The following is a 69,547-nucleotide window of genomic DNA, read 5'->3' on the forward strand; positions in this document are numbered from 1 at the left end:
GATATATCCAGAAATTATATAATAAAATTTCTATTGTCTGCAAGATACTTTAATAAAAAAAATATACGAGAGAGAAATAACACTTTGTCTTGATGTACTGTACGTAAAATAATCTTGACATTCAGATCCCACTCATTTGTTTCGTTCACTACCATTTAGAAGGTATATTTTCCAATATGTTTTTAAAAAATGAATCAGTGATGTGTATATTAATTCCTATAGAAAGGTTGTCTCCCCATACTGTAGGTACTCAGAGGAATTCCACCTGCTTGCTTATATATTTCATTTTGATCATAGTCGACATCATAGTAGATTCCACTTTGGTTCTAAAATGAAAAAAGCGTATTGTAACAAAATAATTGATACATGATATTTCAATATATATCACCCAAAATTTCCTTAAAAAAAATACAAACTCAAGAGCGGTGAATTAAAAAAAGGATAAATTAATTGTACCTACAGCAATGGAAGCGTTACTTCGACTTTTTGGTCTTGGTACTTGGAAATTTCTTCCTAACAAATCAGCCTTATCCTCTTCTTCACTAGAACTAGAATTATCCATATGCCTTGTGCTATGGATACTGGCAGCTCTAGCAGCCATCTGAGCTTGCAGAGTAAGACGTGGCAAAGGTATAGGTGGAAGGGTACCGTGACCGTGATGAGACATAGCGCCGGCCATAGGGAGACTGGGATATCCGAATAAAGCTGAAGACGGACGTGTTGGGGCTGTTAAACCTGGTTCAGGCTGTTAATATGAAGGTATAGAATCAATACTACTAAATGACAAAAGTTTCATAGAAGTATAATTAATAACTAAGATTTATAATTTGTAAGTTATATAAATTTATCGATTCAAGTATGCCATATCCAAATATACGAACATGAAACAACTGAATGAATCAAAAACTAACATACTCTCTATCTCCCGTTTGGATACATCTACATTCATTATATTGTAACATGGCATTCGGCATGTTACATTATTCTGCAAACATTTTAAATATTCGTTTGTTTACGAATGGTGGCACAGTAGCCACTCCTGATTAATTTGTTACCGACCTCTAAATTAATTCGAGAAATTCAATAAAACCTAACCTTAAAATTGATTCGAATTCTACCCATAGAGATATTACAGATAGAGTAGGCATGCTGTAGGCGCCCATACAAGTGGGAGCGTCTGGCCGATAGAAAGAGAGAGAGAATAATTTATGTATTGCTGTCTCTGTCTAATGGCGCATGCGCGTTGATTAGATTTCGTGTACGCACGTTACCATTGCCCGTTGAATCAGAGACACGCATGCGCAGTACGCAACAAAAGAAAGAGATAGAAATACATAAATGATTCTCTTTCTCTTTTCATTCGCGAGACGCTCTCACTTGTAGGCATGCCTACTCTATGGTAATATCTCTATGATTCTACCTCTACCTCTCTACACTTCAAGTAAAAGTAAATTGTAATAAATTTGTGGTGACATTATTCTTTATATTCGCTGGTGAGTTTTTCTTCGATTTTTTATTATTATGCTCACAAAAAGTCCAGTTATCGTTACTAATGTCCGTGTTAATTCGTATTTTCTATATATTTGTGAAATAGAATGAATAGAATAGAACAGAAACAGAAACAAAATAAATCAGTTTTCTCATATGTTAGGACAAATCTGTTCTTTCTACTCGTTTTGTCTTCAGTTCACGTTTTCTTCCTAAATTTATTTTTTGCTAAAACTTTTTTATTGTTGTTTAATTTTCATTTTTAATTTGATCTGCAAGGTGTTTCCAGATTTTCCGCCTTTTTTAATCACTTTTAACGTCGTTCGTTAAAAAGCTGGTGGAGTCCAATTTAATATTAATTTTTCGTTCCATCTGAGGACCAGTTGTTCATATAGTTTAACTGATGCTGAATATCACTTCGTGAGGAAGAATCTCCAGCCGAGGAGGTGAGATTATAATATTCCATACGTTAGATACTAAATATCAAAATAAGAAATGAAGTAGTGGCGGTAAAAAAACTATCCATCTTCTTCTATTAATTTTTGAATAAAATTTTCAGACATTGTCTTCTCATTTAATCGATAAACATTTAATCTCAAGATATGACCAATTTAGGTATTTCCTGCTTGTTTTTTCTCTTATTGGTTTCTGTTTTAGGACATCCTTTCTCTTCCCCTTGTTATTTATTCCATCCTTTTCAGTTCTTCCTACTATTCTTCCTCAATATTCCATTTCGATTGCATATATTTTCGTCTCATCTTACCATCTATCTCTCTGCTGTGTATATTATTATTGATACATGACTAGATAGTTGAGTGAATGATATTGGAAAGGAAACAAAATAAAATATACAAATAAATGACATTTTTAGACTTTAAACAATTACCAAATTATATAAGTTTTCGTTAGAAAATTCTTTTTTTGGAACCTATGTTATACGTCCTTAGATTGCCCACCAAATCTTTATGCGAAAAAATAGAAATAATTCCGTAGCTGCCAGGTCCGGTGAGTTCGATGGTTCATCGATCATAGCTACATCACGCTTAGCAAGAATATATTCTCATCGACTGCAGAGGCTAAGCAGGCGAGTCATCGTGCGACCGCACCCACTGCCCAGTCCTGTTCAACTGTGACCGAAAATGCCGAATGAGTCTTAGCAACAATTTCAAAACTTCCTCGTAGGGGGTTACACCGTTAACGAAATAGGCAATCAATATTGTCTTGAACTTGAGTTTTTGACAGCGATACTTTTTGGGTCGTCGAATACGGTGAACGTCATTCAGTCGATTGGCGATTGGAGTACAGATCGAACTGGTAGCACCAGGGTACATATCATTTGGCAATGGTTCGCAGAACAGATTTATCCCGATCAGACATAGTATTGAAATCTCTAGCTGCTTCTATCAGTTTTGCTTTCTGGCCGTTTATCAGAATGAGTAGTACAAATCGGGGATAGATCTTCCTTTCCTCTAAATTTTTGCGGATGCCGGTGCTAACCATATCTTTGTTAAAGCACAATTCCTCCGCCATCAATCGTAGAGTCAGTCGTCGATCTCCTAAGAGCATGTTCATACTCACTCAATCAGTATTGTTGATCTGCTTGTGGACATGCCGATCCGACCTCTACTCATCCTCAATCGTTCCCTTGCAGTCGCTAAAACGTAATTCGTTGATTATTACCTTTCACACAGACAAATTCAAGTCGACAAGCGGGTTTTCCCTTGACAGCTACGAGGCTTCCTCTTGGTGGCGCTTCTTGATATGTTTCTGGATTGTCATGTGCAAGCGCCTTGAACCAAACTACATCAATTTAGGTCACTACTTTGCTTATGAACAGCATAGATAAGAGTCGACTTCTTTTAGCCTTCCAGTCATTTCGTCTAGCTTTGTCCATTTTCGTCTTTTGTTGTACGAAATCCATTTGATTTCCAACCTTTTATATATATTTCTTTCTTTGGTTTCAATAATATCTGCCCACACATTCACTTTCAAAAGCTTTATATCCCATTTCTAGGCGTCTACTTTGATATCTGTATCACTAAATATTATCTTCAAATTCTTTCACATTTCACAATTTTTTAAATTAATCTTTCGTAATTGCTATTAGTTTCTGTTTTGCTGATTATTAGAATTTGAAACTCTTAAAACCGGAGAACATTACTCATTTGGTGAACGGACTAAAACTGTTTATAAGCGAATTTGAGCGACAACTGGAATTATTTGGCAATCACTCATACTTCGAAACTAAATGCTTTTACTGAAGCATTCTTCTGATGTTTGCGAAGAGACAAGAAACGCCATACAACGCTGGGTGGTCAAACAATTGGAAACATAATTCATTCAATATGATACACGGTTATTATTTATTCAATCTATAATGCTTTGTTACATTCATTTTTGAGTTAATTTCCATATAAAGATAATCGTAACTAAAATATAGTGCGCGTGTTTTCGGTTACTTTGAACAGCATTCATCATCTGCTGACCATACAACTTACGATCTTTCTGATTAAGAACTTCTGTAATATCTCAACCGTTGTTATTTATCTCTCAAAACCTCCTACTAATTCCGCGTAAATGGCTCTAAACGAAACTTTGAATCATCTGTGCATCATTGTTTTTGGTCATCGGTGAGTAGACATGGCTCCCATTTCTAGCAAAGGTTCCTCGTTGACAAATAATCATGTGAAATAATAAATAGGCTACTTTTTAAATAATTCATTTCCAATAGCCCATGCGATTTGAATTTGCAATAGCACTATACCATTTTTCGTTTATGTCCATATTTTCCGCAATAATTTAGGGAACATCATTGCTTATCATGTCATTGCGTTGCTTGCTCTATATCTCTTCCCATTTAAGAACAGCATTTGAACTATAGTGATAATTAGAGAACAGGAAAATGAACGTGAATCCCACGAGAAGCAAATGTTTAGTACAGATGCACACGTCTTTAATATCCGTATGGAGTAAAATCTTTTCTTCTGTGTAAAACTTTAATGATCCAATTATGTTGCCCTACTTATACGTCCTATTATAATAGCTGTAATTGAGTATCATTATATTATAAACAGAGTTATTACAATTATGCACTAGAAAAAATTCACATGCACATTCGACATTCTAGCCTTCCTTAGTAAGGATTTGGCATGAAATTCTCATTATTACTTACAGCGTAATGATTAGATTGAGCCATGACATCGGCAATTTGCGCCCATCTGAGTCTATCCTCCAATGTTAATTGGTAAGGAGGAGCACCAACTACAGGAGTTTTAGCTGTGTTGCTAGCTGTGGCCATATAACCAAAAACGGGACTACCAACAGCTGCTTTCTGTTCTCTGCTCCAGCGGCGACTGAATTTTTAAAAATTATAAAAGTTATTTTGAATCTAATAACTATATAAAAAAAATAGATGCAAGAAAAGTTTAACTTTGTTGGGAATCTATTATGAATGTTAAACAAATGAAGAAGAAAAAATACAAAAACGTAATAGAATTTTACTAAATATACTGTTTACACTACCACAACACCAACATTAACAATTACACTGTCTGACGCGCATTTAGATAACCAAGTTATCGTCTTCAGAGACTGAAGGTAAACTGTTCGAGCTTAACTCAAGAAACTCCAATGTATAACTCATGCGCTTAGTATTAATAATACGTTTCGAGGGTGTTCAAAAATGCAGTGAATTATTTTATTTGAAACAAAATGTGTGATAAACAAAAAGATCAAATTTATCTCCTTGAATGTCCGTTAGCTAACAATATATATATATATATATATATATATATATATATTCCAATCCATGATTGGAAGAATTCATGTAGGCTGTAATCTGCTCAATTATGATATTCATGATGTCCAACTACATGCTTACTACGTTTCCTATTTGCGAGAAGAGACAGAAGTTGCATGGTGCTGAATCAGGTAGGTATGGTCGATATAGAAGACAGAACAACTTTTAGCGACCAACAACCCGCGAATCATATTAGTCTATACTTTATACTTCATATTTTGTTATATATTTTTGGAGATCGAAGAAAGATCCAATACAATTTGTCGTACTATTTGTAAATAATCTTCAAAGTTACTGTTTTATCACCAGATAAGTATCAACATATTTTGAGCGTTTTTGCACTCTTTTTAACTTGATACTGAGATTAACAGACATAACCATATATCACTAAAGAAGATATAAAACAGACTGACAATATGGAACGGGTTCACACTAATTACTGTATGAGAAAGTAGTAGAAAATCAATAAATCAACCTATTACGTTTTTGTTTGTCCACTATAGACACAATTACAACAATTATTGAGTATGAATTGATTTTTAATGTATGTTTGAGAAAATATATGAATTTACCTCCACATTACAAGGCAAACTAATGTTAACCCTATAATTATAACGGCGGCTACACTTGCTCCGATGGCTACTCCTAATACTTCACCATCCAGCTCGCATTGAGTACCATAATAATTTCCTACACATCTGTAAAAAATTTCCAATTTTATCATTGTGATGTCTATCATAAATACCTCTAATTCCATTAAAAATCGCAATATTTGAATGTAACAACGTGTAACAGTCACTTACATCAGGCATAATGAAAATACTCAACATTTATCAGCAAAAAATCAAACAAATTATAAATAAAAGATAGTTGGGAATAAAGTTTCATATTAATATATGTGTTATGCATTTACATCGTGTGTTAAACCAAGTTTAAAAGTCTTTAAACTATTTAAATGAATTATACATACTTCCGAAATCGGGGGCTTAAACTGATTCAATTTTTAGTTACACAGTTTCTAACCTATAATTCAGGTAATTTGGTGTTGAAAACCACAGCAGATACAATAATTATAGCTATTGGTATTACACAATATTATTGTGTCTGTTCTTATATGTAAGAAGATTTTTTTTGGTTCACTGTGTTAAAAGAATTCAAAAACTGGCAGCAATAAAACTGCTGGAAACGAATCTGCAGATCACTACGCTAAAGAAGCCACGAATAATACTACTGAAATCCCAGTTCAGCTTGCCAATAATCTGAAGACTAACTTCAAAAACCTCATTCAAAAATATTGGCGCGATATATGGAGCACGAATACTACAGCATTACATAACATCAACCCATCTACTTTTCACCTTTCCCTAAACTTTTTGAATTGGAGAGAAGCTGTTATAATAAAAAGACTCCGAATCAACCACACAAAATTTACTCACGACCATTTGATGTCGTAAGAAAGTCGTCCTGTCTACCAAAGTTGTCACGTTCCTGGGTCTGTTAAGCACATCCTCTTCGACTGCAGAGAATATTCTACCGCATTCCAGCAGTTTGATATTTGAACCAACCTCAAGGAGACACTCAACTGCCCGACGGAATTGAAGAAAATGAAAGAGTTTTTCAAAACCACCTTAGCTGTATCCGAGAATATAAATAATTCACGCATTGTAATAAATTTTGTGAAAGTTCTTTTTTTAAGTTATGCATCATATGATTGTTTTTGTGTGCCAATGACCAGCGCTGTAGAGGCACGTTAAACTGAATGAAAAAAAGCTGCAGAAGACATATATGAAGATGATGTTGATTTTATGGAGATTGTAAATACGGGATTTCCCAGGAGAGTGTATAATAGAGCGGGCCATTCCTCAAATATGTATAATTTCACCTTTTTTCTAAGGTTCAGACCTTAAAAGCATTTATCAACATTTTGGAGCACATTGAGAATAATCTCATATCGATTTCAGTTCTTTTCCTAGTAGCTATTGATCAACTTTCTTATTATATTTTGATATATGTTTATTATCACTCATTTCAACGAAAATTCCATTAAATTGTATTAAACTTTTTCATGTTAAATTTGAATTTATGACGTTATTCTGGCTTTATTATATTAATTTTCATCGCTAAAGTTTGAAACAGAATGTTCCTAAATCTCATGATTCTCAATTTTTGTTGAGGAACTGCCATTGCCTTGTTTTTAAACATAATTTTATATCTCATAATTTCCTATAGAATTTATCCTGGGATTTTGTTTTATTTTGCACTTTTCTGCTTATGTAAACATTTACAATCACCGAATAATAAAAAATGAAAAGGAATTGTTAAATGACATGACCATTGAAAAGTGTATGAGTATTTATTTAATTTTTAAGCTAATCAAATAATCGATTGTTAAGTAGTTTCCAGCATTTTCTTTTAATCTATATAAAACTTATTATGTAAATAGTCTACTCTTCGTTAGTGGTTATTTGACTATAAGATTGAAGGGCTTCGTAATGACTAGTGAGTTTTATGTATTGTATAAAAAGTAAGAAGTGCCAACGCGAACTGCAACAATTATTAAGAACTGCAAACATTACAAATATATGGCGAAATTGTCATTCAAAGGAACCAACACTTCTTACCCCTGTAAATAACGGTTGGAACTCAATTGATGGTCATTACAAATTCAATTGGTTTGAGGAGAATACGGTTATTTCTGCTTAATATGATATACTTTTACAAGAGCACACTAATACCACGGAAGCATTAACTGAAACTGGGGAATACATTTGAGGTAACATACATTTTTTTTATCCAAGATTTGTTATGAAGTACTATGTAATTTAGCTTGATATTCAAATATTGATATCCTTATTGATTTATTCAAATATATTCACTTATTATCACGCTCTTAGCAGCTTTCCCTTCGCCTGTCAAGATTTTATGCTTTTCAAAACCGCCTGTCATTTAACAAATTTATTCTGAAACATTTACTTAAAAACATATCCAAATTTCAACTATACAAGGAAAAGTTTATTTTACCTCATAAACTGTGCTCCTTTCAATTCATATACTTTTGCTCATTGTAATCGCATGTCAATTTTTTTCAAGATTTACAATAAATAAATTACATCCTATTAAATTTTTAAGCTTACAGTTTTTATACTCTACCGTAAAGTGGGGTTACTTTGCAGAAAATGTTTTTTTAATACCTATGGTTCTTCGGGGAATCATAAAGCCCACTTTAGCTATATGAAAATTTGAAACGTAGTTTTGTAATTAGATGCGGACTGGCATTTTTGCACGTTTTCAAGCATATAGGTCAAGTTAACAGTCTCAAAGGGTTTCTTCGCCCTCCTTTAATGTGTTTTAAAAAAATATTTCAATAAACATAATTCATCATCACATCAAAAATGTATATTTCTAGGAAAATAAAGGTACATTCACCTTTTCGCAAGTCAACAAACAACTAGTATAAATAAATAATAACTCTTTGGTAATATAATAATAACTTTTACATAATTCTTAACTATTCTAAGTAGCTATAGTTTATTTCAGAAAGGTATAGAGTAATAAAACCTCATTAGGTATGCAAAGGGAACACAGAGTGACTCAACGAATATTTAAGCCAATTTCATAGTTTGGCATTGATTTCATTGTAAAATTTGCAGGTAGTACCACCCGGGTAGGGGTCAATTTATGGGTAGTAGTAGTATTTTGTCACCGACTGCATTAAAGCAGCGTTGCTAGTTTTACAAAAAATAATTTTTTTGTTTTTCAAGCAATGTTGCCTCGTCTGGCAGAGTATCCCCACTTTCCAGTATTTATTTTATAATTTAAAAAATAAAAGGACTGATGGCGTGGAGGGCTGAGTCCTACCAGGTCATAGCAATTGCGCTTACCATGCTATAAATCATGAATATACAAATTTTTAAGTCCGTTACGAGGAGGGTATACTAGCTCTTGGACCATTTGGAGGATTACACATGTTAAAATTTTCACTTGTTCACTTGGTATGAAATTAGTCTATCACCCAGACTTGTAGAGATTGTTAGATTGTCATAGACCTGGCTCATTTTTGCACTAAAAAAAGTGGGAGACGACTACTGCAAAACACTGCATTTCGAAAAAAACTCACACTAAGCACACACGACATAAGCCAAAAATGCAGAAAGTACTTGAGATCGAAACTACAAGTAGTGTTGTTACTCTCTACATTTAGATTTTACAATACAAACTGAAATATGAATATTTTCTCTCCTCTCATAGACACCATCATTATTACTGTATACATCACATCATCAAATAACACTGCCTCCTAACCGTTAAAGTGGACAATAACAATTTATTTCCACCCATCAATATTTTCCAAGTATAATATTAAAGAGCACAGTCCATTTATTCACCACTCACTCATTATTCATTACACCTTCCCTCAAACCTTTAACAAGCTGTCGGTGAATTTAATCATACAATTAAGGCTGGAAAAGACATGAAACATGATGGTGGCTTAGTTAGAGACTGATAACAAGTGCCTTATTCAGAACTTTTAGCTTTAACTTTTAAAAATGATCGTCGTACTATAATTTCAACTTACGTGCAGACTTCTTGCCCATTCTGATACTTGCACTCTCCTCTGTTATTACAATATTGTGGAGAACACTGTTCACAGTGTCTTCCTGCTCGATGTTTATTATCTAACCAAGGGTCTCGATATCCATCAAGGCACTCACATTTAAAACTACCAAAAATATTTACACATTTTGCAAGGGAGTGACAATCATGAAGATCTGGTGAAGAACATTCATCAAGATCTGAAACATTGGAAATGTCATTTAATTGATAAGTATATATAACCCAAGAAATTATAACAGACCTTTAAGATTAGATACAGATCCAGGAGGACTATCAACCCATAATGCACTTTCACCGACATTGTTGCTTCTTCTTTGTATCACACCTAATAGGTGGCGTTGAATGTCTCCTCCAACTGTAGGTCTTGCGGTATCGGCATTTTCGTCTAGTTGTAAAGTGAGATTCACAAATACTCCCGCTTGCCCTAAGGATCTCTCTCCTTTGTATATTCCGTTCACTTTAGCTGCTAAGAATTCATCACTAAACGGAGTCATTGACATAGCAGATTCGAGCTAAAAGTATTTAAAATGTTTTGAACACCAGTTACATGTTAAATATCTAAATATATATATGTATATAAGGCATACACCGGTAAAATTTATTTAAATCACATTTCAAAACTCTTAGTTTTGAAAATTCATTGTGTCTACGAAATATACCTGCGTACATAAAAAGCGGCCAACTATAAACTTTTGACTTCAATTATAATTAACAATAGTTTTCTTGTGGAATGTTAAACCACTATTCTTCTACTGCAACAATAAGCTTTGACATCAAGTTTGGGGTAAGAAGTCTAGCTCGAATTCTTTTTTTTTTTTTTTGGTTAACCCATAAATGTTCTATCGGATTTGGGTCAGGATTGTATACTGGCCACTCCATAAACCGAAAACCGGCTTCCGAAATTTAATCTTGTTCGATTTTGGCGGTGTGCGGCCTTGCATTGTCATACTAAAGGTAAATTCTCATACACAATGTAGTCAACTTAAGGTACTACATGAACTTCTAAAATCTCCTCGATATATCCATTAGCCTTTAGACTCCTTCTTCCGTGAACACGGTCATTCCTACGAATGAATAGAGTCGATTCGTATTCTTTCAGAAATTGTACCCCAGATCATACAAGAACCACCTCCATAAGCACTCCGCTCTTTGAAGCAGTAATCTGCTTCAACAGAACAGATCCCCATGAACATGATCCTGTGTAAAACGCAGGCGTGCTTGCCTATGAGCTGAAGTAAGTTTTAGACCAATAGCAAGTGTTTTAGAGGTCAGATTCTTCTTCTTACTGTCCACTCACAGAGCTGTCGTTGCACTTGAATGGCATTAAGGTGACCATTTCTAAATGTTGAAACAATAAAGTGGTCATCTCGAACGGTTGAAAAACGCCTGCTGCTCTAGGTCGTCTATGAAAGGATCCAATCTCCTCATAATGGGTAATATCCCCTTTTTCTATTTTTGATTAAAGTAATAATTTGGACAGCTTTTTGTGGTATAGTATGCATTAAACTAACACACTGGGATACTATTGAGATTATAAAAAACTAATAATATGCAAATTTCTCTTGCAATATTCACAAATTTGTTATTTTCGTTATAATCACTAAATAAACATGTTTCATTTGTTTATCAGTTGTTACGCATATAAACGATGAGCCTTGCTGATAAATCTATACTCACATTACAGCTTAATGAATTGTCTTTAAAACAGCATAATTCTTTTTTTGATCTGATGGATAGTAGAAAAGTTTACGTGGGCCTATTTATATTCACGCAAGTTTATACTGTTCAACCAACTATTTACTCTTGTTAATCTTCGATTTTATCTAACAATTCTTTCAATTATTATAAGATATACTCACAGCTCTTTCCGCTTCAAGTGAGAGTTGCTGATAACTATCACTAGTTCGATCATTGAATTCGTTTGCCCAAATAATTTTTCTATCGTACAATCTATCTACCCTCAAAGAAACTATTATTGACACGATTTTACGACAAGGATCTCTGTGTTTTCGTCTGGCTGTTCCTGGTCTGCAGTGACAAGCACTTACTCCTGATTCTGTGCGGCAGATTTCGTGTTGAGAAGCATCGCAAGTTGAATCGTCTCCAACAATACAAGTGTCAATCCTTAAAGCAACGGAAATTAATTTTAAAACCAAAACATAAATTATTCATTTTTAGATCGGATCGGTGAATTAATCAATTTGCCAAATATAGTACAGTCCAGAAATATATCGTTCCAGTTTTTATATTTATTATTACTATACAAATTCGGTACATTTCATTCTTTACATGAAATACTCCAAACAAGAGATAATCAATAACTCTGAAATCATATTTTAAGATGAAAAAAGATATTGCTTGTAAATTGCTTCCACAATAGTGAGAAATGAAATAATATTATCAATTTTTTTATAAAAAGGTGGTTCACTTTGATAATATACCATCCAACACAGCTAGAAAGCAATAACGAAAATCAGTAACCATACACGGCTGCCTCTGACTTCTGGTTACTCTGTAATTTCAAAAAATTCGATTTTCACCTCATCGAACGAAGAGGTGATAGCAGCGGTGGAAGCGTATGATGTTAATCTTAGAACATAATTCACAGAAGTGTATAGAAGTTCAAAGACAGATTACGAGGTTTGCTACTTGAGGTTTCAGATATGGCAACACTGATGTGGATGTGTCAAATGTGACATTGCCATCATAAAGTTTGACATTTTAAATAGTGAAAGTACTCAGAATGTGTTGTCACTCGAGTGTTATTTCAGTTGTTCACAGATTCTCAAAACATTCATCTTGGTCAAAGAATAGAATTAAACCGCCGCCGTGTTTCGCTGATTTTCCGAATTTAATCCTTGTCGCCCTTCGCTATATGATGAATTTCGTGAAGATTGTCCAAAATCTGATGTTGTACTATTAAACTTCGCTGGTGTGCGTAAATAGATATTGCAAGATCGTCAAGTGACACACCATGAGATTGAGGTATACTTGGGCATTAATTCCACTCGCATACATTCAATATTGCATGAAAATTTCAACAATCAAAACTTGGAATTGCTGGTCATCCGCCGTACAGTTTTTCACTCATATCTTCTTATTCCCGCAGATCAAAAATAAATTGTTAGGTCAACGTTTTTCTATGGAGGATATTTGATATCTCGAAACTTAAGTAGAAGTCCTCGTATTTAATATCAAAATCTCTTTCAAACCGAACGACAAAACTTCATATACAGTCATTTTGAAAAGAAATATATGGGAATTTTTCCCTCAAATAATTGAAAAGTACCAATAACTTTTGATAAAATGTCTATGTGACAGTATGCGAGTCTATTATAAAAAGCTGGTATGGAATTATGCAATTGCTGATTTTCCATTTGACATGCAGTTATTTACATTAAGATGAGATGAGATAAATACTACAAAGAATAACTTTTATTACCTAACAGGTGGGTGACTTGGTCGAGGTCTTCCGAAAATTGGTCTACGTTGTGAAGGCTTGACTACAGAACCCTGTCTATGAATTTTTTCGCTTTCAACTACTGCATATCCAGTGGCGGCAACTTGATTACTTTGTGGGACAATGGACGCTGTTGGTTTGATCGGCGTATCAGCTGTGGTGGAATCTCCGAAAAGATTGAGGTATGTTCTTTTTCCGTCAATACTTACGAATCCTTCAGAACCCGAAGAAGATGTTATAACGTCAGCAGCATGAACATTTTCTATATTAACTGTAAATAAATCAAATTAAGAATTATTAGGACTAATTGATAAGAGATAGCGTAACTTGTATAGTATTACATCGTATCAATATTCCGACCGGCGTTTGAAATCTACTGTTATTTTACGTCTTTTCAGTGTATGTCATTCATTTGAAGCGTCAACAACAATAATTTTTTTTCACTCAAATATGTCGAATATTGTTCCTGAAAAAGTGTTTTTGTGGGAAGTTCTTCTTCGTTACTTCAATATGAAGAAAAATTCTGTCGAAAGTCATCGTATTTTGGCGGAAGTTTATGGTGAACATGCTCTAGCTGAGCGAACGTACCAAAAGTGGTTTTTGGCTTGGAAGACGATAAACGTCCTGGGCAGCCAAGAAAGTTTGAAGATGAAGAACTGGAAGCATTACTCGATGAAGATTGTTGCCAAACACAAAAAGAGTTCGCAGAATATTTGGGTGTCACTCAAGCAGTCATTTCAAAACGTTTAAAAGCAGCTGGGTATATTCAAAAATAAGGAAATTGGGTTCCACATGAACTGAAGCCAAGAGGCGTCGAAAGGCGGTTTTGCATATCCGAAATGCTGCTGGAAAGCAACAGAAGCAAGTCATTTTTGCATCAGATTGTTACTGGTGATGAAAAATAGATCCCTTACGACAATCTCTAGCGCAAAAATCATATGTGAAATCCGGCCAATCAGCTAATTCAACGGCAAAGCCGAATATCCATGGCGCGAAGGTAATGCTCTCTATATGGTGGGATCAGAAGGGTATGCTGTATTATGAACTGCTAAATCCGGGTGAAACCATCAATGGAAAACGCTACCGAACACAATTAATCCATTTGAAAAGAGCAGTAGCCGCAAAATGCTCGGAATATGTGACCAGATACGTGGCAATAATTTTCCATCGTGATAAAGCTCGGCCCCACGTTGCTATACCGGTTAAGAACTATTTGGAAAACAGTGGATGGGAATCTTTACCTCACCCGCCTTGTAGCCCAGACCTTGCCCCTTCTTACTACCATTTGTTCCGGTCGATGCAGAACGCTCTCACTGGAAAAGGGTTTACCCCCTAAATTTCGAAAATTTTGTTAAGAACTGTTAGACTTATTCAGTATCCCAAAACCTCCCAGAATCCAGAAAAACAAAACAGCCCAATTTAATTTAGGGTCTTAGCTCAAAATCGCCTAATTTGCCTGTACTAGTGATTTGAAGTGGCATACTTTTAATGGAAAAAAGTTGAAGGATATATCAATGACCTCCACATGCGTTAAAGTAGTTAATTTATTAAATCCAATTGAATATGAGATAAAACCGCGTTTCACTCAACACGTCAAAAAAAACATTAGGGAATTCATACATAATCATACTTTTGTTATTAAATGAGTTTATAATTCCAAAATATTGAGTATACCTGATGAAGTTGAGAGAACTGAACTTACCTGGAATAACATATGGTTTCCCTTGTCCCGCAGATGATCCTCCTGGTCCTTGTATTGCTGAGACAGTAATATCAAAAATATCTCCAATTTGTCCAACAGGGGGTCTGGTTATGATCGGTGATCTATTGATACCACCAGGTTTGTATTCAGTATCATCTAATACGATACCAGGTCTAGGTCGGTATGGATAGTGAGGAAAACTAGAGGTAGCTGTTTGATTAGTAGCACTAGTTACTGAAAAAATTGATAATTTATATTTTCACATTTCTAGACCTTCACAATTCAGTGAATAACCTTATAAATAATTGCATTTAATTTTACTGTGATGTGGTTAGCTATAAATTATAAATTCGAAATTATAACAATGCGATTTTCTACTGAAATTATATGGAAGAATTTTATACCAAACCTCTAAACTAAGAACAAAATTTGGTCAAAATATCTCTAAACTGCCAAAAAAAAAAGTGAGGGTAACAAAATATATGAAATTGAAAATAGGTTTTTTTTTACTTATAAAGGTACTTGGACAAAACATGTATTAGCGTTGCAAATAATGATACTTTTTGTTGAAACGACATGAAAATTTAACAGTAAAGCGTACTAATTTAATCCATTTGTGTATGATATAAGAATGAATAGCAGGTTTTTGTGCAGGACATAAGGAGAGAGTGGAAGTGGCCTGATACTTCCTACTTTGCCTAACATCTAGTAAAAACCGAATGGGAAAATATTTATTGTTCTTGAAATATTGAAATAAAAATATTTTTTCATCTCGTTGCAGATTTTTGAAGTAAGAAGAGGTGAAATAATTTTAGCTTAGACAATGTCGAGAACATGTATATGTAGAAGACACTCTCTCTCTCTCTCTCTCTCTCTCTCTCTCTCTCTCTCTCTTCAATTCTGGAACTTATTTCATAGTGTTTCTAAAAGAAAATGGAATTATAAATTAAATTAATTTTTTTCCTTCATCCTTAAATTTTGCAAGATATGAAACTAGTGAATATCTGTAATATGTGAAGATTTGAATAACTTTTCAATAGAAAAATCACTTCACTGTGAAAAAAATTATTTCAAATATCAGCATAATATCTTTTCGAGAGTATACACTTATTCCAGCAAATTGCAAACTTTTTAAACCATCCAATATATAATATTTTCCACTCAAAATACACGTTTGTCTGTACTATCGCCTAGTCATTCTAAACTTTCAAACTTTCTTAACATGAAGTCATTCTTTAAGTTTGAGGTAAATATAAAAATTACCGGAGGTAGCCAAATCATGTGAATATGCGACTGGTGTTTCTTAGCCTGAGAAACAAAACATGTCAACAAATCAGCATAATGTTACGAACAAGTTCGCCAAATTGTCCAGTTACTATGGAAATTTCAATATTCGGTGAATTCGCGAGGCGCTTTTTGGGTGGCGTCTTTCACATTTTTTATAAGGTGGAACTCGTTTGATGTTTATTTGTATATATATTTTTTTAGTAGCAGGCGGTTTATTTACATCAATTCTTCTAAATAATTTCTAAGGAAGTTTATTTATTTCTTGCGTTTCTTTTTGTTCTAGACATGTTTAGAATTTTATTTAGGTATATGAATTATTTGTGTAAACGCAGTTATTTATTTTCAAATAAATAGTCGTTGTGAAAAGAACGAATTAGTAAAAGTAATCGCAGGAATTGTTTAAGTAATATTTATAAGTAAATTATTATAAGTTAAGTGAATTGTATAGTGAATGAATAAATACGAAAAACGTTACAATAATATTGTCACGTTATTGGTTGCTCGTTTTTCTAATTACCTTTTCTTGGTATAATCCTCATCGACTACTTTCGAAGGTTTAGTGTCAAATTTAGTAGATATTACGAGAACAATGCAAGAGTGCATACATGTTCAGTTTCTATGGCAAAAATAGATGAATTAGACTACCAAAAATACCTGGATTATTCTTCCGATGCAGTTGGAATATTTTTAAAGCACCCAGAAATATTTACATCAATATATTCCTAATGCGAGTCTTGATAAATTATTGTCCTATAGATATAAGAGTATTTATCAGTCAGATGATAATGCAACGCTAAATCTATTTCTTTCTGAATTACTCTCTTCTGCTTTGTCAACTTTGATTGACAGGCCATTAAAGTTCAAGGTGAATCAGTATCTTTCCTTCTAGGGCTCTGAACTATCTAAGACTCAATTTTTATCTGAAGTAAAAATTTTTGCAATGTAATCCAGATCTATATGAAGATGATATTTCCATTTCCCGTATGAGATTTTAAAATGTAAAGTGTCCAATAGTCAATCATGAACAAATTAGTTCACTTGTTCTTATGTATCGTGTCTCCTCATCCTTATCTTACTTTAAAGTTACTACTTTACATAATAGATAGATTTTAATATTTCTCGAACTTCTTTGGTACATTTTTCACTTAGAACAAAACTGTTAATGTGGAGTTGTAATGTCTCAACAAATAAGACCTAACCTGAGTAATTGCTATATCATTATGTCATATCTTTATCAAGGCTCTTATTCCACAACATATCCAAGAAAACATCCCACAACTATTTAAAGCTAATAGAGGTGACTCTGTCTGTTTAGATGAAACTGGAGTCAGCTGATAGTTGATAATGAAACAAGAAAATAATATGAAAAGTAGAAGTTTGCGGTGAATGAAATGATATTTTAGGCTGAAAACATTGGATAAAATAAAGGCACTCACTTGAAGGTATGGACGGTGTAACCGTTTTAGTACTAAGACTGGTAGCATCTAGTGTAGTTGTACTAATCGACAATTCATTAGTGGCAGTAGCAGAGAGAGTGGTATGTTCTCCAAGTATATCTACTGATATTTCAGGTAACTCAGACATTGACGATTCTACTAGATCAGACGTATCCGTCATTACAGAAGTATTAGTGGCGGTGTTTGATACCACGTCGCTTGAAGTCTGAGTAGAAGTTGGAATTATAATCGAAGCGCTAGTGGGTTTCACATCTTCTATTTGGTGATTGGATGTACTAGTAGAAACAATTATTGAAGAAGATTCTGAAAAAGAAATGGAAGTTGCTTCTTCAGATTTTTTTTCGGTTGATTCATTCCGTTTTGTAGATGTTTCCGAATTGAATGTTGGGGTAACTATTGTCGTTTTTGTAGTATATTTGTCCAGTTTAGTACCCTAGAAAATATTTTAATAATGTATCATTTAAATAACGCAGAATATAGAAAAAACAATATTGTTAATGAAATAGAAGTTATAGATTATGGAGTGCTGTAATAACAAAATTAAAATCTCACCTTTTCTTTATTTTTCTCAAAATCGGAAATTTCTTTATCGACCTGCCCATATTCTTGAGGATCATCTTTCTCTGTTTCCGGTAGATCAGTAGAATTTCCCTTGTCATCTATTTCTTCTGGATAATAGTCCCCTTCTTCGACACTCGATGATAAGTGAGAGCCTAAATCCAACGTTAAAATATCTTCAAAAGGTTTTTCAGATGTCAGACTAATCAATTCAGTAGAAAAAGGTGGCATCGGTTTATAGGGTGGTATCGGAGGCCTTCTATGATGATTATTAGGGGGTCTCCGTCTTTTCCAGGGCGGTGCCGTTAGAGGTCGATAAAACGATGGTCGTTTATCAACTGTGGGATCTGAAATTGGAATACTGCTTCCACTGGTCGTAAATGGACGAACAGGAGACATATTTGGATTAGGAACATCGAAAGGGTAAGGTGTTGGCAGTCTTGTAGTTGACATTGGTGGTGGTTTTTGACCTGAAATTAGAATAAATATTGTATTGAAGATCAATTTGGACTCTAGTTTAAGTTTATTACCTATAGGGGGAGGTGGTAGTGGAGCTGGAACATCAAAATCAGGTGGTAAAGCTGGCATATCAGTTATCCTTGGTGGTCCTCTATTGTTAATTCTTGTAGAAATGGGACGTACAGGTCTTCCCATACCTGGACTGGTATTTGCTTGAACATTTACATTACCTAAAATAAATAAAATACTATACTGATTTAGCTAATTTGAAGTTCTTTTTGTTATCATAAGATAAATCATATTCTCATCAAACCAAAATACTAATATTCACGTAATATCCAGTGGAAATAATGAATGGAGAAAAATAAGCTGATAGATAGGTCCTATATATAGCTCCTCAAATAATGAAAAGATAATGAAAGGCCAAATTCCAAGCTGGAGAAAATGGCCATGGAAAAATCTGGACGCAAACTGTGAGTGTTCTATCACTCTGATGGCTTCTGTGACCTTCCATAATCAAGAGTACAATGGACGAGGAACTTAAACACAGAGCAATTCGGAGCCATTTGGTACAAGAAGGCATCAAAATAAGTAGCTTTGTCTCCCTTGGGGAATACGCTATCGTCTTTCAAGACGAGCTGCTGTGATGGAATATAGTCAGACAAAGCGCCATATAAAAAAAGTAAATTTGATTAGCGCGAAAACACAGCCGGTATCAAAGCCATAACAACCAATCTAGTCTATTCTAGGATTGTACAGAAGTGCAAAAAAGTTCTACTTGAACTGGTGAGCGTCGGCTGGAAGGTTAACTCATTTAGGTTCACGATTACATGGTCAAAGAGGAGGCTGATTCACATGACAAAATCTGTGTATCTATCACTTCATTGTGAGAAGTCTGGTCGAGAACAGTCTCTGGAAATACATGAGATGATACAAGCTAATGTACACATATTTGTCTATCTCATTAATCCACTGCTTTTTAAGGCGTTAAATACGACAGGTGAATTGGGTTATTTATGACACCTTCACCCTGCTGAAAGAAATCGTACGATCTGGTATGTCTCTGGGGTTTTTAGGAAAAAGAAACTGCATACTAGATCATCGGTAAGTGTTTAGCAGTCACACGTGAGAGGTTCAAAAACATAGGCAAACCTAACAGTTTCGCCAGTGAAGTTAAAATGCTCATTTCTAAGACTTTTCTGAAGACATCGGCCTTTGGTCGTTTTTAGTCAGTTCTATAAACAGTTATCTGCGAAATCATTCATGACCGCTCACTGTCACTGAACTATAAATAAAAAGAACAAATGATTGAGAGTAGGTTCCTTCTTGACGAGATGGAAAATCAAACAGGATAAGAAGATTACTAGGAATTTCTGCATTGAAATGGTTTATATCCTTAGAAACATACATTATATAATATCGAATATATAATACGATTCACAAAATTATTTCAAAGTATGGGAGCCGTTTACTACCAACAGTGGAAAAAAATAATGTAAATACTCACCATTCAGTAGCTTAACAATTCCTGTTATAATATCCTGTATATCAGGGTTGGCTTGTCGGGCTTGATTTGGTAGAGGAGGTGATTGGGTAGCAAAAGCCGTCATCGACATTGAAGCACTGGGGGTGATTTCTTGGGACTCCGGCAGTGGCAACGATCGTGCTTGATGCGGAGTCCCTCTGGATTCCCCCGAAAGATCGGTTTTTTGGTAGTTTTCTGTCGTAATGAATTCCTTTTCCTAAAACAGTTCGTTGTCTGATATTGTTAGATGTTGTTAACTAAATATATGTATTTCATGAGTGTTTCAATTTTTATACATCAACATTTGAAATAGTATATATAAAAACCATTCTATGTTACTGTAAAGGAAGGAAATGGTATTAGCCTCCTTTTTCATAAATATACTACTTTATTCTAATTCTAGAACAGAAGATGTACCATATTTGTAATTAATATTTGTTTATTCACTGTACATGCAACTGTCATGATATAAGGCTATACAGCCAGTCCTTTTTGATAACAAACAATACCTACAGAAGTACCAAGAAATCGCAGTTCTGAATCATTATATAAAATCCAGGTAGTCTCTGCCCTCAGGTCAGGACAAAACTATTTTTCTCAGTTTAATTGAAATAGTTTTATTCACTGATAACATACAAAATTACTGAGTATTTCGGATTAGTGTTCGCAAATGATTACTGTATGGAGATAATAATGTTTCCAAAATTATATGGATAGAGTTATGAAAGAAAGTGAATTTTTCCATAATGATGGTTTTACCGGGGAAAATGTGTAAATGCGCATGTGCTCCAAAATAAACTCGAAAACGTACTGACATCGGACCACTCGAAAATTTATATTTAATTCCGGAAGCTTCAAAAAAGACATCATATGTCATCTGATGCTAAAGAAATAGTGAACAACGTGTACCAAGAATTGATAAAATAATCAAATCCAATCAAAGCAACAAGTGAGTGAGTTGGTGAAAGTACTATTTTGCAATCTTAACTTTCATAGAAGAAAATGAATCGTCGAAAAATTCGTAAATATTGGCAATTCTGAGATATTGAACCGGATTCACCACGTATTACGGTGTATAATGAAGAGTTTACATATTATTATCTATCTACATCTATTATGATACGAGGGCTGCTACGTAAAAATTTTGAAATAAACAAATAACACATTAAGATCAATACACTTTTGCGTGCGTTTGAACCAATTGTCGAAGCATTTTTTCAATTCCAATTGAAGTACTTCCAAGACATGTGATTTGAACGCATCGATAGCTTCTTCAGGTGACCAACAACGTTGACCTCGTAATTCGAGATTAAGAGGAAATCATTAGATGCCAAACTGGTGGAGAGTGATCTGCGATTGGTTTCCCTGTCAAACAAATGATGGAGAACTATTCAGAATTGGCCGTTCTACGTTGCTCTATTGGAAAATCGAAGTGCTTAGCGCGCAAACAGCTTTTGTTTGATTTGGCTCGTCTTGAAAGACCCATTTAATGTTTAGTTTCGGGTTCATAAGTAGAGATTCATGATTCGTCGCTAATCACGTCATTTGAAGCATCGAGATTGAATTTTTTCCAGCATTTCTTTTCACCAATCGACTCGAGCTTTATTTAAGCGATCGTCAAATTATGCGGTATCCAACGTGAGCAAATCAACTTGACAGTCAAATGTTTATGCAATATTTAATGTATGCGATTGGAAATAATGACCAAGTATGCCTCAATGACATCACGATCTTGCAATATCAGCTCATGCACATCATTGATGTTTTCAGGCACAACAGCTGATTTTAGACGACCTCCACGAAATTCATCCTGCAGCGTAGTGAATCCACGGTGACTCGAGATGGTGCTCCATAACCAAAAGTCGGAGCTTAGTTAATCGTTAATCGGCTCACTGCTGTTGGTTTAATCCACGTCGAATGTCACAGAAAATCATCGCACGAAAATTTTCGCGATTTAATTCCATTTTTTGACCAAGATGAATGTTTCAAGTAGCTCAAATAGCACTCATATGACAATACGTTCTGTGTACGTTAACCATTAAAAATGTCGAACATCATGATGGCAATGTTAGATTTGAAATATTTATTACAGTGTTGTAAAGAGAAATCGTCGAAAATACTCTCGGATATATATATGTATATATATATATATATATATATATATATATATATATATATATATATATATATATATATATATATATATATTTGTACATATTGTTTTTGTTCTATACCTACCTGAGTATTTGTCAACAAGTTTATAAATGACTGTCAATTCAAAATGTGTAAAACTGGTATTTACTTCTGTAAGGTAGCATTAACGATTATTTTTGGGATCGATCAAGGGTCGGCGTCTGTTTTATTGCAGGGTGGAAAAACCGCAAACCAAATTATCATTATTCGCGTTATGCAGTTTACACAGGTCAAATAACCTTATAGGATGACGGTTAATATACTTAAACGTGAGTATAAGATTTTTCACGATCTAAAAAGTGACTAGCTTCCAGTTAATATTTAATAAATAGACTCTATCCGTATATTTATATCTGCAACTAACAGGGTCGGATTATATATGATCCTTACGCCTTTTTGTGAATTCATTTCCAGCTGTACACGTGAATTAAAATCAAATAAATTTCATAAAATTCAAATTTCTCTTCTATATTTTAATATAATAGTGTGACCTTCTGCAATACCCTCCCAGTAAATAAATTTACAATTTTGAAGAAATCAAATTTTAAATAGGTTTCAGTAGCAAAGGTACTTTCTTTGATTGTGAAAAATTCTATACCCAGAATGAAGTAGATTTTTTCTATTTGCTATTTATGACTAATTCTCTCAAATGTACTCTAATACATAAATATTATATATCATGTTATAGTTAAGTTAGACTTATATCTTATTTGAAAAAGCATCTTACAACTAAAACAAGAGATACTATATATTTATGTACGAAGCTCATAAAACATATCTTGGTCATTTTTAGAAAAGATGCAGAAGCACGTCACATAAGAAAAAACTGAAACTTAATAAACCAAAATGGACTTGATTTTGAACTTATGAAAGAAAAATACATAATCAAAGGAATTAAAACTTAAAGTTACCTAGAAAGAACATCTGTTTTTTTTACTTTTATCAATTATTTCAATTAAACAATTATTTACCAATGTCAATCTTAGGATTAGCGTCATACCAGTTTTATTATTACAGTTCCTTCACTCGAAAGGAAATGATAGAAATTCTACTGATGGTAAGTTATTGCTATAGACTTTAAACTCATGAAGAAGCATGTGCTTTATTTAACAAAACACGTTTCGTAATATCTCCAACTACTAGAAGCACACTAAGCAGAATTACTGCAAAAAATAATAAAGAAGCTTGGGGAACGCTCCAGAATCTGGACTACCAGGAACAGAGATGTAAAATTAGATATTTTACAGTCATCAGAAGACAACCCTCATGCAACAACAACAGAAATTACCTCGCAACAAAATGTTAGTCTGTAATTTGTAGTAAAGTTTTTGAAAAGAGATAAACTGCAACCATACAAAGCTCAATTTGTTCACGAACTCTTAAGATATGATACGGACAAACGTTTGGAATGTTGTGAAATCTTCATTAGGCATTCATGAAAAACCAAATTGCTTCAATAGTGTTGTATTTCCAGGCAACGGTGAATCAGCACAATTGTCGTTATTAGGCTTAGGAAAATTTCCACAATAGTTAGAGGAGATTTATTGGTTCTTATTTCTTTCGCGGAAATTAAATGAGAAATATTTGGACAATCTTTGGATAACATTGTTTCCGGACCCAATTACGAGTTTTGCGAATCCAAATAATAGGTAAACCTGAATCTCAGTTTTCGGTTTTGCTATTATGGTCTCAATGTTCAAAGGTTTCAGGGTAAACCGTTTGAAGAAATATAGATTGGATAATATGGATTAATGGGATGGCCACTTAGGTCACCTAATTTCACTCTTAGTGATTTTTTAGTAGGGACATTCAAAAAAGTCGAGTCTACTTTAACTAACCAGAAACTTTATAGAGCTTGGAATCAATTAGACATGAAGTGACAAGTGTAACTTCGTAAATGATCGAAAACTCTTTATTTCAGGTCCACTATCGTCTTGGCCTATGACAGATAGTGAACGGGACACAGCTTAAATAAGTACATTAAAAATATAAAAATGAGGAGTAAAATAAATTGTTTGACGTGTTTTTACATTTTTTCAATATGTACTGTATGTTTTATGATTGCATTACTTCATTATAACATCATATATATTCATAAAACTGACTATCGTTTTTGAGTTACTATTTTTAAAAAGTGACTTACGGTTTTGGAAGGTTGAATATTTTCAACAATTTTTCCTGATAACTCTACATCGTTACTTTCCAAAGCTTCTTCTATATTCTTGTATAAATTAAATTCATCTGAAATGGCAGTTCTTGATAGAATTGGATCTGCTGACCGGATAACACGTGTAGCCGAAGACAATAAATTTGTTGAATCCGTTCCATCTTGAATCAAGTCAGATAAATGTTCCGATTCTTTTGGAAAACTTTCCAGTTCTGACGTTATTATTCCCTTAAAATTTTCTGGCGCTTTCAAATTTGCAGAATTTGGAGAAATGAATGAATTCGAGTATACGTCTTCAAATGCTAAAAAAATAAAAAGGTAAAGTTGGGAATCGAAAAATTAAGGTAATCGTTAAAATTGAAATTTTTTTGATTAAAAAACTCTGGTATTTTGGTGTTTTTTTTTGGGTATAATATTTTTTCTCTGAAAGTATCTTATTAAATTTGAAATAGTTTTTGAGATTTAAAAATAACTAACACGGAAACATCTTCAGTGGTATAATTTCAAGTTAAGAATTTTAACGCAAACCTTTGTAAGAATCATTCAAGCTCATGTTTCAGTTTTTCTTATATTTTAGAGCTTTTTACACGCCTGTGAGCTGTTACGTATGAGTTATTTTCGTGAAAATTCACATCATCCTGTGAAGGCCCAAAATAATTTTCTGTCGATTAGTTACCAACAAAGTTCATGCCTTCATACATCTATAGTTTCTATAGAATTTACTTTTCGAAGTTTGTCTCAGTTACTTGTTACTATGTATAAATTAATAGCTAAATAATGAAATAATTAACATTTATACGCTCCAAAGTATAGCCCTTGAGTGTTTATTATATTTATTTGTATACTGAATTGTATCTTTATTAAAAGTTATTGAGTACTATTTTTCCCTATAATGGAAGATAAAGAAAATATATTTTCGATTGGAAAGACACATCATGAAATTGCTGGAAATCAACTGCCATCTAATTTGCAAGTTTTGAAATTTTTGTTAAGCTAATGCAAGAATACAACGATATGCTTACAAAAGACGAAGGACAAAAACAAAACCTCATTCAAATCTTAGATGATTATACGAGGATAGATCCATAAGTACCTGGTCTGTAAATGCTTGAAAATAACCACTGTTTTAGAAAGAACACGATCTAAACAGCTTATGTTTCAATTTTGAAGAGGCCACGTTGTTTAGTATTTGTTTGGCATCCATCAATAGTAGACGTTCTCAGTAAATTTGTAAAAATAGAAAAAATTGGTCAGCGTTATGTGATACAATATTTTTATTTGAAAAGCCTTAATACAACCAATATAAAAGCTGAACTAGATTCTACTCTGGGTAAGATTGCACCTTCGTTATCAACAGTAAAAACGAAGCCGTACGAACTGCGAAGACCAGCATCGCAGTGGCAGACGAAGGAAGTAACGATTCCAAAAATGTTGAAGAAAACCCACAAAGCTGTACTAGATGATCGTCGACTGAGTGCAAGAGCTAGTAGGCATTTCAAAGAGTACATAACATCGCATATTAATTGAAAATTTAGACATGAGAAGGCTGTGCACAAGATGGATGCCGCGTTTGTTCAAAATGGAAAAAAACAGCAGCGTTAAGATTGTTCTATCGAGTATGGCAATATTTCATGAAATAAAGCTGAATTTTTACGCCGTTCCACATCCATGGATGAAACGTCATTCCACACCCGAAACAAAACAATTATCAAAACAATCGATTGAAAAGGGAGAACCGGCTCCAAATAAGGCAAAGATCGTTCTATATGCAGGCGTCTGTTCTTCGGAATGCGAGTGGAATAATTTTCTTAAAAAAGGAAAAACTATCAACGCCGACTATTATCCGAACATATTGCAACGTTTGAGCGAAGAAATCAAGCACAGACGACTGCATTTAGATAAAGGCTGCTTGACATGATGCAATACAACGTGCAATGCAATGCAATACGCAATATTTCTTGATCAAAAGCATGCGCAGATGAAGTCATCCGATTGTTTCATGCAAGATCTGGACATTATCGGTTTTGTGCCGTTTTTATTGCATGAAAGTTGCAATCTAGTTACTTTTGGCTTAACAGATCAGCCGACTCTCGTGAAACTTAGCTTCGTTATTTTCATTGTTGAACTATATACAAAATTCGCCAAATTTAGCCTTCTCGGATTATTTTCTGCTCTTAGACTTGCAAAAATGGCTCGGTGGTCAGAGATTTTTCAACAATGAAGAAGCAGTTAATGGCTATTTTGAGGAGCTTGACGATTATTATTATGAAAAGGGTTTCGAACTTATTGAACATCGCTGGTTAAAGTGTATGGAACTAGAAAGAGATTACATTGAAAAATGAATATATTTTTTTCTTAATTGAGGGTTTGAGTGAAGAAATCTAAATATCTTCCATGTTTTCATTTAATGCACTGAATCAATTAGGAAAATTTTTGAATTCAGATTTTTGTTTATTGTTGTTTTGACCAAAGATTGTTATTTTTATGTTTTGTGTTCGATAATATTTATATCTCGATTAAATTTGTATTTTTTTCGAAAAATTTCCAAAAGAGATCGTTATACCGAAAAATTAACTTAGATCGTGTAGAGGCAAGTGTTGTTTCTAATTTAAAAACGAATTCCCAGTGTTTTTTCATCAAAAAAAGCTTTTCAGAGGGCGTCGCAAAAAAATTTTATTGTTGATGACCACCCTAATACTCATATTATGATATAAAAATAATTTTACTAAATGTAATACGTTGGCAAGTGATAATTGATGAATAGGTTTCATCTATACGAAAGAAGAACTTAGAATTATTGGCATCTTAGCATAAAATTAATTAGTATTCAAATGTTACGCAATGTTTCTACATAACATGAAGAATGTTAAAAAGAATTTCATCAGACAACTAGGTACTCGCACCTATCGAATTCTATTTTTGGTACCGTTAATACCGTTATAAAACATGCCATAGGTGCGTCTATTGGTTAGTAGGTAGAAGCAACCAAAATGAGTTATTATTCATGAAGACAGATCCGGATTTTACCCTCAAACAAATTAGGCATACTTTCTAATATGTTTCCATGGAGCATACATCAGCAATTAAATGAGACAATGATAAAGAAGTCATCAATCATCAATTCATTCAAAATAAACTATTATATTGAATTGTGGGTCGTATTTTAGCTACAGAATCTATTTAGCTTAAAACACAAATAAGCGATGCCATTATAAATGAATAATTAAAACTGAAGCATATATTTTTTGAACTGAATTGAGTTAAAACGTTCATTAAAGTTATAATAAACTAGAACTTGCTGCTTAACATTGATTTATTATATATTTTCCCCAAATTCAGCTCATATTTTCATAAATTGAAATTCGTTTAAATCATTCGATCTATAACGTTATTAAAATCTAAGTTATGTGTTTAAAACCTATTTTTTAATTGCGTTTCTACTTTTTTACGAATATTTACAAGATTACGTTATAATACCGTATTTCCGGTTAACTTAGTTCTGATCGCAAATTAAATTTTAGTTTCAATATCTTCATGCCCTTAGCAGTAACTATTCTGCATTGCCAATTTAGTAAGCAAAAGTTAAGTTCCTGAATGTTGAATTTATGTAAAATATTCCTCACTTTCTAGTTCATCCAGGTATTGTCTGCACAATATAAAGACTGTTTATAAGTTATCTATTCTTGTTAGCTGTTTTCTAATAATTCTACAGCACGTTTTGATGTCGGATAAAGCCAATAGGCTATTGGTATTAGGTAAAGGTAGGTAAAGTACTTTTCGAACTACGTGCAGAGTTAGATGTTTTGGTGTCATTAAAACAGTCTGACTATACAAGGTTACTTTATGTTCTTGACAACTTCTGAGATGAAGCGTTCTATAAATAGAGGTATGGACAGGTAAGTCAAGGTATGGACGGTATAACTAAATATTTTTTTTCAAATGCCATGCAACGTCATCTATGACACATATGTGATCCAATACCAATAGTAGGGAGGAAGGAATTTGTAATAGAACCGTATTATGACATTGCATAAAGCAGTCTTGGATATAACAATATGACTTGAAACGTACATCCTGTTAATCGTGTAGAATTATGTATAGTTAAACATGTGTTTGGTTCATACAGGTATTGAGAAGAAATTTATTTGCATGTCTATACATCACAAATTACAATGACTCATGGTACTAATAATACGGAGAAGGATGTAGGTGTTTACTTTCTCTTTATATTATTGTTGTTTTGATACACCCGTTTCAACAATAACGTTATGGAAATACTGAATTTCTAAACATTCTTTCCTTTCAGTTGAATAAATTAAATTCAAAGTAAAATTAATTGTAATCATATGATAACTAAAAAATTAGCGTAGCAATTACTCATTGATCGTTAGATGTTATTGCTTACAAATGGTCAATTGATGATTAATTTACTTTGCCTTGAAGTTAAAATAAAATTTCTCGGGTCCAATGTAGCCAGCGACCAATATCAGACTATTGCATAGTTCTTCCAATATCAATTGCAGAAAACAGTTATGCGAGGAACAATCAATATTTCATAAATACGCACGGCACTCATACCAAATTAAGGAATGAAAAATAATGTTTACCCTCCGTATAAAATTTGCTCAACAACTAACAAACCGTCAGTCCACGTGGACTCATCATCTCCACTGATTACCAATGAAAACATCGAGTCTTAAACATGAATGCATAGGCGTATGTACACAAATTCTTTGAAATATCCTGCTAGACAGTCTGCGATAAGCAGTGGCGTGGCTAGGTGAGATTTATTTAATTCATAAATTTATTTAAATAAATAGAAATATGACGTTCTTTAGACCATGAGCGAATGAAGACAATGAAATTGCACAATGTGGTGAGAATAAAGGTATGAATTTAATAACAAAGATTTAGATATACAAACTCAGCGCAAGTTTGTTTTATATATATTCGAATGTTAAAAAAAGAAAATATGCAGCAATCTGATAATTCAATCATAATAAGTATTGCTGTGGATTATTCAGAGAATCGGAAAACATGTAAAGGAAAACTGGTATCAGTTGACAAAGCTACTCAAGATTTTATACGTTACAATTTATAGTTTATATAAAGAGAACAGGGTTGCGACTTTAGAAGTAATACATCAATAGGTAGCAAATTATCCAAAATATTGCGTTTTATCAACATGTGGTATTAAACACAAAAAACTGAATAAATGGATGGCAACAACCAAATCGTCAAGGATAATTGACAAAAAGAGTTCAGTTCACATCTGGTACCCTGTTTAAACCAAACTCCCTCACAGTTTAGTACAGTTTACTCTATTCACGTTTTATAATTTAACATTCAGTTATAGCAAGTTAATGAGGTATATAAATGATTTTTTTTTCTAAGTTCCAAGTAGGAGTACAAATAAATCCATCTGTCTAAATAACGGCGTATAATGCAGTCCAATTCGAACGACTTTTAACGAATACTTTCTGGCATAAGATATACATATTTATAAAAATAATAAATTTGTAAAATGAGAACTAGAGAACTATATCAACCCTAGAAACTGAATTTCTTGAAACTATGACTAGATGGAATGGATAACCAATTATTTTTATTTCGCGCCATACACAGCTTGCACTTAGTTAAATAGTAATTTTACTTCAAACAATCCTAACCTAACCTAACCAAACCTATATCATTACAATGATCAATTAGTCTGGGGCGGTACAATATGTAGTTATTTTCACGACACACACACACGGTATGCCTATGCTCATACTACCCTCTTCGAAATGAATGGAACAAACATGCGGTAAAATAAATAACAGATAAATCAGGGGTATCGTATCGAAATATTTCCAACTAGACTCCATTTTACAAGTGAATCAACAATAACATAACCTTGTGATTTACTACATTCATTTACCATATTTTAAATTAATTTCAATTTAACCAAAGTATTTAATACCTGTTCCTTTGGTATTTCGATTAGTGTTTTTGCACTCACCGACGGCAGTATTATCTGATAATAGAATGTACAATCTTTTAGAAGAAAGCATTGAAAGTTAGGTCAACTCTATAATAGCCGCTAGACACATAAAAATATCGCGAACACATAAAAGCCCAATTAATACGTACAAATTCGACCTAATATTAATGATCAAGAAAACATTCTGATTCCAGCGTGACCTCATGCGCGAGGCTTGTCAAATTTGAGCCGACAAGTCAGCAGACCGGTGTTTGTGTATGATAGTATTTTCTTATTAGACAAATTCCTAAAAACTGAAGGAATGAAATTGGCAATGTCTAATGTATGAATAGTAATCAACTTTGTGAAGAACCTTGCAGTATAGTAAAAAATTCCAATTTATATCGTGGACTAAGAACTTAAATATGTCATATTATATTTAGAAGAAAAAATAATTATAATATCAAATCAACTTTATTTGTTTTATATCTGACAGATACACACGCGCACAAAGCATCAATGCTATTGTTAAGTTAATATCGTTTTTTAAAAAAAGAGGTCATTCGGAAAGGAAGACAAAAGAATATTGGTTTTAATACCTAACTAAATTCCCGGTGTTTTTCTGTACATTTTAGTTCTCTTTCCATTTTTTATTTGAATTTGATATCCAAATCCAAGAGATTTCATTTTCGCTATGAACGTTATTGTGTTTTTAAAGAAAATCGTTTTTAATAACCATTCATAATTAACCTCCATAACTACCACGACTTTAGAGGAACAACAAAATTTGAGATTAGAAATACCAGCTATATACCCAATGCGACCATGTTCCAATAACTCTATTTTTAAAGTTGATATCATTCAAAATGAAGTCGGCTTCAATAAAATGACAATGATTCCGATAATTCCCTATTGACTTATAAAAACTGTTACTTTTTGAATTGTATAATCGATTTTTTTTAGAAAACCATGCACTTCTTGTTTTAATAGTGGCAAAGACGTTTTGATTAATAGATTTCCTTATATTTTCACAATTTTTCATGGTCACATCTTAACTAGTTTTCATAGCAAATTCTCAGTTAATAATTTTCATAGGTCATTTGAAATTTTTATAATGAAAGAAATATTGATATGGACAAAATGTTTTCAGAATCGTGAATATTGTGACTACCATTATACTTAAAAATGAGTTTCTGATTTATCCACACAATTAACGCTTTGCAAATTCTTTTTTTTTGATGTATCCGTACTTAATGCCACTAACTGTTTCTATACCTTTGCTAAACATGTGTATAACTTTCTTCACGCGCACGTAACATAAAATCCACACACACCAACAACAAATTAGAGATAGTTTTTATTTATGCAGATAGATGTATCCTTTCTTCGTAATTCGATGCCTTGCTAATCTGGGAGAAGCTTTTAACTGTCCTATACCCTTTAACGGTTTGATAATTGCCCGATTAGCAAAAAATTATCGCCGAGATTACATTATATGATTAACAATACGCTTTTTGATTTCTGGATGTGGATATTTTAATAGAAAGTGATTTTATTTCAAACACACAAGTAGTCCCAAGTCGAATAACTGTCAACAGTCTATCATAATATAAAAAACTAAAAAGGAAATTAGTCAGCTGCATTATCGTGATATAAATCCATTCTGAATCGAACGCTACATAATTATAATTTGAATTATTGGTTGATTTACATAGCACCACTCAAACTCAAAGTAGCTCATAAAATAGATTTGGTCTGCTTCTCTTGATATAAAACTATCTCTATCATCCGTAGCAACATGGATAATGATGCATTCACACACAATTTTTTTCTATTTCAATGTGATTTATTGCGTTTTTATATGCTAATAAGGTAATTTTATCTATTGCAGTACATGGTATATGTGCCACGGCAGCCATTTTGAATGTGACATTATGTCGAACCACGTTACTTAGTTTAAGCACCAATAATTTTTATAGGGTTAAATTCCTATCTAGTCGGTGACGTGATGGAAGTAGTTGGCTCGACATAATTCGATAATTGTCATCAACTCTACTTCAATCACACTTTCATTGTATCCAATCCTCTTTTTACGTAGCCATTGTTGCATTTTAGATTTCACACTGTTTAAACATTCGCTATTGTAGCTATGAAAGAAAGCGTTATTCATAACGATAAAAAACTAACGCGTTTTATTCGGAAAATTGATACGTTTCAAGATTTTTCAATAATATTAATTAATTCGTGAGGAAATGAGTTTTTCTGTAAATTCTTGACAATATTGTATAACTTCCTTGAAGACAAAATTATAAAATATTCATAGTAGATCATGGAAAGTATGGTATACCTATTATCTACCGAGCGACAACCCAGGTCATAATTAAGGTAGATGAAGTTAGCAACACAAGCCACAGGCGAGTGCAGTAACTCATTAAGTAAGTTATGACCATTGCCGAAAGTTGAATACTTTATCTATTCGTATTAATTCGTGCATTAATTATTCCATTGCTTTTTAACAATTAATAGTATCTATAAACAAACAAGAGTTTTCGAAAATAGGCATTAATTTGAAGAAATGTAGAAATACGTAGTTATATTTTCAGAATTATCACATTATAAGTTATACAGTGTGTGAAAGCCAAAGAGAATAAATCATTATTCCGGATACTGTACATACTTATGAATAATTTTGAAATTCGTCAAGTTCAAATTATGAATTGATGTTCAAAGCATTTCATTCTATTCTATTTCAATTATTGCGATAAATTTAAGAACAATAAAATTTTTTGATACAGGACTTCCCAATGAAACATTTTGGTGTTTTAGCTATCATTCAAATAGGTTGGAAAGTAGGGATCCTATTTTAATGTTGAATGATATCTAATTATAATTTAGTGCTGATGTGTTTTTATAAATATAAGTAGCCGAAATAATGAATGTATTCATGTGAGTGTTACACACTGTTCTTTCTAAAAGAATCACTGACAGTCTATTTCTTAGACCTGTAAATGGATTTGAGCTAGAGCAAACCATAATCAGCATTCAAAACAGGACTTTCTGCGGCATCGATGAGTTATCAGCTAAGTTATTCTCACATTTTTTAGATGTGATGATTAACGTTTTATGTTCTCTAATCGACGAATCGTTTGCAAGGGTGCTTTTCTCCAGTTGTCTAAAAACAGCTATAATTGTTTCCCTGTACAAGGGTGGCGAGAAAAATAACACAAGTAACTGTCGTCCTATTATTACCAATCTTATCGAATATAATTTAGAGACTAATGAAAACCCGTCTCTTTCCTTTTCTTTTTAGAAAAGCTCAACAATTTCTGAGATACTCATTCATAGCTACAATTCTAGAAGAAAAAAATTAGAAAGTCACCTAACAATACCAACTTCTGATTTGGTAAAAAAATCCATCATCTTCAGTACCAAAAAATTATTCAATCAGCCAAATTTTCATTTCATTCCATCTAATATAAAATTGTGTCACTTATATATCTCTGTCTTATCACTAGGCGACTACTTTCCTAATATATGCTGGAGAAGATATAAAAGAAACGGCATCAACTATCAACTACTGCAGCTGGAGGATACGTTGATAATTTGGAAGATAATAATATAATGACTGCTAATAACATATCAGCTCCAGAACACCTCAACCAATTAGGCTTTTTCCTATGTGGATGGGACAAAAATCAAAACAAAGTACAAGTATATATCCGTTCTAAATGGGACATAGGACTCGTCCGGTGGTGTTAAATCATATTGGACTTTAGATCTGCTTTATTTTAGTGTAATTTATAGTGTAATTAATTGTAGATTGTTCGGATGAGTCGTTTTGGCTTTACAGCCACTCTGCATCTTTACCTAGAAGTTATTTTGTAAGAGACTCTACACCTCATTCTTCTGCTTCCAAAATACATAGACTTCTCCAAAAGTAGGCTATTTGGGGGGCTTAGTGTCTCATTTCTCCAAATGTTATTACTGCTTCCTCAAGGTATTTGAACCTATTAATGAAATAAATTTGCAAACACATCACCGTCCAGTTTTTGTTCTGTCCCCCACAGTTGTCAGTCAAAATTATTAGTTCTCCTGCTTGAGGGGCAGTATAATTAATATATTCTAAATTAACACTTGCTACTTCGATTCACCCACGGTTTGCTATGTGTGCAATAAGCAAAAAAATTATTAACAAAACGATCCATTATCATAACATGATTCCACATAATCTTCATCCTTCATACTACCACCTGAGACGAAGTCCAATACAGAACTATCCCCGTTTTGGAGCACTTTACGTTTAACACTTGCTGAACTTTTCGACACTATGTTAAAACACACGTGGCTTGTCTCCTTCTTGAGCAAATGGATAAACGCAAGAACGAATCTTTACGCAGCGTTGCCAAATGTTGACTGACTTACGTGAAAACAGGTCTAGGACTTGTTACTTCTATGACTAACCGTATTTCGTAAAATCTGAAGATTTTATGAATTGTGGCTAGTTACCCTCTTCCTCCTAGTCTTTCAATTCATTTCCATATATAGGATGTTTCCTAGAATGGGTATTGAACACCACTTTCATTATTTTAATTTCAAAATGGTACTTTTTCCAATTGCCTCAGGACGGCTATAATTATACCTCTGCATAAAGGAGGAGATTAGAATCAAGCATCGAATTATCGCCCAATCGTACTTCTTCCCACGTTATCTAAGATAGAAAGATTGGTCAAAAAGAGGCTTTTATCATTTTTGTTTAAATATAAAATACTTACCACCCACCAATTTGGGTTTTTAAGTAACAAATGCACAAATGACGCTATATTCTCCGTCCTTAATAATGAGTACTCTAGCCTAAACAGCCATCACTCCACTGCAACAACTTTTTGTGATTGTTCTAACCCTTGCGATTATGTTAATCATAATATTTTAATTAACAAATTACAGTACTTCGGTTTCAAGGGAACACCTCTCGCATGGTTTAAGTCATACCTTACCAGCATAAGTCAGTTTGTAATTGTTGATGAAAGCCAATAGAATGTGGAGTGCCCCTAGGCGCAGTACTAGCCTATGTTCCTGTATATAAACGACATCGCCTATCTAGAAATCAGTAGTAAAATATGTCTATTTGCACACGATACTAGTTTCTCTTGGAGCAACCCTTATCTCACGATACTTCAGTGTGACCTAATAACCCTCAAATCATGGTGCTATTCCAATCCTCTCTGTCTCAACGTTTCTTAAACCAAAGTTTTATCATATAAAAATACATTACAGCCTTTTTTATTAAATAACTCCAACATTGACGTCGTTAAGTCTGTAAATTGTAATTTTATTTCATTTGTATTTTTATCTAGTTATTTTTGTTTGTTTTTCAGTTTTTACAAGCTTTTGTCTACAAATCGTAAAAATTTTTTGATAATAAAGTATTTATCTCACTCTCCCTCTCCCTATGCGTAAGGTTTTAATATAGACCTTTTACAATTCCAAAAGGAATGCATTCTTCAAAATTATGGTCATGGACCAGTTCTAGTTTATACAGGAAAAGATGAGCTTAGTTTGGATGGGTTAGAGTATCCAATCGTGAGAAGGAAATCTAAGTATAAATTATATGTATCATCTAAAAATGTAACACTTTACTTTTGAAAAAAATACACTTTTTTGATTCAGAATGTGGATCAATAATTTTGTAATAAACTTTTTCATAAATAAAAATAATTTCAAAATTATTATATGTCATTAACCTAATTTAAATCCTGAATTACTTGATAGAAATCACTCTTCAAGTGATCAGAAGCAACTTTGGTTTGTTTGTTTGTTTGTATTTGTTCAATACTATTCTGAAACATATTAATCAAAAAACATTTAAAAAAAAAAGTTTTGAGCATTATTGGTTAAAAACTTGTTACGTATTTGCATCTTGTATTTGTTGTTATAATTTTATAAAGATGTTATTTATTTTATTCGCATATTAAATTCAGTAAAATTATCCATCATTATCGCCACCATCTTATGTTTGATTTTTAACATCAATTTCTTCATAATTTAACTATTTCTCAGTATGAAATTGAGCATTGGAACTGAACGATAGTGAAGTTAATCGAGACCTTCACATGTACATTGTAAGTTAGATATATTTGATTTGAAAAAGTTAACTGAAATATGAGGGTATTGATTGAATAATGCAATTGAAAACAATAGAGGTATGACAACATCGTTAAAATTCATATTGCAGTACCTGGTAGTGACAATACACATAGAAAGGTATACCTTCAAAAACTATAATAATTACATATCGTTTCCTTTTTAATTGTTGACTCACTTTTTAACTTTTACTTTTGTTTATAGATTACTCAATTGGTATGTATGTGACGAACCAACATGAAAACTTATCTATTTATTATTATTCCTCTGCTCTAATTGCAAAATTTCCAATTACTTGAAATCAGTGACATTTACAATTAAACGAATTATCTACTGTTTATCAAATGACTGAATCACATGTTGATTTAATTAATGCATTTATTTTATATAGCTCTCCAAAAAGTTCTCTGCCTATCAAATATGAATTTAACTCTAAAGTTTAGTTTGATTTCACAATACATTTTCGAGCGATGTTCAGCCTATTTTCAACTTTTTAAAATAATGGTATACATCTGCAAAATAAGCGTTTCGCTATAAATCAAATTTCTAACCTTGCGAGCCAAATTATTGGGTTTCACATCTAGAGAATGATGTGCAATTTGTGCATCATGATAATATCTAAAGTGAGAGCACTAGAACACTTTTTTCAAAATATGGTAGTTTTTGTGCTATTTATGTTTAAAGCTCACTGAGGTAAAATCCTTCCGTCATTCTTCTCAAAATTTTATAGTCGACAAAAATTTTAGTGTCCAAAATTCATATTTGATTTTTGTGGACGTATTGCCTTTTAAAAATAAATATTTAGTGACAGCTCAGTACTCAGTTTTTCTAAATTTGTAAGAATCCTTATAACTACGTACATAAGTGATTGTGATTGCCATTCAAATTTAGAGATAAACAAATAAAAACAATTATTTATATTTGGATATGGCTTCATTGTTTTCCAAAATATTCTATATTAAGAGTAGTACACGTTTACATGCGTTTGCACCAATTGTCGAAGCATTTTTTTCATTGTGATTGAAGTACCTTCAAAACATGTGATTTGAACGCATCCACCGCTTCTTCAGGTGTAGAAAAACGATGACCTCTCAATTTAATTTTGATCTGCGGAAATTACAAGCAATCAGTCAGATGACCAATCAATTCGATGTTTTGACTGTTCAAAAACGTTTTTTTTTTTTTAACTGATGTGAGAGCCCGATTTGTCGTGGTGGAGAATGATTCGTCTTCAGCGATTGGTTTTCCTGATTTTTCCGAAAACTTTTACCAAACAAATGCTGATATACAATTCCGATTTGATTGTTCTACGTTGCTCTTATAGAACGGTGGCGACATGCTCGGTTATTCCCAAAAATAGGCTACCATTTTCTTCGAAGTGGTTCGACCCCAAACAACTGTTGTTAGATTTGGCTCATCTTGAAAGACCCATACAGTCTATTGTTGTTTAGTTTCTGGTTCATATGCTTGCTTTACACTAATCGACACGGGATTTTTTTGAGCAGTATCCAACGCAAACAATTCTTTTTGACAGCCAAATGTTCATATGATATTGAATGTATGCAGGTGTATCTAATGCCCAAGCATGCCTTAATCCCACGGTGTGTAGCGAAGTGCAAGTACAAGAATTCGGGAAACCAGCGAAACACCGCAGCGATTTAATTACATTTTTGACTGATTACATTCACCATTAAAACTCTCAAACTTCATTATGGCAATGTCAGATTTGACATAGTCAGATCAGTATCGCCATATCTCAAAATTTGAGTAGCAGCCCTCGTAACAACAAAATGGCTGGATTTTGAATATCAACAAATTTTCCAACTTCAGATTCAAAACAGTAGTTGCAGTGTCTTAAGTTATTAAACACAAAAATTGAACAACACCATAAAATCAAGATATTCTTTAAAGATTTGCAATTGCCTCTTTTCAAAAATTTACACATGGCCAATCAACAGTGAGATTCAACAAGTTATTGTAATGCACATAACTTTCACTCTCAAATAATAAGAAATTTTGGTAAATTTCTCCATTTCGATTGGATTGGAAGAAACTCTTACAAACATTATCAATAAATCCAAAGAAAAGGTAGGAAATTTTACTAGTGGCCTCAGCTATCATAATTTGCATTTTTTAAACACGTATGTTCAGATACACAATATTTTAATATCTTTTCAATATTTTTTTCCGTCATTCGCCTACTCAACAAATTCGTTTTTTATGTATAGCTTAGAGTATTATATACCCAGCGCATCAAAAAATTTTTGTGCACCTTTCTCTTGCTTTGGCACTGGCCATACTCAGTTTTTATATCTGATCTATTAATCCTAGTTCTTTCAGGAAGTTTAAGGTGTAGTCTCCTCACTTTTTCTATCCTACACTTTATCTCTACGTCTAATGACCAGTCTTTACATAACCAAGTTCCCAGATAGTTAAATGTTGTTACCCGTTCAAACTCATCACTATTGTATGATAGTTTCACATTCTGGAACTCATCTAATTTGAAAGTGATTACCAGGAATTCTGTCTGTTTTATGATTATATTGATTCCCACAAGCCTACTGTGTACTCCAAATATGTCCAGGAGCCTTCGGAGGTCAATCATTTTGTCTGCATATCGTATGCATATGCCATTTACTTTGATGCCCAATTGTTGATCCTCCAGGCGTTCTTGAAAGATGTTTTCTAAATAAAGGTTAAAAAGGGATGTCTTTCCAACACCACTAAGGATTTTCTGGGTCTTTGAAAGTTCGTTGTCAACTATAACTGCAGCTGAATGGTTCCAATACAAGTTTTCAATACAGCATATATCTTTCTGGTCTATGTCAAGTCGCCTCAGTATTTGAACGAGTTTATGGTGTTGCAGTTTGCTAAAAAATTTTTCATAATCTATAAAACACGTAAATACATCTTTTCTCTGGTCGTAGCAGCTCTGAAACAGTACTGGGATTACAGCTAGTACCTCTCTGGTATCGAAACCACTTCTAAATCCATTCTTACAAAATCAAAGTCGTTTTTTATTCATTTTCATTTGTTTTACTTAGATTTATCTATACTTGTTAATTAAAATGAACGTGAAACGTAAATAGTGGACACAATGTTTCAATTCTTCAAAGATAAACATCCACGGTGAAGTATCCACTTATTTCAATATCGTAAAATACGTGATATAGAAGATGAAGCACATAATTAAATTTTTTCACTTCCGCAATGTTCTTCACTTTAAGATTCCTCATTTTGAGCTCATTATTTCATGGAATATTCTCAATATTTTGTGTCAACTACAGAATATTTCAAGTTTATCACTTATCCTCATTCCTATCCATTTTTTTATACTAATTTTCTTCTCTGATATCCTATTCTTATTCAATGAAAGAATCTCATTCTTAGCAAATCTCAGCTTTATGAATAATATTTAGTTTATTTTCTGTCCTATAGAATCAATCATACTCGTTTTACCAGTTATTCACCTGTAACTCAAGTACGGAATAGCTTCATAGATATTTCAATTCCATAAGTTGGTCAGATAGAAGAAGTTATTGAGTTCAAGTTGACACTTAATTATATTTCTACTATTCATACTAATAATATTCATTTGTTATTTTGAAATCAAATTATTCCTTATTTTCATAAAATGTTTCTTGTATATCACATTATGATAACGTGATGAATGATAATGTTACTTAATAGTTGTTTTTATATCAAGGGCGCGAAATATAATTTTAATGATCAAGAACTGATTATAAAAAAGGGCGAGATCATCAAATTATATCGCACACAATTATTTGTTTTCTTTACAAATCAAAAGCGAGATTTCTTAACCAAGGTTATGGGATAAATTTAATTGAAAGAAGGCTTATCTTTATGGTAAACCACCTAAATTCTGATGCCTACATTGATCATTTTTTTTTTGGATAACTAACTACACTTCATGCGAATACGGGCAACCAGAAATGTGTTTTGAAACGACGACGTGGAGAATGAAAATCATTGAGCGTAACCGAAAGATACGTGAAAAAGTTTTCAAATATGAATTGTTAATAGCAATTATTTATTTTAGACTATCATAAAGTATTATGGTATTCCCTAAAATAATGGAATATAAGAATTTAAATTTTTGTCTGAAAGTATATGCTTATTATTCAATATTTAAAATAAAATGGTTGAAACTTCCGATTTTACACGTGTGTTTGCAATCTAAACGACTCACATTGTATTTAATAATTACAACTTTGTTAATTTTTATTACAGTCTCGAAATAACTCTCTCTTGTTTCATTCGAATTGACATCCGTGAACGTGTCTACATTGTAATTGGAAATTCAGTATCGTGATACACTTTCTTATTATATTATTTCTGTTCACCAACTGGAATGAAATTCTTTTATTCGGAGTATACGGGGATGGATTGGTAGTAAATATTGAGTCCAATTAAAGATTTCAACAAAGGACCAACCAATATTTCAAGAGTTGCAATAGATCTTGACAGTAGTAAAGGGCACCGACTTTTTCAATTGGCACATCTCTAAAGTTTTCAGGAAGTATATTTTAGAAGTAATCACGTTCAAATATATATCAATAAGTTGATTTTTGTTATAAATTAGTTATTAATTATTTGTAGTTTCATTACAATATAAAACTTTTACTAAAATTGTTTACGTCTTTTCTATTATCAATTGCTTTCTTGTTTCTATGTATGTGAAATATTTCCAAAAATTATATTTTTCTTATATGATTCTGTTTAAAAAATATTTGAATTGTTATGATTGAATGTATGATTTTAAATGTCATGTTTTGTTAACGCAGTTTTATTTTTCATCGTATTGATGACCTTTAAATCTATTTTATAAATATTGTAATGTCTGTCCTATGTAAACAGCGTCACATCATTACTTGATGTAGGTATATCACGTTTTTGTAGTGTTTTACATTTGAATTTAGTGAAGTATTCCAATAATTTATTATGTCCTTTATTACATATACTAATATATTTATTGAAATAATTAGATAGTTGTTAAAAGTCCTTGTACATATAGTGATTGAAAATAATTTGTATTTTGACGTTTAGTGTCTGTTTTATTTTTCAATTGATCATAGTATCTGTTTATCTTTTTCTTGAATTTGTTATTAGTAATTTTTCTAGGATAATTCTGTTCTTTTCATGCAGTTTTTGTTTTTTGAATAACTACAAATCTAAATTCAAGATCTGATATTTGGATAGCTCTATTAGCCAAACTTATAATTTTTTCTGTGACATAGGATGACATGAATTTCAAATGTCTTGAAGGAGGACCAAGCTAAACCAAGAAAATTAAATTTATTATTTTGTTCAATTTTAATTGTGAATGGTGATTTTTTTATAACGATTGAATTTTTGTTCAATATTTTCAATTTCATTCTTTGGGATCCTATAAACTAGGAATAATTTTATTAATGGCATATTGATATTTTTCAAAATTAACAATTAAAGGAAAATTATTTTTTGTGGTTAAAACAAGACCGGAATAAGTTCAAACGTCAACTTTCGACTTTTTTTTGATTAATTTTTTATCCAAAGAAACACAAAATTTGAAAAATTTATCAAAAAAATCGATGAATATAAATATATCAATAAACATCACAAAAATTTAATTTAACTTTTACTCTGAAAATTTGGATGAAATTTCTCATATCGGACTCGACTTCCACTGTGTATATAGACAAATCGCATTTCTGTTAGTCATTACAAGATGTAAAATTTGTGTCATTTATAAAACGTCAAGCTGACAAGAAAAATTTTTTGACGTGGATTCTTTCATCCTGACAAACCGATTAAAAAACTGAAAAAATTAAAATAAAAAACTCATTTGCTTATTAAACATTTAATTAATTCTAATTGTACAACAGTAGGAAACCCGAATCCGTTACTGCATCAAAGGTTAATAACTGTTGATTCTGTAAGGTCATACACTAAACGTGAATTCATTAGTATAAATTAAAATGTGATAAATTTTGAAGTGATAGTTTGCAAATAAAACAATTAAGCTTTCAAGTTGATCCCCCCTTGTTGTACTACCCTTGGTAGATATTTTCTAATTTTTCAACAAAAAATATTTTAAAACAAGTCGTCAAATTAGGCAAAAGTCTATTCGGTATAAACACCACACAATCTTGGATAGATTCAATAAGGATGAGCTAGCCAGAAGTGGTCAATACATAGGAAGAGGTTAGTTTCTAACGTCATTCATTTTCTCATTAATTGTATTGTTAATTTCAGTTTCAGCTATTGTTTATTTCCATAGTTTTTCTTAAGCTTCTTGTTAATATTTTTACTCGAAATATTGCATTCTTCCTTATTCCTAATGACAGTAATGAATAAATTGAAAAATCCACTAATTAACTAGTTGTAGTTTCGTACTTAATTGCTCGCAACCTCCTCTACCATAATTGTAGAAGTGATATTCCTTCCAGATTTAGTTGTATCTCTTGCTTTTTCTTTGACATGCCTCCAGTTCAGTTAAGGTTCTTTCCTATTTACGTGTTCCATTCCTTCCTGGGTACGTCCCTTCTCTTCTTTTTGTTTATTTCCGTTTGCCATGTCACCTTAACTGTTCTAGCCTCCTCCTTCTCACTATGCGTCTATCTCAGCCTTTGGTCGATTTTTGCACCGTACTCGTTACGTTTAATTCACGTCTAATTGTGTAGTTCTTTATTTTCTATTCACCTCGGCTATTGTTCTCAATATCTTCAATGCATACGTTGTAATTTATTGCTTCAATCTTTTGGTCAACTCCCAGCGATAGCTACAATAGATCTTTAGTACTGACTCTTAGATTTTCGTTTCTCTTACCGTGATTTCTTCTCTTGAACTTCTATCGTCGTATAATTCCCCTTTCTCCTCAAATTCTTCTTGTCAAGTTTCTATCTCTGCGGCTGAATTTTTCTTCACTTTCCCTTCTTAGTTTATTTTTATATTGTTCCTTTTATCACTTATTTTTCTTATTTCCTGTCTTTTTTCCCTCTCATTGCTCTGATTTTGATCTAAAAGCGTCTGTTATGTCTATAATTATTTGCTAATTCTTCAAATTGTTTCCAAGTGTTAATTTGCTTCTTAAACTTCTTTCTTGACTATTTCTTATAGTTTTGTATGTTGTATGTTTTTTATTGACTATTTTTCATACATTTTTAGTAATGCTTTAAGAACTTTTTTATCAAGATACCAAAGAAAATATCTATGTCTACGTAATAGTTCAAATTCGAAAAAATAGCTGTGGTTTCGAATAATTGAATATCATCATCCCATTCAAATTTATTCAAGCGTAAATGCCTTTTATTCATAATTTACTGATAAACATAACACATAATGTCACCAACATAACTTCAAAATACGAAAGATTTTAACATCGATTGAGCACTTCTTGCCCGTTGATTCTCATTAGGAAAATTTAACATAAAAAAATAACGTCACTATAATTAGTATGTTAGAGGAGTGCGGCTGTGGATTTAAAATTTATACCAAACTGTGCCTACCAATGAAATCAGTTTCATAATTGACCAGAATAATTTATCAGCAAGAATTTCTTGAATAAATGAGGAACGATGAGAGGCTTACTTTTTAATTTTATCCAGCTACAGTCAACAAAAAACTTACCGTTTCATAAGAATTGGTTTAAATAATTTAACAGCACTTGTAAAAGAACTTTGAATTCTCAATGTTAAATAGATTTAACTTTATATAGTCACGGTAATAAGAATCTAATTTTCAGATAATAACACACTTTAGGTATGTGAATGTGAACAGTTGTTGTATAAGAAACAAGTACTCGTCTTATGGAAATATAACAAAACTTATCTCAATTTCAATGTACCTGGTTGGCAGCATTTAGGAAATACTTTTCTCTATAAGGGTTATTATGTCATCAATCGAAAATATATCGACCCACGATCATTTTCTAAAAACTCGCTGGAGTTTGCGACGCCGCTCGCGAATACAGCTTAAAAATCGATCCTCTTAAGATGTTCTTGATTGATTCGGTTAGGTTATTGAATCCGTCGCTTCTCCCACCAAGACACTATATCGCTGCCGCGCTAGTTTTGTTGCTCGCCAAGAATAACAACATAACATATATATCCAGTGGTTTTATGATAATGAAAATTACATCAATTTACAGATTGGATTCAATGATCTAACGGATCAATCACGAACTCAAAATTCTTCAGTATTCTATCAGTAACTAGCGGACTGTGACTTTCGTTATATCTGCTTCTAATGATCGTATTAAAAAATTGTGCGGTTTTTCACGGCCAATCTGTTATATAATTCATAACGGAAGCTAACATCAATTGTTCAAAAGAAAATCTTCAGAAAAATCAAGTTTAAGCTGCAAAAAATATGCAAAAAAAATAAAAACTTTGTTCCTATTGTTTTATAAACTACCAGTCTTACTCTGTCGATTTTTTTAGAAACATTTGTCTCTAGATTTCGATATGCTATTAATTTAATTTTGTTTGTTTAATTAAACTTGCCGCATGAGAAAAGAATTTCTAACATTTTCTAACAATTCCCTTAAAATTAAGGCTTGAATTTTTTTTAAATCTATTTTTATATTATTATAGGACATGAGATTTTCTATAATTTTAATGTCTATAATTTTTTTTGCGAGTAGAAATCAGAGAATTGTCAGCGTAAACGTCTCGATTTGGGCTAAGCTGTACTTGGAAACTGCAAAGCAAACTCCAGCGGAACATAATATTCCTTTTGGGTAAAAGTTGATGTTTGATTTTTGACTTTACTTCCTCGTCCTATATATTTGAGTTGGCTAAGACATCTAATACGTAATATACTTTTTCAACGCACAGCCATACGTATGTAAAGTTGGGGACATGTTCAGATGCAACAATAATTTGTTGCAAAAATTTACAAAATAAATGACTTGATAATTCCATAAAATACTAAAAAAGCTTGACTAATTTTATGAATGATCCAAAATGTATATCACTCATTTTAACAATTTTTATGTTTAAATTTGACTAATTTAATTTATATAGACTAAATTAAGTCGTCAGTAAATAAAAATTTCATTTTATTAAACTAAGAATTTTCTTCAAAATTGTTGTCGACAGTGCGATTTTTGAAATTTACTGGTATGGACGTAGAAAAAATATTTTTTCTTATTTGAAGCAAAGTTTTCTATTAAATACTATAAATAATCATACAACAAAAAAATACGTAAATGGTTGAAATTTGGAATATAGCATATATACTTCAATGCAAAGAAAAATTAGTGAAAAAAATTTGAGAAATTACCTTAAATAATATACGAGGTGATATTTAAGTTTTAGTTCATTTCATAATACTGGAATATCCAGATTGTTCATAAATTTTCTGCGACACAATCAGAAGGTGATTACACTTAGGAAATTAAGATGGGTTTTTCCTATAACAAAATTTCCTCAGCCCACCTCTTTCCGAGATATCTCCCTTAAAAAATAGTTACTAAAATTGAGTTAATTTTTTTTAGACTTTTAAATGGTAGAAACTTGAAATTCTCCTTGTAGTCGCAAAGAAGTCGTATTTTTTTACTATTTCTGTTACATTATGCAGGTGTTGGAATTGACAACTCTTACTTCACTTAATATCTGAAAATTTTTTTAAGATGAAGTATTATGAAAGAAAATTATATTTTTTTCAATAAATAACCTACGTGTAATGTATTGCCGAACACGTTTAGAAAAAAAATTAAAACTAAATGATATTCTACACCTTTTAAGGGTGACATCCCGGAAAGGGGTGAGATCAGGAAATTTTGTTATAGGAAAGACCAATCACCTTTTAAATTTAAAAACACTTTGTATATAATAATATATCAATTCGAAAACTTCTCACCGTTAATATCTTCCTAGAAGTGAATAGTACGATATATCAGGTATACTTTATTTTACGGGAACTTCTAGGTTTCTTTTAAAAATGCTGATATTTATAAAAGATTATAAAGCAGAGAAAAAGTAATTATTAATTACTTCTTGTCCGAAGTTTCACTAAATTTTAGTATGACCACCATAAAAAAATTCATACTACAACATAATATGATGATGAGCAAACCGTTAGGATTAACCAATAATTATATACCCCAGTGGAAAAACAATGTCGAAAATAGTAAACTACATATTACCAAAATTTTTTCCAAGAATAATATATCAGATTTTAGATTAAGAAATCACCTTAAAGTATTAGAACTAATATAAAAACAACAAAATCTACGAGAATATGTAACATGGAGTACTATTGAAAAAAAATTAGGTTAGATTTCTCATTTTACTAATTGGTCTACTACTTCTTTCATCAATATATCAAAATTTCTCTATTACCGTTTCTCAAATTGTCCCCGGAAATTTCAATATGTCGTCACATAATAGTTAAGACGACATGTGGGAGCTTGATGATTGATTGTTGTGATACCTTATCTACACTACATGTATACATATATAGCGGGGGCTCTACAGCTTCCTTTGTGGCATCCCGCATTTCGTACGCCACACTTTTCTATCTATCCACTCGTTTCACTTGGATAGCTCTGTATTTCATAGTCTATTCAATTCCTTTCTTCCAAGTCCTTGAGGGTCTTCCTCGTCTTCTTCTATTCTGCGGTTGATACATCAATGCTTGCTTCGGCCACACGTCCTTACCAGATCAGTTGCTTAGTCTATATTCTTTCTGAGGTCGTGTATACGTCGTATACGAGATCTGGCTATTAAATAACGAGACTGGTTACGAAAATGGGTTTTATTATAAAAATTATTCTACATTCAATTACTTCCTTTCAATATACTCCTTTCCCCTCGCCGCGCACTTTGCTGGGAGTCTGCTTTCAAGGAAATCTGAGCAGTCCCGCTTTTGGTCAGGAGTCAGATTTTTTGGCACCAATTTCCCACAGACTTTTCTCATGTGTAATTCCTCGTGTAAAATTATTCTAACCGTTTCTTTATCGGCATTTGGTTATTTAATAGTATCTCGTATCTTCATTTAGTATATGCTCTGTTCTGTATATCCCGCGCGATCTTCTTAAGTAGTCCATTTCCATATTATCTACACTGTACATCAAAAATTTTACTGAATTTGGATCACATAGATGCAATAGAACCATTTCTCTTGCTATTATCTATAACCTGCACTATTTGGAAATTCCAAACCAGTATACAAACTTTCTATAAACGAAAGTTTTTAACTAGTTCAATTAATCATATTTTTTACCCAATATCCACCATTGATCCATGTTTCATTCAAGTGGAAAATATGTTTCAGTTCAAACAATTTTCATCTTCCTCTACGAGCATAGATTCTCTATCGCTCTTTTCCTAAACAAAATCTCAATATCAAGTTTTCAAAAATTTATCTCTGCTAATGTTTCGCGCAAAATTTCATCTCCATCATTTGCACACAAAAATTAACAGAAAATATAGTTCTAAAGAAATAAAACAAAAAGTTTATTATTCTGTTATCGTGACTGTTACTGATTGATTATAATCTTCGTCATTATATTCGTCACCTCGAATTTGTCAAAAATATTATTAACAATCTTATACAATATTAATGTTTGTTAATACATTAATGCTTCTAAATGTTCTTGATTTTAGGTCTATTCTGTTTTAAAATTAGTTTTTTTAATAGTTTTTGAAAAATTTATAAAAAATTGACGTATCAATATTTCAAAAATTATTACGAAAACTAATTTTAAAACAGAATAGACCTAAAATATTTATAGCATATTTATAGCAAGTTGTGTCAAAATTAAAACACAATACATTGTCTGTCAAGAAGGCCAATTAATACAGATATTGTTAGTTATTGCGAGTTAGTCCCTTATGAACAAACAAGTTTAGAAATGTTAAAATTGTCCCCATATCAACAATTTTAACTGTGGTAGAATTGTGGGCACTCAAGATATTGCTCTATCTTATCGTGTGTCAAACAAGAAGTATCACAGGGATTGAAGATATGCGCTTCAGATAAATAGCTCTGGCGGCTTGATTTAAGATTTGCTGTTGAAACGTTTTGGGCATTAAATTAATTATGTCCTACAACCCACTTTACTGCATTATCTAAGTGGCAGCCCAAAAATTCTTTTTAAACAATACAATACAAATATAATTTACATATTTAATGTTTTAGAGTGGCCAACCCATTAATTAAATTTAAATCCCATCGAACATGTTATGCTATGACATAGTCCATGGTTAACCATGATGTGCCACAAGCAGACACTGATCATTTTCTTTTATCGATTCCTAGACATATATGGGAGTGTATTCATCCACGGGGCATCAATCACGGTATTATTACATTCTTAATGTGAGGCTATCAATATGAAAAAATCGCTGAATCGATAAATTATTCCTTCTGGGTGTAACACATCTAAGTACATATTACTACACATGCAAATAGTGTGTTTATATTAGTTATTGGCACGGAATATTAAGTCCATGGAAACCTCCAATTCATCGTGAGTATCTACTCTACAACTAGATCACAAATATTTCATTATTTCATTATACAGCATAAATAATAACTTATAGTGGAACGATAACAAAAAAACTTACTATAATGAGATTGGAAGAGCTGTTGCGTTTGTGTGTGTATTATTTTTTTCCCTCGAAATGCGGTTCCCAGAACATTTCTTATTCATAGAAAATTCAGCCAGTGTCGTTTTTCAAAAGTGAGGAATTTCTTTTTCCAATTTAGTTTTATGTGGTATATCGCTACATATTATAAAATAAGCATTCGCTTTGTCTCTCTGTCTGTTTGCGATAAAATCCAAAAATACCAATTTCTTGTTTATGTAGATTCCACCAGGAAAATTAATAAATCTTGAAAAATATTTTGAGATGTAAAGAAATAATACATGATTAGATACACCTCATTAATCGAATTTGACAAAATTCGGAAAAGCATCTACTGTTCATCAGAAGTTGGATAGCGTAGTTTCCATAAACTTTTTACTAACTTACTGACAATAGACCTTGTTTCGAGATTTGTATTAGCACATAAATTATTAAAGAATATTCAAATTACAGGAGTTTATCCAATAGTAGCCATCTAAATGTACATTATTTATCGTAACTTTGTTGAAGATACTGTAAATGTAGCTATAACTCCGAAATTACGGTATTTAGAAAATATTAGATGAAAAATAACCAGTAATCTAAAAATATATAGGGTGATCCATTTGAAATAATAATGTTCATTATTTGATTTGACAACAATGTGGATACCACCATAATACTGACCGTATCACAAGACCCTTGCGCACAAAAATTTATAAAAATCGTACAAGTCGTTTTCCATACATAAAAAATACTCTGCATATTTCAATGTATGTTCTGGATTTCGAAATAAAATACTTTAGTTATAATCATAGTATATTACTTCTCGGATAAGCACTTTAAACAAATTCCTCTTCAACCAAAAGTTGCGATACTAAAATGGTTTATTTTGACATTTTTCCATAAATAACTCACGGAAGCTGATACCTTCTCTCCGCCCCTGACCCATTTACAATAAAACTTGGCAGATATTTAACTTCTATTTTTTAATATTCTGCTTGTTTCAATGTTCCGTTCGGCCGACATGGTATGAGACTTTTTTAAAATCCTTGTGTAGTAGTAGATGATACACCTGTATGTTATACTATACATAACTAAAAACCTCTAATGTGTGAATTTTTGTGAACTTGCATTAAAGTGAAATCAGGTATTTAATCACCGCGCATTGCTGGACACGATCCATTCTAATACTGAGAAGTAGCTTTCGGCTTTTCTATTGTAGACATATTTCAACCGGTTTAGAGATGTCAGTATATAAAGTAAACCTATACATAATAGGTTACAATGTGGGTGATGACAAATAATTTACTATTTCATATATTCAAATAAACAACATACCAAGTAATCAAAAATTGAGGCTTTCAACATTAAAATTTTGGAAAATAACAAAATTCATCTATTCGTAATTTCCTTGACAAATCATTGGAGAGTAATATTTTGAGCAGCACAGAGGTCAAGATTTGAATGATTCAAAATATACCCATAAAACGAATGACAATGCATTACTAGTATAAGACTGGCAGTTTTCATTAACAGAGTCATCCGGCTGAGTCATTGGTAAGAGTATGGAATCAAATAGCTTTATTTAAAAGTATTGTGAACCCATTTCACAAAGTGAAAGTTAATTCTGTAAACCCCTTCATTTATATTACAATCGATACCGGTATTACTGATCGAGATTGATAGTTTCACAGATCTCAATAACAAAAAAGGGTTAAAAAGATTTTACCAAAATGTTATTTGAATGAACAGGTTCAAAATTAAATATGAAAATAATTAAGGATATTTATTATAGAATATTCGTTGGTACACTATTCCTAGCACAATGATAATTAATAGAATTTTGATGTAACTCACCAACAATATTTTTACTCAGGAAGACGAGAATTCCATAAAGTAACACTTTTCGTTTGGTCCAAAATACCGACAATAATGCCATATTGCCACTAGGTCAACGAAACTATCAGTGTCATCATCAAATCACTCACTTATGGATATAGCACACTTGAGATCAATATTTACAAAATCTGCCGCGTTGACCTACCACACTTATGCGAAGATCAGAAAAACTTCGTGGTCAAGAGCGATGTAGCGTGATTAAAAAACAGTAACTAACTGTTGATTACATCAATAATTAAGTTCAGATTATCGACTCGTGAGATTTTTACACACACGTAGTTTTTTTTCAAATTAGGTCACACTAGAATTCACAAATCCGTCTATATTACAATCCCTTCTGTATATTTATTTTTCTAAATTGTTATTCTTGACTCGTATTGAGTTAAATTTAAATTATTAACAGGTCCACCGGAATCTAAACAATTTCACTTTACACATACGTATTATATCTAGAAGATGACGAAGCGTTGGCTTCTTCACTAGACTGGCCAAGTAACGGAACCATGAGGACGTACAAGAAGTACCTACTCGAGTGTGCCGACGATGGGAGTGAGTGGAGTAATTAACTAGAGAAAATTATAGTTATTCCTATATACATAATATTATTATATAACCTTGAAAAAATAGGAAAACCGAGAGAACACTTTTCTTCCAGTTGAATGTAAAAATTTATTAAAGTACTGATTATATTAACATTAAAAACCATGAAGTTTTTATTTCCTTTATAAAAACTGTCAACATTTCTAAAGAACTAATACCCAGTATTTTAAATGTGAGCTTTGCTATACAGTGTGTTTATGAAGTAACGTATCTTACTAATATCTCAATATTTATTTGGTTTACATAAAAATATTTGTTAAAAGACTTTTTAGATAAGTCTGCATAAGTCGATCGAAAATATACACTGTGCACTTTTACTCAAAAATGAGTTATCGAAATATTTTTTAAGTACACAAGCCCCAGAGTATACAATCTATCAAATAAGAAATTCAACTGTCAGGATCGTACAAACTTTATTCATTGTACAGTTAATGAAAAAATTAATTTATGGCAGCTCGTTTTTTCCAAAAATGATGTTCAAATTGTTTAAACTTCTATTTCCAGTATTCAAATCTCTCACCAACATACTGTTTCTCAGTTGATTAATAAGTTTTTTCTTGTATACAATACTTTTCAAATATTCCCAAATCTAATAAGTGATATGTCAGGAAACCTAGCTGGGTACTTTACTGTACCCCTATTTCATTCTATTTTTCTTGTATAACTTTGATCTAGAGAGGATTTATCGCAAACAGGAGATCATCATTCTGTGTGATAGCCAAGTAGCCATTAGAGCTTTAAGCTCCAACATCATAAAATCCATACTCGTTCGGGATTGCCTAGAAACATTAAACTAGACGAGAAAAATAATGTCACCCCACCCTACAATGGACTTCGGGACACAGAAGAGTGAAGGGGAGTAAAATAGCTGATAAGCTTGGGGGCAGATGCGGCCTCCATAGGATTTGAGCCCTTATGTGGCATCAACTACCGAACAATGGAAAATGCACTGGAAAAGAAGGCGAATAGGAGGAAAACCAATTATTACGACAATCTACAGGGGCTGAGACAGGCAAAACTCCCCTGAGGAACTATAACCAGAGAAGATCTGCTCAATGTATCAGCCTAGGTAATAATAATCTACGAATACTAACAGTCCTATCGAGGCACTGTTGACTCAATAAACGCCGGCAGTCGCTAAATCTAGTAAATAATATGGCTTGCAGACTTTGTTGCACGGAGTATGAAACTTTTTTCCACATTCTCTTGATGTGTGAGACACTACGAAGCTCCAAAGCACTACACCTGGGAGCGTATGAAATAAAAGATGAAGATCTGTGACGGCTACAGCCATCCCGCATTCAAGACTTTTTAAAAGGAGTGAGATTAACAGATCAGCTGTAAGCACTGTTTTCCCCATTTTCCCCAGTATTGAAACGAAAAATGGGGACAAAATAAACACCCTGGGTCCCAGTGTATATGATACACCAATATCCACACACTCACATACAAGAAAATACAGATAAGGGAATCCCACGTCTAATATCCACTTAAGTTTGACGTATGAGTGAATAATACCTCACAGAAAAATTGATCCTTTTTTTCATTGAAAAAACTCAAATGGTTGCATATTTGAATGTATATTGGCTAGATTATTTACAAATACAATGAGTGATTTCAATTCATTTTCAATTTAAAAATTTCCTTAGTACACATTTTGCCACAATAACGATATTTAAGCAAACTTTAGGTGCAACAGAATGGAGCTTTACATCTGTATGCGCGTGACTTAAGGCAATACCTAATTAATGTATTTCCAGATTGATCAGACGACTTGATTTCATCGAATGGCCTCCGCAATCACTCGATTTGAATCCCTTATACCATTTCGTTTGAGATTTTTTATGGAACAAAACCTGCCAATATTTAGAAATTCCAAGATTGATACGGAGAAGAAATGTTACAAAATACATAAATTGTTTGGCTTATTGTATTGAAATGAATATCTTGAGTATCTCCTGTAACCATTTCCAATTTATTTTCTCTAAAGATCTTACTTTGCTTACTACTTACTTACAAATGTGGATTCTCCTTCAACTTGACATAAATATCCAAACGCTGCAGGTTTTCTGATTTGCAGCAAAAGTTTTTCATTGTGAGGAGACCTTTTGAGATTTTTTGGATAAATTATTATATATTTTCCAACTTCGGTGGAAATATTGCTAATTTAACTCCGAAATTATAGAAGTTATAGCAAAAATTACATGAGATAGAAGCAGTATTTCAGAAGGACTTAGAAATACGCAAATACAGGGTAAATAACAATATTTCAATGCTACCTTAGAGTCGGAAAAAACCCTTACAAATTGTTTTAATTGGAAAATAATGAATAATTAACTGTGCATCACGAATATAAAAAGGTCATATTGTAAATGGCTTGCTATGTAATATCAACCTAACTATATTTTATAAAGAAATTCAGTTATTGTGCCCAATATTTCAATATTATTCTATATTCCACCTAATTGTAAGATCCAAGATTTCTCTATGTGAAGTTGTTTCGTCTCAAAAATACTTCACTCACATGTTTATCATGAGAATCCTGGAAATTAAGATGTGAGCGCTATCAAGTAAATAATCCTGTTTCATTTATTATTTTTTTTACTTTAAGTACTGAATGAACCTATCAATTCTGAACCAAGTTCTTCTCCTAAAGTTATTAGTTATAAGAGATCGTTCCTCAGAGATAAAGACAATAGAAATTCAGTGATTTGCATAACATGGAATAGTCCTAGAAACTCATAGTGTGTATAGACAGATTATAAAGCTTGGACCTCTGTTAATATTACCTCCACTTTTAAAACATCCAAGTAATTGACTTCAAGAATAGCCATCATGGAATATGGAATAGAAAATTATTGTCTACAGTGATAAAATACGCTTCTACTTAGGTCTGCATAATGATCCATCTAGAATACGAAGAAGACAAAGTAAACGTGATAATCATTTTTTTGTTGAGCAGCAAAAGCATCACACTGTTAAAGTTATGTTTTGGGATGCCATCGTTAAGCGTTCAAGGTCATCTTTAGCATTATTCATATGAATGGGGATTCATACATTCACGAAATATTTTAATTTTAATAATTGACATATCACGAAATCACTTATATCTTTTTATCCTGTAAATCTCTCAATTTTACCTATTGATATCTAAGAGCATTCCCACAAAACACTCATGAAAATCGATGTTAAATAAAAGATATAGATGACAACTCCAAACGATGATCTTCAGTTTAATAATCACGTTTAAGAGTGTGATATCAAATGGCTCACCCAGTATACCTATTTTGCAATATTGGTAAAGCTTTTGTACATTGGAATATTCATCCAGTCTTTGAAATAAGTATATTATCATAGAAATTTAACATAATGTAGAGAATCAGAAAATTTTCTGTTGCTTGGTTCATTATTTCTCATTATAAGTCAACTCCAGTAGGGATATCTGACTCCAAAGAAGGCGAAGAATGTTTCATTTTTTGGGATGCTCGTAACATGATTTCTATTAAATATTTAGAAAAAAAAGATTGTTGCGTGGACTCCTTGTAATGTTTAAGCAAATAACTCAAACAAAAACAGTTGTATTTGTCTAAATAGAAAGAGTTCAATAAAATAATCAACCAGCTCATAAATCTGTTATTACAAATGCCAAAATTCCTCACTTATTTCTCAATCCTTATGTCTTTCCACCCTTACGGCTGATTGGTTTCTTTTTACTTCGAGTCTTTTCTCTAATACTCTCACCATTAGTTTCGATTTTTTGTCTGAAGTAGCATTTTGTGTAGATTCTTCCTTTTATCATCAGTATCTTTGCCAATTTCGTCCCTCTAGATTTCTTTCTTGATATACTTCTGATTATTATCATCTTGGTTTCGAATATTCTTTTTATTCATGTATAGATGGTTGCTAGGACAAGTTACACACTACTAAGACCTAGGAACAATAATAGAAGGGGCATAAGATACAGATATGAATAACAGAATATCGAAAACCAGAAACTATATTACGCAATGAACACTAAATTCATGATAAAAAAGAAATATCTTGGATATTGACAGAACGACAAAAAAGTAAAATTCAGGCGACAGAAATTAAATACCTAAGAAGAGAGGAAGGAGTGACAAAAAATAATAAAATGAAAAATATAGATACAGCTACAATTGTGAGGACACTTCAACGGATGAATGAAGAGTGACGTCTCAAGAGAATGTGTAAAGCGAAAATGGAACAAAAAAATAAGAGACGTAGACCAAGAAAATGTTAATCGTCCCTAAATTATTATCTTCAAATATCTAAACCATCTTAGTTCACATCTTCTTAGTGTTGGTCCTGCACGTTCTATATTCAATATTTGTCGTATGTTGCATTTATTATATGATTTAAATTTTCTCCTACTTTTCTGTTGTTGTCCATGTTTTGGAACCTTATGTTAGTATGAGTAAAACTATAGATGTTCTGGATAAACATTTTACCACTGAGGTGTAAAAAGCTTTGAACTACATTTTCTCTATTCAATTTGTATTCTCTTTCACAATTAGAAAATAAAGCATAAATTTTTCATTCTCATTAGTTATTATAAATGGTAATTTTAAAAAATTAAAATCAATAAATAAATTAGTTTTCTCAAACTTCTTATCCATGTTGCACCGAACCGATGACTATCAAACAAATGCGACGTTGTAGGACGCGATGCAACTTGTGTCATTATCCCACACTGCATGCTGTTCTATGTTGCTCCAATTGAAAAATTGAATGAAACACGCGTCATTGTCCCATGTTACATACTTTGAACCTAAATACATAATTTTACAGTTGTGGGTGTGTTGTTACTAACATAGCGGTGTTCCTTTCAAATATGTAGCTGTGTTTACACTTATGATGAGAGATGTCTGAAAATAAACAGAAACTCATTATTGTTATATTACTCATTTGTCGTTAATCCTCAGATTAATATATTAAATACTTCATGAATTTCCAGAATATATACTTGATAGTAAATGAAGCACTGATATTTTATGGTGTCAGTATTAATGCGTAATAAAAGAACAATATGGTATTTTAGTCTTTTGTTAAGTATAAATTAAGTAACTAATTGACTAAAGCCGAATTTACGTATTTCTAGCTGCATTACAAACATATGTCATATGTACTCAACCCAATAAGGAAAATACTAAAATCTGAAAAACGTTATATCTATGTTCCAAACCAAATTTCGACAGCAGTTTTCTATTCTAATAAGATTAACAGCAAATCTTCGATCAAAGAGCCATTTTTTCAAGTTTGGTAACAAAAAATAATGACAAAGGTAGTCAATAGACATTCAAATTAATGCATAAAATGACCTTGCCTAGAGATGAAATGGTCATCGTTTTCCTTAGTGCCGGATCACCCTTCTCTTAGTATTATTTGATAGCCAACTTTTGTATTTGCAAAAATAAATGTATAAAAGTGAGAAAAAAATTATAGTAATGACAGACCCTAATAGAAGATGAAATAAAATGGTATCTAGATAAACAAAGAAAATCGGTAAGTAACAAAAATGGAAGCTATATAATAGAATAGATAGAATTATAAATAGGAAACACACACTTCAAACACAAAAAAATAAAATAACGAGGGGAGTTGAAACAAGGGACGAAAATATTTCAGTTGATTCCTAGTAAACAAGAAAATGTGGAATAGAATAAAAGATATTAAAAGTTAAAAATGAAGCCAAGTTAGGCGGCGATCACTATCTGCTCTCAATGTCAATCGCTAATAAAAGTAAATATAACAAAAGAGATAACCAATACAAAATTAATAGATAACAAAATAAAAGGCTTTAACTTACAAAACGTCACAGTCTGTGAACAATTCGAAGAAATAGTAAACAAGAAACTAGGAACAGAAATAACTTGATTATGAATTGTTGAAGGCATCCCATTAAGCGCTTCGAATTGACCCCCAAAAATGACTTAATTATTAATGAACTCCTCTCTCCAATTCCCAAATTGATAAAACATTCCAACTTTTTTCAATATTTTAATTATTTTTTATCATGGTGGTTTTATGGTGACGCACCACTTAGAAACTATTTACAAACGACACAGATCACTGACTATTTCATACTAACTTCCGAGTAGCTGGGTCTAGCAATTCTGTTGTTATAATTTAGGTGCCAGCAAGAAAATTTGCACAAATACAAGTGGGCATTTTGACCTCTTCTGATGGAGAATTGTCTTTAAAATACCGATATGCCATAATTCAATAATAATTCAATATATAATTTGTGACCAAATTATCAGAAACAGAACCCAGATTTTTGTACTTCCTAAGTAAGCTGAAGAAATGATTGGTTATGGAACTTGTAGGAATTTTTTATTCATGAGGGTTTATTAAAAGGATCATATAAACAACATTCTGCATAAGAAAAGCGTATTTGTGTATAAACAATAAAATGAACCTAATAATATTCTTCTATTTCGTGCCGCCATCTTTTACTACATCACAGATTCTAGACGCCTTGGCCTCCTCTCCATACAAACTTGTTGTTGTTGTTTGAGTTCCATATTATAATTCTATTCTCTAATGACACCTCCAAGTAACGTGACAGTGACCAATTCACTGGCGATAGCTTGTTCGTTAAGCTTCCTTATGTAGTTCATATCAAGTGAAGTTCTTTGGTCAGTGAAACAATAATTTTTTTGAGATAGGAAAGCAATTAATCTTTTATCTTTTTGGTACGGTATTGAATTGTCCAAATAGATGTATTCTGCATCATCAGGGAACCAATCTGCGAGTTGTGACAGTAGCCGAGATTCCACGCGTTTGATCCTACATCATGGCCACAATTCAATTTGTAGGATCCCAATGCCTTCAGCTGGGATGATAGACTACTCCAAGTCACTAACCGGATATTTAACTCTATCTATAAAGTAGTCTGGGCGTCGTCGAATGAAGTTTTTTGGACCAAAATTTGGAACGTTGATTCGTGGGATGAGCATACATGTAATTAAAAAGGTGATTTACGCACTTTTTAGTAAGTTGAATTACTCTTGCCGTTATTTTTAGGTCTATTGCTCCCTTCATGGTTTCTATAGTGTGTGGTTTTTAGATAAACTGACGACAGATTAATTTCCTTTTGGCCAACCGTCTCCGGACTATTATTTGGAAACATCAACTTCTTTATCATTTATCAAACGGGTTACACTCTTTACGGAGAGTTGTAATCCGTTTCCGCTTATTTTCCTACCCGGTCCTTTTCAAAAGATTCGTTCCACTCCATTTTAATTCTAATTTTATTAACAACATGCTTCAAAACACCTGTTACACTTTTTCGTCGGGAATATTTACAATATATTAAATCTTACACATACCAAAAGTTGAAAAAGTAATTTAGCTATGAACATTATATGAATTGAATTGACTTTGAATATTTCCGACAAGAAAAACTATTCACAAATAGTTTAAATAACTGCATTTCCACAGGCAACTGCCAGAAAATATGAGTGATGTCACTTATCAAAAACAATAATGATGACACCAATATCCATATTAAGTAGAATAACCAAAAGAAATAATTCAAGAAAAGAAAAAGATTGCAAGTAAAAAGAAAAAATTACAGACTATACGAGGTGTGATGAAAAAATATACGGTGAATGAATTTTTATAGCAGTAGTAAAGTTTTTTTATAGTAAAAAAAGTGCAAAATGAGCTCACGAATTGTCTATGGTGATAACTAAAGACTCAAAAGATATGAGTGAGTTAAGGATAAGGAACGGTCGAGCCGTTCTTGAGCCTCAATAACAGATAAAAAAGTGCATGTGAACAAACTAGATCATTCCAAAAGAATACTGAGTATTTTAGAGCATAGTAAAGAGCTCTAAATGTTATACAGATTTATGCAATGTATATTAACACATGATTTGCAAATACTTCGCTTCTTATTCTCTGATAAAATTTTCTTGTTCATCCACATTCGCTCTTCTAAAAAGAATGACCACTATATCAGTTGTGACTCATCCTATGAATAGAAAAATTCCTGAAAAGGAAAAATTTACCATTCCTTTATTAACGGCAGAGCAGATGGAATCGAAGCCTTCCATAAACACTTCCAGTCATATATTCAACGTTATGATGACTACAATACTATCTAGGTGTAGTATTTTAAAGAATATTAGTACAAATGTTGTATTACCTTTTTTTGTTTTCCAAAATATAATTACCTGTATTGTATCACGCAAGTGTACTAGCTGAAATATACGTATACACCAGAAACAGTCTATCTGACAATAACATTTGAGAGAGAAATAATTGTATAGGTAATGGAACCAAATGTGATTGAGAAGAAAATAGTTCACAGATCCACCTCCAGCTAAGAAAATGAATAAGTAGATGCTCTAGGGAGGTTCTAGGACGGAATTGACGTACACAGGCTTATCCCTACGTCGTAATTTCCTTTTCGCCACGTCTAACCGCAGGTGATAACAACAAGATCGAAGTATCGAAATACGGGGTGTGTTAAAAATAGGTGGGGTGAAAAATTGATATACTTACGTGTTTTATAAAGTGATAACGACAATATCGACATAGCGATAAGCCCGTAAACATCACTTCCGTCCCAGAATCCCCTAGAGTATCTATTTGACTATGAGCGAATAAAATCAGTAACTGAATGATTACCAATAACCAAGGAAAGATAGAAGGAAAATATGGTGAGAAGGAATGAGAAGGAATATTCACCTCAGAGTTATGATAGTAGTAGAATTTAAGCATGAATAACAAGAATACAGAAAAATTTTATGAAACTGGTTAAAAAATAATAAGAAAATGTGAACCAATCTCTAAATATTCACAGCTTATAATAACATAAGAATTATAAGATAAAGTTCTAATGGATAAGAATTGTGTTATGCTATTTGGTAAGAAACCATTTTAAAACTAAACTTGAGACTACAAAAAATATAAATCACTGGGTGTGTGGCTATCAAATAACGAGACCTGATATAAAATATTTTATTTTAATCTTAAGTAGGTATATTTATTTATAATCTTTCATCGTTCAAAAGTCTTTTTCTGTCAGTGTCTTCAGCTTTTTTTCACAACTTCAGCAAACTCAAAATTTGTTGCTTTTTATTTGTCAAACGTTATCACGTATTAATCTCATTCAAGGTATCAATATAAATATTTTTGCGAGCTTCTCGTACAAATTTGAGGATTCTAGCCGTCAGTTTTGCACACACTTTTTACAACTTAAAATTTTCATGTAAAATTTGCTGCACACATTCTTTGTCAATTCGTATAGATTCGGCAATCGCACGAATACTTAGGTCAGATCGAGAACAAAAATATTGCTATACACTTGTTTCAATAAATTGTAAGTTTCAGTTACAGTTTTTCCATGTGCCATGAAAAATTTCACAACAATCTGCTGTTTTTTTTTCGTCGACAACGGCTAAACTGGTTTATCTACAGACACATGTGACATTGCATTCGAAAAAGTAGGCTTCAGACTAAACAGCTGTCAGACGCTTAGCTTTGGCGTATGCGTACTTTTTCTGTACTAGCGGTAATCTCGTTAGTTAATAGCCCCACCTCTGTTCGATGACAGATTAAAGATAACTGCTATATGTTTGTACTTTTAAGCATAAACTGTTTTTTGAAGAAAAATAACAAAAAGGTGGCGTTTGAGTAGTCCACTTACACATAAACTGAAAAATATGACTACTTCTGACATCTATTAGCTAATAATGATACTATTTTTTCAATTAAGTGCAACTAACTGCTTTAACGATATAACAACACTAAAGCTACTCCAGCAGATGGTGTTGTTAAGCAACACTAAACTAATGAGTGTTGAGTTTGAGGTTATTCCAAGAAAATCAATGTGTTCACTAAAAAATGCCTAAATGACGCTTATAAAAAATCTAGCATCACGAAACCTCAATTCGTCTCAAGAACACCTTGAAGAACATCATCATCAAACTGGTCAGGTTTCTCAAACTTCACACAGTGAAAACTCATTTCGAGAACACCTTCATGAAAATAGTCAGGTTTCTGCTCATCCCACACTTGCTGCTAAATAAGATGCTTGCAATACTTGACTAACATTACACTGACAGAAACGTCTTATGATTTAGATGTTTCCCGAGAGCGTAAGGCTCAACGTGTAGATAATGAAAATGACGAACAACGAGAGTGCCGATAGAAGAACAAAGACGTCGAGACGGAAGAAGTCTTAGAACTTAATAATTATTTCGCGGCTCATAAATTTGCAGTTACTGCAGCTGTGCTATATCACGCTTTAGGGCCATTTGAAATTCTGTGTGTCCAATGTGTTCCCCGAGGAATACGTTTCTAATCATATTCGAGTAAATAGAAATTCTTTTGGTGGTAGTTATTATTACGTCGATGACATCAAAATATATTATTCATATTCCATCAGTATATATTTGTGTTCAAATATAATTTAAAAAAACACAATACCAATAAAAAAATAGTGAGCAAAGCTTGAATAGTGAAGTTTAAAAATGATTTTGAATAAACTATTTATTCATCTAATATTATCCTATTATGATACTGAAAGTGTTAATCTACATAAAACTAGGATGAAAAACAATTATTGACGTTAATAATAAGTGGCTTAAACAACAATTGTCAATATTTCACATACACGATTCTTCTTTGATGATATACATTGCTTCTAGTTGTCGCTTTTCATGTCACATGCAGCATGTTCGAACAATAGTTTGTCGTCATTCGATTTGTTTCACGCAACTGTCCCTTTTATTTGCATTTACACAATGGTACGATAGCATTCGAGGCACCGATTACTATTTAAACTTGCCATTTCGTCCATAAATTGATCTTTGTGCATCTTCATAATTGAATAAAGTTCCGGTATTAGCGCGACATTAAAGAAGTTTTTGTTCAACTAATAACACCAGATATTTTCAACAATTACTCTAGAGGATCCAATATTTCTGTAATTTGAAATTTCATTCCAAAGTTAATTTTATACTTGATTAATATTAATTACGCTTGTGGAATTGAGCGATTTGTTTGATTTATTGCGCTATGTTTTTTGGACAAGAAGATTTTTGTAGTTAGTTGACTTCAAGAATAAATTATTTTGTCATTATATTTTGTTAAGGTGAATACGAAATACGACAGGCATATCTGCAAAATGCACGTGATCCGTAGGATATTTTGTCCTTATCTTTGATTACTTTAATATACGAATATCAAACATTTGTGGGCGAAATCATTTAGAAGCTCTTCAGAGCTTTTCTATCAAAAGAGTCCTCACCCAACTCATGAACCAGATAAGAATTACCACTTTTAGTTGTCGTTTTCATGGTATCAGTGTATTGAGAAAATGTCTTATCGGTCTACTTCGGAATGTCTTTTTCAATGGTCGATTGAGCCGAATCCCTCTCGTTTACTAAGAATGTTTTTAATATTGTAAGAGCATACGAGGTTTGGCTATTAAACAACAAGAATGGTTACGAAAAAGGGTTTTATTATAAAAATTATTCTGCATTCGAATGCTCCTCTTAAACATACTCTCCTTCTCTTGCCACACACCTTTTCATACTTTTTTTCAATTGACCGAAGCTGTGCTGGAAGTCTTCTTTGGTGATGGAAAAAGTCGCATGGCGCCAAATCTGGTGAGTACGGCGGGCTCGATATAACAATAGATAGTGTAAAAAAGACTTTTTTCATACCATCAACTCAATAACTTAATGTTTGCACATATGCCGATTTGATTAAATAACGACGAAATGAAAAAATTTTTTCAGTGGTATACAATAAGTAGATATAAAATTAATGTTTTGTAAGGAATGTAAATAAAATGTTTACATTATTCGAATTTTGTAGTAATAAAATTATTCTAGGATAAAATAAACAAAAAAGAAAAAGAATCCAACGGGAACGATACGTAGCTGTACGATCACGAATAAATGAAAATATAAATTTTTACATCAAAACCAAACCGCTGTTAGGTCTTCCCATGAAAATAAACATTGAGTGTCGAATATTGTTATGAAAAAAAAAAAAGAAAATTTATTAGTAAATTCAAACATTCCAACCACGTCTAAATAAAGATTCTCACGAAATGGTACTATTCGAAATTGAAATTATTCTCTAAACATAAAGGACAAGTAAACTCCAGAAGAAGAAAGAATGTCGAACCGTTCTGAAATAAACACACCATAGAAATTGACGTAATTCTGCTATGAAGATGGTACATCGTGAATAAAAGAAAATGTAGACCCACCAACCTGCATCTATAGTCCCGATTAAAAGTTAGTTGCCGACTAACGTACAGAACAGGTACGATTCTGTAAATGATTTAACACTAACAAACTATCCGAATAATAGTTGAACACCACCTCAATGCATACCGTTATAACCAGCATGATTGGGTTAAAAAAAGGCTTTAATAGCATCTACATGTGGACTTTCACAACAGCTTCAGATAATGTCTATATATTGACTCTATATACCCAGCTTCCATTAAGAATATCTAGATATGACGGAGATACTTTCCTCGTAAAAATAGACGAAGATTGATCTAGGTGTTGGACAGATTAAAACAAAGTTTGGATTATTGGAAGCGTTATTCATTCTGAACACACTGTTGGCGGTAGCAGTACACCAGCACTCACAATTACATTGTTTGACGCGTGCTTCGATAATCAAGTGAGTCTGTCAAGGTTCATAAATTAAATTAAATACTATTTGGCCAACTAAATTCTATTTTCAAACTTTAAATCGACAGTATTTAAGCAAACGGTAGGACCGGAATGGCCTACAAGTGATCATACAGAGTACTATTTCCAAAAACTAAAGAAACAAACACGCAGTGGAATACCTAGAAAAAGATGTAAAGACGATATTATTACTGTGGCCGCAAAACAATTAATAAAGCTAAAAACATATATGTTGTTTCATGAGTAGATGTATCAGATATTTCATTACCGTCGATTTCTAAATGAGATGGGATATAAGTATTCTATAGATACTGATGTATGAGGTTTTGAACTTACTTCACTACTCTATCATTATTTAAAAGAACACTCAAGTCATTGTGCTTCATTTTCTCCTTTGTCCTTTGTAAAAAACACAGGGAACGTAAACAAATGGGGTAAATTTTAACAATATTTGAAATTATCGTATAGAAATTATCTACTATTGAAAGAAAAGGTTGAGGTATTGATTAATATCAATACGCAAATTTTCAGTATCAATATCAAATTTTGAAATTTTGATAAAGACTTAAAGAAAATTCGAAACGTCAATTTTTCATGAAACTTTCAAAAATTATTTAAAAAAACACGAGAAAGGGTTTTATTATAAAAATTATTCTACATTCGAATGCTCTCCTTCAATATATTCCCCTCCCCTCGCCATACACCTTTCCATACGTTTTCTCCATTGATCGTAGCAGTGCTGGAAGTCTTCTTTGGTGAGTGCATTTAGGAGCTCTGCCGTTTTTGCTTAACAGCTCCCATCGACTACAATTGGGTCCCTTTCAAAGCAGATTTTTTTCTAACCCTCCAAGGAAATCTGAGCAGACCAGTTGACGCAAGACCTTTTGGTCAGGAGTCAGGTTTTTTGGCAACAACTTTGCACAGACTTTTGTCATTTGTAACTCCTCGCGTAAGCTATTTCTAACCGTTTCTTTATCGGCGTTTACAGCCTCGCAATCATCCGGTGGCGAACAACCAAGGCAAATTTTAAGAATATCGATTTTTTTAACTATTTTTTTTATGTAAAACTTGATTTTGATCCTTAATTACTTATTAAGTTCATAAAATATCGGTAAATTAAAATAAAGTTAGTTAATTTATTCATTAATTCAAAACGTAATTGAAAACTTCACTTATTTTTATTAGTATTACTTGAATATCGCGCCTTGAAACACTTGAAGATCGGTTTTTTAATACCATATCACTCGGGAGTCGGGACATAATGTTCTGCTCCTCTATCGCTCGAGGAATCCCCGAGTTTAATTTCATTAGTCAACTCTCATCACCTAGGAATTATTTTTTTGCAGTATGAATTGCAAAATCGTTAATGAAATGTAAATAATTTTATTGAATATTACGTTCTCAAGATATTGAATAAACTCAAAAAGTACAAAAAAAATTGTGTGATACTTAAAATTGGGTAGTTCAAAAAGGAAGCGAACTATCAAAAGAAATCAGGTAAAAGAAAATCTATAATATCTTTATATAAATAGATAAAAAGTGATAATCGCGGAACCTTTACAAAACATTTATGGACTGAAAGTGACTCGAATCCTGATCCAGCTGAAAACATTTCTTCCACAACATCATGGGTGTCACCAGCGTCATTAAGTAAAAACAGTAAGGATGATGATTAATTGACTACATCTATGTCTCTTAGGTTACCGGTGCCACCATCATCGCTATCCAGTCAAGAACACGAATCTGAGTCTATGTCTACATACATGAGTGCTGGAATGGAAAATCTGAATACGCACAATGACCCCGGTTTATGACCCACAACAATTGCTGATGTAGACCGACCTGAGATTGTATTAAAAGGTCCAATCCAGATTAAAATTGATTTATTTCCCCTTAAATGGTAATGGACGGCGATTCAGCGTATATTATGATATATCAGTTAACGATGAGAAGCTTGACAGGCGCTGGATGACTTATTCACAAACAAAGGTTACCGCTTATTTTCCGAGTCGAATATTCGGGCTAGAAAATACAATGGAGAAGTGTGTGCTTGTTAATACTTGGGTGATTACCTAATATCTTACGAAGCTAATGAAGAGCACAAAGATTGTATGTTGAAATGGATTAATAGAATTGTGTAAAAAGCTGATCCACTGTTGACTTCTTCACCCAGGCACAAATTGAACAAGAGGGACAACTTTGGAAAGATATTTCAGAACAATTGCTCGCAATTGTAGTTTTTTGGTATCTCACAATTGGGCTTTCAGGGGTTCATAGAGTAGTTAACATCTGACTTAGATTCGAGTGAGACAAACGCCAACTTTATATATTTAGTAAAGTTAATAGCCTCATTTGATTCCATGCTGAGACTTCACCTAAAACAAGTAAAGAATAAGTCGATTAATGACCCCTATATCGGAAAAAATGAGCTCATAGAATTAATAGCAAGTCATAGAAAAATCTTCCTCGATTGTTTCTTGATTGTACTCGCGACGTTACTAGAGTTGCACAATTTTCAATTATTATAAGGTTTATTGATCCTAAACAGCTGAAACTGCCGGTTCAATCAAAGGTGCGCTATTTTAAATGCTCATGTAAAATCGTTATTACTAAAACTACTTTCTGCAACTAGATGGGAGTGCAGTATAGCATCGGTGAAAGTGAAATGTTTTAGTGGATTTAGCAGAAAATACAACAGATTGTCACTTGGAAAGTTATTATCCAGAAAAGGAAATAGCTACCCACGAATTTGCAGTTTCACTTTTCATATGGTATGACATTTTTCCAAGAATAAATGTTATAAGTAAAATGTGGCCAAGCAAAAACATGCACCCAGAGGATACAACATCTAGACACATTCACAAATAGAGAAAATGGTTTTCATTCATCTCTTGTAACCGGAAAGAAAGATCAATGAAGTCAGAAGACGAAGTTAAAAAAGGCATTTTGATAATGAAGGGAAAGATAAAGCTCATGAATTGGATAGGAAATAAATTTTCATGTAATTGTCGACAATGTGCCCGTAAGCTGCCATCCTAAGTTTGAGACCCTAACATCACGAGAGCATAATTGGTTTCATTATGATATAAAGAAATTAAAGGAAATTATTGATAGTGAACTTTTGAAGCAATGTAGTACTTGCAAATATCGATGACAGTAGGAGAATCATGTGATATTGATCGACATGAATTGTACGAAGAACTGAATAAGTTCATCCGTGTGTATGAATGAAACGACTACATTAGCTCGGTGCTAAAATACACAATAGAAAAAAAATTAACTGAAATTTACCCCACTATCGAAATATTCCTGTAAATTATTGGTACCACACCTGTTACAGTTGCGTCTGCTGAAAGAAATTTTTCGAGGCTTAAAATTATTAAAATACCTTTGAATTAGATGACATGTATTTTAGTCTTAGGAAAATCCGCAAACATCAATTTTAAAATTCATCATCTCTGTATTTGTTAATTTTGTAAATCTTTCAAAGTAAAATATTTTAAAACTCAATTTGATTTCTTGGTATAACTTAAACATTTCTCTTCAAGCATTACAAATACCTAAACCAAACAACTAGACCTATTTTTGCATCACATACTTTTCACGAAGGACAAAGGGCCTCGTAAAGACCTGCCGCCCGGAGCCTCGCAATGGGTAAGGCCGCCTCTGAATTTAAGTGTATATGTAGTTAATAAATAATCAATCTATCGATAAAAAACATAGATAAACAGAAAAATTATTCGAGGCGTACGAAAATGAGCTTTTTTTGCTGTATGAGAGACCTAATGATTATTGAATATTTGGTGCAGATATATTTTACTTCGCAGCTTTCCCCTATGAGAAGCTTCCATCTAAACAGGTGGGGTTCTTCATTTAACAACTCGCAAGAACTATGGACGAACGCATCGACTGTTGGCTGACAATAATTGTACCTGTTTGAAAGATGTTAGTGGCTTAGAGATAATCTTGTATTATTTTTAAATTCCATAAATTTATAACACCAAGTGATGCTTGAAGTTTTCCTACCAAGGTCAGTCACTTCAAAAATATGGAGAATTATATTTTCAAATTATTGAATAGTGATTTTGAAATATACAATTAATTTTCAATTGTATATACAGGGTCTACTTGTCGTTTGATACTTGGCTTAGAATAGTGTCAGTTCTGTCTCTGTAGAATTTGTTCGTTTGAAAGGGCAATTGGGATAATGGAACGTTTGCGAATGTATGCACTAAAGAAAAATAGAGTAATGGATTTCTTCTTCATCCTGACAACGCGCTATATAGTAATTAGCGAGTTTTTGGTCGCTAAATGTCATCTTATTTGCTTATATCCCTCTTATTCACCAAACTTACCACCACACAACTTCTGAATTTTCTAGCTGTGCTAGAAAACTAAAAATTCGACAGAATTCCTAGCATTTAGAAAGCCACAACAAAGAAGTTCATTTCGAAAGAAGCAAGGATACTTGGAGTTGTGGAATCAACGTTGAGAAAAGTTTATTGTTAGCCAGGAATAGTAATTTGAAGGAACTCAATTCAAATTTTATGTAAACTTTTCATTTTGTTTTCACTAAGATTCACGTCGTACGTGTACAAGTCCATAATTTCCAGACTAGTACTTCAATGACATTAACTACCTTGTATCGAATAATTTTTATTTTACACTGTTTATGTTTTGCTCAATTTAAAAAATTTTGTAGTAAGTTGACAGGAGTATAGATAAAAGATACCTAGCACGAATGTCTTAGAATAAAAACTACAGATATGTTTTTAATAATTTGTTATTTTTCACAAAAAACAAAAAACAAAAATTGTGACGTTTATATAAATACCTTTCATGAAAAGCTTCAATGAACAAAAATCATTATCTCACATTTTATATTTCATAAATGACTTTTATCCAGAACATGACAAATTTAGATTTAGCTTTCTCTATGATTATACTCCATAGTAAAATAGAATAT

The 69,547-nt window shown here is 32.4% G+C and overlaps 1 protein-coding gene across 1 annotated transcript; it reads right to left on the bottom strand.

Annotated features, from left to right (window-relative positions):
• Nucleotides 1–209: 209 nt before the first annotated feature.
• LOC130444699 (uncharacterized) lies at nt 210–39,806 on the bottom strand. Its single transcript, XM_056779976.1, has 19 exons — nt 39,775–39,806; nt 39,451–39,682; nt 36,434–36,508; nt 35,666–35,768; nt 24,686–25,011; nt 20,332–20,566; nt 18,896–19,054; nt 18,752–18,835; nt 18,402–18,703; nt 17,787–18,240; nt 15,064–15,297; nt 13,344–13,632; nt 11,761–12,025; nt 10,143–10,413; nt 9,864–10,080; nt 5,860–5,985; nt 4,661–4,841; nt 461–745; nt 210–326 (listed from the first exon to the last, which is right to left on the bottom strand). The coding sequence occupies exons 1-19, from the start codon at nt 39,804–39,806 to the stop codon at nt 210–212; spliced, it is 3,987 nt and encodes a 1,328-aa protein (XP_056635954.1).
• Nucleotides 39,807–69,547: the final 29,741 nt, after the last annotated feature.

The sequence above is a fragment of the Diorhabda sublineata genome, chromosome 5, assembly GCF_026230105.1.
Source record: "Diorhabda sublineata isolate icDioSubl1.1 chromosome 5, icDioSubl1.1, whole genome shotgun sequence".
NCBI classification, from domain to species: domain Eukaryota; kingdom Metazoa; phylum Arthropoda; class Insecta; order Coleoptera; family Chrysomelidae; genus Diorhabda; species Diorhabda sublineata.

Coding starts and splice junctions, on each gene's coding strand:
- LOC130444699 (XM_056779976.1), bottom strand. CDS start 39,806: ATGGATTTAGAAGTGGTTTCGATACCAGAGAG. Junction 15,298..17,786: donor TACACCGTCCATACCTTCAA/GTGAGTGCCTTT, acceptor CAATTTTTTCAG/TAACTAGTGCTACTAATCAA. Junction 12,026..13,343: donor CCAAGTCACCCACCTGTTAG/GTAATAAAAGTT, acceptor CGTTGCTTTAAG/GATTGACACTTGTATTGTTG.